We start from the raw sequence: 72,089 nt of genomic DNA, 5'->3' as shown, positions 1-72,089 counted from the left end.
CCTGGGGCTGACCCAACACCTCATCCCACGGTGGAATTAGGGCTGACACCACACCTCACCACTCGGAGGAGTTGGGGGCACACCCCACAACTCACACAATGGAGGAGTTTGGGGTAGACCCCAGACCTCACCCCTCTGTGGACCTGGGGCTGACCACACACCTCACCCCACAGTGGAGATGGATCTTACTCCATACCACACCCTACGGTGGCGTTTTGGCTGACCACACATCTCACCAGATGGTGGAGCAGGGGCTGACGGCACAACTCACCCCATGGTGGAGCTGGTGCTCACCACACAACTCACCCCATGTGGAGTTGAGACTGACCCCACACCTCACCACACATAAAGTTGGTGCTGACCCCACACCTCACCCCTCGTGGGGTTGTGTGAACCGACACCTCACCCCACGTGGAGCTGGAGCTGACCTCAATCTCACCCCATGGTGGAGTTAGGGGCTGACCCCAGACTTCACCCCACAGAACAGTTGGGCTGACGCCACACCTCACCCCATGGTGGAGCTGGGGCTGAACCCATACCTCACCCCACGTGGAGTTGGGGCTGATCCCACAGCTCACACCACAATGGAAATGGGCCTGACCCCACCCCTCATCCCACACGTGTTAGGGCTGACGACATACCTCACCCTACTGTGGAGCAAGCACTGACCCACAACTCACCCCAGGTGGAGTTGGATCTGACCCCACATCTCACCTCAAGGTGGACCTGGGGCTGATCCCACATCTCGCCCCACTGTGGAGCTGGGGCTGAACCCACTTCTCACCCCAAGTGGAGCTGGGGGTGAAGCCACTCCAAACCCCATGGTGCAGCTGGGGCTGACCTCAAACAACACCCCATGTGTAGTTGGGGGCTGACCCCTCACCTCACCCCATGGAGGAGTTGGGGGCTGACCCACACCTAAACCCTTGGTGGAGCTGGCAGTGACCCACACCTCACCTCCCTGGATTTCGGGGCTGAGGCCACACCTCACCCTCTGTGTTGAGCTGACCCCACACCTCCACTCAGTTCCACCTAGAGATGATCCTCTACATCCCTCAGGTAGAAAAATGGATGAACTTCACAATTACGTCTCAGAGAGCCTGAGTCTGAGCCTACATCTCACCTCAAGTGTAACAGTGCTTGTTCCCACACTTGAGCTCCTTGGCAGCTAGGAGTCATCCTACAACGCATCAGTGTTGGGTGGAGCTGAAGAAGATCCCAGGGTGGATCACACACATCACTTCGGTTTACACTGGAGTTTTTACCTGTCACCTCAGGTTAACATGCAGTTGACCTCCCACCTCACCTTGTGCAGAACTGCAATTGATCCCACCCCAGTCACCGCAGGACGTCTGTCTCAGCAGCTGACTGACAGGACATCCAAATGGGCTCATCCCTTATCATTGTTGTTCAGTCACTGAGTCATGTCTGACTCTCTGCGACCCCATGGACTGCAGCACACCAGCCTTCCCTGTCCCTTCACTATCTCTCGGAGTTTGCTAAAAACTCACGTCCATTCAGTCGGTGAGGCCATCCAACCATCTCTTCCTCTACCCCTTATCATTTGCTGGTTTAAGTGACAAATGAGGGGAGACTGACATTTTGTTACCGTGCCTGCCTCCCGAGACAGGCCTGGAGGTACCTGAGCAACACAGCTTTTATTTAAGGTGAGTCTGAAGGCAAAGCATGGGGGACGAGGGGCGAGGGCGGGGGTCCAGTGCTGGCGTGCAGGCTCCGCCTCTGCTCCCCATGCCTCCGTCTATGATTCTGTTCAGCCAGAAGGAGCCCCGCGAGCTATGTGAAGAGAAACAGCTGCTCCTCCTTGTCCTTGTCCATCAGCTCGTGCTTGGACTGCTCCTTGGTCTTCAGGGCAGGTGGCTGAGACTGGCACACTAGCCTCTTGCCCCGCTGAGGGGAGAGGACGCCGTGAGCCTGCACCCTGGCCTCAAGGTGGGTACTGAACCCTAACCCTAACAGCAAACCCTAACCCAACCCCTAACCCCTAACCCTAACCCTTTCTAGGACCTTGACACCACCTCTGACGGCTTCGTGGCGTCTTTCCTCTCTAGGAACGGACGCCACCTCTCACTGATCCCAGACGTCTTTCCTCTCTAGGACTGGACGCCGCCTCTCACTGATCCCTGACGTTGTCCTCTCTAGGACAGGACGCCGCCTCTAACTGATCAGAGACCTCATTCCTCTCTAGGACTGGACGCCGCCTCTCACTGATCCCAGACGTCTTTCCTCTCTAGGACTGGACGCCGCCTCTCACTGATCCCTGACGTTGTCCTCTGTAGGACCTGACGCCGCCTCTCACTGATCCCAGAGGTCGTCCTCTCTAGGACCGGACTCCGCCTCTCAGAGCTCCATGATATCTTTCCTCTCTAGGACATGATGCCGCCTCTCACTGGTCCCTCACGTCTTCCTCTCTAGGACCTGACGCCGCCTCTTACTCATCCCTGACGTATTCCTCTCTAGGACATGATGCCGCTTCTCACTGATCCCAGACGTCTTTCCTCTCTAGGACCAGACGCCGCCTCTCACTGATCCCAGACGTCTTTCCTCTCTAGGACTGGACGCCGCCTCTCACTGATCCGTGACGTCATCCTCTCTAGGAGCGGACGCCGCCTCTCACTGATCCCAGACGTCTTTCCTCTCTAGGACCTGTCGCCGCCTCTCACTGATCCGTGACGTCTTTCCTCTCTAGGACCTGTCGCTGCCTCTTACTGATCTGAGGTCGTCCCCTCTAGGACCGGACACTGCCTCTCATGGCTCCTTGACGACTTTCCGTGATATCTTTTGTCTCTAGGACCTGTTGCAGCCTGTCAGTCATCCCTAACGTCTTCCTCTCTAGGCGGTGACGCAGCCTCTCACTTATCCCTCCGGTCTTCCTCTCTAGGAAGTGACGTTGCCTCTCACTGATCCCTGACGTCGTCCTCTCTAGGATTGGACGCCGCCTCTCACTGATCCCAGACGTCTTTCCTCTCTAGGACTGGACGCCGCCTCTCACTGATCCCAGACGTCTTTCCTCTCTAGGACTGGACGCCGCCTCTCACTGATCCCAGACGTCTTTCCTCTCTAGGACTGGACGCCGCCTCTCACTGATCCGTGACGTCATCCTCTCTAGGACTGGACGCCGCCTCTCACTGATCCCACACGTCTTTCCTCTCTAGGAGCGGACGCCCCCTCTCACTGATCCCAGACGTCTTTCCTCTCTAGGACTGGACGCCGCCTCTCACTTATCCCAGACGTCTTTCCTCTCTAGGACTGGACGCCACCTCTCACTGATCCGTGACGTCATCCTCTCTAGGACCGGACGCCGCCTCTCACTGATCCCAGACGTCTCTCCTCTCTAGGACTGGACGCCGCCTCTCACTGATCCCTGAGGTCGTCCTCTCTAGGAACGGACGCCTCCTCTCACTGATCCCTGACGTCGTCCTCTCTAGGATGTGACACTGGCTCTCACGGCTCCGTGATGCTTTTCCTCTCTAGTACCCGTGCCCACCTTTCAATGATCCCTGACGTCGATCCTCTCTAAAACGTGACACCGCCTCTGACATATCCGTGATATCTTTCCTCTCTAGGACCGGACGCCGCCTCTCACAGCTCCGTGATATCTTTCCTCTCTAGGACCTGACGCCGCCTCTCACTGATACCTGAGGTCGTCGTCTCTAGGACCTGACGCCACCTCTCACTGGTCCCTGACGTCTTCCTCTCTAGGACGTGGGGCCGCCTCTCACTGATCGCTGTCGTATTGCTCTCTAGGACCTGAGGCCGCCTCTTACTCATCCCTGACGTATTCCTCTCTAGGACATGACGCCGCTTCTCACTGATCCCTGAGGTCGTCCTCTCTAGGACGGGACGCTGCCTCTCACTGATCCCAGACGTCTTTCCTCTCTAGGACTGGACGCCGCCTCTCACTGATCCCTGACATCGTCCTCTCTAGGACGTGACGCCACCTCTCATTGATCCCAGACGTCTTTCCTATCTAGGATGTGACAGCACCTCTCACGACTCCAGTCTTTCCTCTCCAGGCCGGGTCGCCGCCTCTTATGGCTCCGTAGCGTATTTCCTCCCTAGGACCGGACACCGCCTCTCACTGATTCCTGACGTCTTTCCTCTCTAGGAAGTCGTGCCGCTTCTCACTGATCCCTGACGTCTTTCCTCTCCAGTATTGGACACCGCCTCTGACGGCTCTGTGACGTCTTTCCGTGACGTCTCTCCTGTCTAGGACCTGTCGCCGCCTCTCACTGGTCCTTGAGGTCTTCCTCTCTAGGACTTGAGGCCGCCTCTCACTGATCCCTGACATCGTTCCTTTCTAGAACGTGACACCGCCTCTCACATCTCCGTGTTATCTTTCCTCTCTAGGACCTGACGCCGCCTCTCACTGATCCCAGAGGTCGTCCTCTCTAGGACCGGACTCCGCCTCTCAGAGCTCCATGAAATCTTTCCTCTCTAGGACATGATGCCGCCTCTCAGTGGTCCCTCACGTCTTCCTCTCTAGGACCTGACGCCGCCTCTCACTGATCCCTGAGGTATTCCTCTCTAGGACCTGAGGCCACCTCTCACTGATCCCTGACATCGTTCCTCTCTAGAACGTGACACCGCCTCTCACATCTCCGTGCTATCTTTCCTCTCTAGGACATGACGCCGCCTCTCACTGATCCAGGAGGTCGTCCTCTCTAGGACCGGACGCCGCCTATCACTGATCCCAGATGTCTTTCCTCTCTAGGACCGAACGCCGCATCTCACTGATCCCTGACGTATTCCTCTCTAGGACATGACGCCCCCTCTCACTGATCCCTGAGGTCGTCCTCTCTAGGACGGGACGCCGCCTCTCACTGATCCCTGACGTATTCCTCTCTAGGACATGACGCCCCCTCTCACTGATCCCTGAGGTCGTCCTCTCTAGGACGGGACGCCGCCTCTCACTGATCCCTGACGTCGTCCTCTCTAGGATGTGACACCGCCTCTCACTGCTCCAGTCTTTCCTCTCCAGGACGGGACACCGCCTCTTATGGCTCCGTAGCGTGTTTCCTCCCTAGGACCGGATGCCGCCTCTCACTGATTCCTGACGTCTTTCCTCTCTAGGAAGTGATGCCGCCTCTCAGTGATCCCTGACGTCGTTCCTCTCTAAAACGTGACGCCGCATCTCACAGCTCCGTGATATCTTTCCTTTCTAGGCCCTGATGCCGCCTCTCACTGATCCCTGAGGTCGTCCTCTCTAGGACCGGACGCCACCTCTCACTGATCCCAGACGTCTGTCCTCTCTAGGACTGGACGTCGTCCTCTCTAGGACGTGACGCCACCTCTCACTGATCCCAGACGTCTTTCCTATCTAGGATGTGACAGCACCTCTCACGACTCCAGTCTTTCCTCTCCAGGCCAGGTCGCCGCCTCTTATGGCTCCGTAGCGTGTTTCCTCTCTAGGACTGGACGCCGCCTTTCACTGATCCCTGATGTCCAAAGAGTGGGACACGACTGAATGACTGAACTGAACTGAAAATCTAACAGCACTCGTATATTCGTATGTGAAATAATAGAGTATTGCATATGTAGACCAAGGAAACCTGCATCCAAATGTCTTTGCGTGAAGTATAAAATATACCAAATTTCAGGTAAGATAATCTGTACCTCGATTTTCATTTTTGAAATGTACAAAGTTTCTATTTCATGAGTGAAAATTTGCATCGTGCTTTCATATTTGAGCTATGGACAACATACTTCATGTCAGAAGATGTTAATAGAGATTTTCATATAGAAAATATATAAAATTCCGTATTTCAAGCAGGAAAATGTATGCTCAAGTTTTCCTATGTAAGATATACACAATTCCATATTCATGTAGGAAAAAGTGTGCACAGACATCCAGATGCGTAACATTCCATAAGCCATGTATCACGACCAAAAATATACAACTAGATTTTCAAAAGGGAAATGCAGATTTCGTATTTCATGTAGAAAACTCTGCACCCATATTTTCATCTGTGAAACATAGAAAAGTACATATTTCATGCAGGAAAATCATCCTTCAGGTGTACATATGTATGAAGCGGGGCATCCAAAGCCAGTGATCTGGAAGAACCCAGAGGAATAATGTGGGGAGGGATGTGGGGTGGGCTTAAGGATGTGTTGGACACATGTGTACCTATGGCTCACTAAGGTTGATGTATGGCAAAAACCGTCACAATGTTTGTATAGTAATCATCCTCCAGTTAAAATAAAGAAATCAACTTAACTTACTAACAAAATCAGAAAGAAAAGCACAAGGAACTCTAGTCAGTGCTCTGGAGACACAAATGGGAAGACAATCCAACACGGAGGGATCTATGTTAGCATATAATTGATTCACACTGATGTGCAGGAGAAACTAATACACCAAAGTAAAGTAACTATACTCAAATAAAAATTGATTTAAAAATATTACAATGCAACTAGACCTCCAGCAGTGAATAAATAAATGGTTCCCCCATTTGCAATGTATATGTCTTTAGGGGCATTCCGCTAAGTAAAATATTTCAGTTAGAGGAAGACAAAAACTTGATCATCACATGATATTGTTAGTTAAAATACCTGAGTTATAGAAACAGAGAGTTGAATGTGGTTATCAAGGGCTAGTGGAAATGGACCATGATGGCCCAAGATACCAACTTTAGTCATACGTTGAATAATCTCACCAAAGAAGATGCTGTAAGAGGGCAGGAGGAATATGGAGCTGCACACTTAGCTCATGTCCATTAGTGAAGTTCGAAATCCAGCTCCACCAGAGTCAGCCTCTCAGAAGAGTTTAGTTAAAGATATATTGCAGGCTTTGCCCAGGGCCCTCCAGGTCCTCTGGCCTCGTGCCGGGTAGCAAGCCAGGGCACCTGGGGACAGGCTAAAGGCTGTGTCTTGCAGTGGCCCAGAGCCGCTTGCTAGAGCCACTCACTGGCCTGGCTCCAGGTTCAGAGCAATAGCCAAGCGCTCCCATCCCCACCTCCATGACTGAACGGTTGTGGCTTCTGCATGAGTCAGTCTACCGAACCCAGCCCCTGCCCGCTGAGGAGACTGAGGGTCAGCTGCATGCTGGACACCTGGCTCCCTCATTGAAGATGGCTGGGCAAAGTATGGGGACCTTGGTAAGAGGAGGGCACAGAGAACTGAGAGCTGCCTCTTCAGCTGGGACTGGCTTCCTGTGGGAGGATCAAGACTGGGTGCTGGATGAATGCTCCCAGTCAGGATAACCAGCATGCCCAGGGCCCCCCCCCCACTCCTAAACAGGACCTTGGAGTGTGAAAGTCACGCTTGGAAGCTTTTCTTTCAGCATAGGGAATCATATTTGTTTCGATAGAGGCTTACATGAACACTGTTACCTCACCGTGACCTTATTTCACTAGCAGAGGATCTGACAGGGATACGTTTGCAACGGTTAATCACACCCCTCCCTCACCTCTCCCAGAAGTGTATTTGGCTGAAAACCCTTGGGGAGTTCAGGATTTTTAAAGCCATATGCCATCCTTTCATGGCCCTGCAATAAAACTCTCTCTGCTTTAAGCTCCAATGTTCTGATATTGCTTGGCCTAACTATACTGGGTACGTTGGTATTCATTAACAGTAGCACCTAAAGTCCTATTTCTGAAGAGGGTAACTATCTGAGAGAATACCTCACTCCCAAACCACATTCAGTCATTAAATTATGTGCAATTGATCATTCTTCCAAACACTGATGGCTACAACAAATTACCAGGTGAATTTAGGACAAAAGAACGGTGACAAATGTTGTCATCAGGTCTTCTTTGAGGAATACATGTTACTTTGTAACCTTTGTAATGACTGTGCTTTAATAGGATCATTTCAGTCACTCAGTCGTGTCTAATTTTTTGCGACCCATGCACGCCAGGCTTTCCTGTCCTTCTCCATCTCCTGGAGCCTGTTGAAAGATATGCCCATTGAGTCAGTAATGCCAATCCAACTTTAAATCAGTATTGAAAGTAAGCAAAACGTACATTTGACTCATGATAACATATTAAATAGAAAAATATTCATCAGGCACAGTACCAGACATATGAAAACATGTGTCTTTAGATTTCTCTTCTCTTGAAAATCAAAAGCATATGAAAAGGTTGATTAAAATATCTTCCCCCCAAAGAGAACTAGCACATTCTATTTGCTGACACGAAACCAAGGCTGTGGATAACTGAACTATAACAAAGCTCTAAGTTGAGCTAGTTAAAACTGAACATTAGATTTTCTGTAAATCTATGTTCTATTGAGGTGCTTTCTAATTTATCTTCTCTGTATAGACTACATGCAAGAACATTTGGACTTTCATAAATACAAAATACACTGAGAGAAAATTAATTCGGCTATTCAATAGCAAACAGTTTAGTTACTGTTCTTTTTGAAGTCTATTTTCTTCAATAACTATACCAACATATTTTATGGCTGTTCTCTCTTTCAAAGATTATATCAATGGGTTCGTTTGAATCTCAATGGAGAAGAGGCACAGACTGTTAAAAACTGGAATAATGAGCAATAGTTTTTCAAACACTATGAAGAACACACATAATACAGTGAAGACTCATATAAAATACACATATGCTTGTAGTGAAACTTCATGATAAATGTAAAACTGCAACTGCAACTGGTACGCATACCGATTTGGTTAACATCTCGAAAGGATAGAAGAGAATCAAAACAAACCAAAGAAAAAGGGGAGAAGTTCATCCTGAACTTCAAGTTTTGTGTGGAAACGCTGAAGAATAGTGGACAAAGCAATACTCAGGAAAAGAAAATGTGCTCAGTGTTGTTCGATTAAAAATATTTTTTTCTAATATGCATGATTTCAACTTACGGGTCCTTCATGAAAAAGTTATTAGAGGACTAATGAAGGAAAGTAATCACTGATGGCATAAACAGAAGCAGAAGTTTTGCTGAGCAGAAGATCTATTTAAACCTCAGAAAACCAGTGAAGTTGGTCAGTCGTGTCTGACTCTTTGTGATCCCATGGACTGTAACCTACCAGGCTCCTCCATCCATGGAATTTTCCAGGCAAGACTACTGGAGTGGGCTGCCATTCCCTTCTCCAGGGGATCTTCCCAACCCAGGGATCGAACCCAGATCTCTCGCATTACAGGCAGATGCTTTACCGTCTGAGCTACCAGGGAGGCCCCAAATGTAGGCGATGTCAGGAGTGAGATTAAACCTCAGGTTAAAGAAAAAACACCCGAAGAATTTATGGTAATAAAACACAATGGAAATATGGAAATAAGATAACTTTTTAGAGTAGACTGGTGAAACTAGAACACTGAGATACAACGACAGACTTATTGGAATGGTCAGATACAAAAATCTGACAAACCATTTGCCGGCAAAGATGAGGGACAACAGGAACTCTCATTCGTTGTTAGTGGGAATGCCATTTGGAAGCAATTTCTTACAGAGCTAAACATTGTCAGACCGCATGATCTAACCATTGTGCTCCTAGATAGTTCAGCAAACGATTTGATAGCCACTGCCCACACAAAAACATGCACATGAATTTTATAACAGCTTAATTCATGCTATCTCTCTCCCTGTCTCTCTCTCTCACACACACACACACACACAAACACAAATTGGAAGCAACCAAAGTGTGCTTTAATAGACGACTTGATAAACTACTGTAGTACATCAACATAAGAAAATATTATTGAAGAATAAAACAAAGTGAGCTATCAAATCACAAAAAGAAATGGATGAAACCTGAATGAATGTTATAAAGTAAAATAAGCTAGCCTGGAAAAGATCACACACTGCATGCTGCCTATTATATGACATTCTGGAAAAGGTAAAACTATAGAGTGAATGAAAAATATCAGAGACTTTTTTGTTTTGCTTCAGAATAGTTTTATTAGTTTGGATAATGTATGTCAACGTTTAACAATGCCTCTCCTACTTTGACTCACAAATCCAGTCAGTTGGATTCTTCGTTGCCCCAGAGCTCATAGGTCTGCAGGAACCTCGACATTGTGGGGGGGTGGGGGTGGTTACCACCAGTTGACGTGGCGAATTTCAGATTCCACACACTGGACACAAATTTCACGAGGTCCATCTCGAGCAGGGTTAAGGTATGGAAAAGGTAGTCTTCTTCAGAGGAAGACTTTTCCTTTTTCCTTCTGAGAGAGCCAAATGAACGGTCCTAATGGGCTGCAGGAGGAGGCTGCACTTTACTCTCGCCACTCTCTCCTGCCAACTTCACTGTCACGTACATCAGCACAATGAAGAAAAGCCAAAGCAACGTGATCTCAAGCAAGTCTCGGACATGCTCTTGTAGATTCTGCCGAATTAAAAAGTGCCCTCCACAGAGCAGCTTCCCCTGGGGTTCTTCAGCTTTCTCTCTCAGAGAAGTAAACTTTAAGGCGTAGACACAGGTAACACCCATGGAAAAGCACAGGAACGATTTGAGAGACCACATGGTGAGCCGAGAGGAAATGGCTCCTGGTGCGCTGGTCTGCCCTGGCACCTGGAGACTGAGGTCCAGCCAGGGCTGGGCCCTTGGTGACGTTTTAGAGGCCCTGCCCCATCCAGAACCCATGAGGCCATTGTGATGACTTCAGGGCAGAGGATAAGGAGGCTTGCAGAGGTCAACTGGTAGTAGGGCTTAAAGGAAGATGGTGAAATTTCCAGCGGGTAGTTGCAAAAGGGTTGGGGGGTGACAGAATGCCATCTCCTTGCCAGTGTATTCTTTCTGAACCTGGTGCTCTACTGGGAGGGTGGGTCTATCTTTCATTTTTATTTTTCCATTTGTTAAATCCAGACACTGGGTGAGCAGAGCAGACCCATGGGCACGTGGCCCTGTGGAACAGAGGGCCAAGTGGGAAAGAAAGATAGTAAAGGAGAGACCGCAAACTAGGAGCCGCTGAGGTGTTTTGTGTGGCCTTCACTGTTCTAAGTCGTGAGTGACTCCTTGGGACCCCATGGACTGTAGCCCAGCAGGCTCCTCTGTCCCTGGGATTTCCCAGGCAAGAATACTGGAGTGGGATGCCATTTTCTTCTCCTGGCAGAGAGGATGTTTTAGGGCAGTGAAACTATTCTGTATGATGTTATGGTAAATAGATGACACTGCATATTTCCCAAAACCCTCAGAATCTTACAGCACATAGAGTGAATCAATGTATGCATATTAAACAAATTTTGACCTCAAGAATGGAATACAGAATCTGTCTAAACTATCCAATTATATTGCAAATATTTAAAACAACCTCAATCAGATTCCCTGACTTAAGTAACTTTGGAAATGAACAGAGTTTGAAAGACTGAAAGCAAAAGATAAAAGCACTGTAATCTAGTTGATCGTGTTCTTTCTAGTAGTGATACAGGTTAACAATCTTGATATGGTTGCACATGCGTACATGAATTAAACTGTTAAATAGATGGCACATGAGTATACATACATACATTTCTTTGTTCTGTGAGCTGAAAGAGTCTAAGAGGAATGATACTCCCCATACCTGAAAGAAACAACGATGTAGAAATAAGCACACATTTTGGTTCCCAATACTTTCCCCAAGGAAAGGAACCAGGCTTCTAGGAGAAATTGCTGATTATAGGGCTCAGAGAAGAAATATAGAAGAGGAGTCTGGGGCATCTTATGGTATCAAAACGGAAGTGAAAAAAAAAAAAGCCCCACAGTAATGGGGTTATGTCAAAGTAGACAGGAATGAGCTTCCAATGGCCAAAACTAGAACAGGATGAGCAACGGAATAAATTAAGTAAGTCATCCTTTGGGATTATACCCCAAAGTATAAAGCAACTATTCATAAAGCAATTTGGTGAGGTCTATCAAGACAGGCATCCATGATAGGGGACGTGGTACTATAGTGGGCCAGATGAGATGGTAGGGATGAAGAGGATATCCATGAAGACAAAGTAGCCTAGTATGGGGAGTCAGAACCCAAATAGGGTGAAACGCTAAGATCCACAAGAACAGGGAAAAGAGGTGTGTAGTATGAGATGTGATCACACCATTGGACTTATCTGTGTCATTAAGATCTTTTCTGTATAGATCTGTGTATTCTCGCCACCTCTTCTTAATATCTTCTGCTTCTCTTAGGTCCATTCCATTTATGTACTTTATTGTGCCTATCTTTGCATGGAATATTCCCTTGGTATCTCTAATTTTCTTCAAGAGATCTCTAGTCTTTCCCATTCTACTCTTTTCCTCTATTTCTTTTCCTTCATCACTGAGGAGGCTTAAACTCTTTGCTCTTCTTTGGAAGTCTGCATTCAGATGGCTATATCTTTCCTTTTCTCCTTTGCCTTTCATTTCTATTATTTGCCCAGTTATTGGTAAGGCCTCCTCAGACAACCATTTTGCCTTTTTGCATTTCTTTCTCTTGGGGATGGTTTTGATCACGGCTTCCTGTGCACTATGACGAACCTCCGTCCATAGTCCTTCAGACACTCTCTCTATCAGATTTAATGCCTTGAATTTATCTGTCACTTCCACTATAAAATCCTAAGGGATTTGATGTAGGGCATACCTGAACCATCTCATGGTTTTCCCTACTTTCTTCAGCTTACGTCTGAATTTGGCAATCAGGAGTTGATGATCTGAGCCAGAGTCAGCTCTCAGTCTTCTTTTTGCTGACTGTATCCAGCTTCTCCATCTTCATCTGCAAGGAACATAATCGATCTGATTTTGGTATTGGCCATCTGGTGAGGTCCATGTGTAGTGTTGTTTCTGGTGTTGTTGGAAGAGGTTGTTTGCTATGACCAGTGCGTTCTCTTGGCAAAACTCTGTTAGCCTTTGCCCTGCTTTTCATTTTTTACTCCAAGGCCAAACTTGCCTGTTATGACAGGTATCTCTTGACTTCGTGCTTTTGCATTCCAGTCCCCTATGATGAACAGGACATCTTTTTTGGTTTTAGATCTAGAAGGTCTTGTAGCCCACCAAAGAACCATTCAACGTCAGCTTCTTCGGCATTATCGTTGGGGCATAGACTTGGAGTATTGTGATATTGAATGGTTTCCTTTGGAAACGAACAGAGATCTTTTTCTCATTTTTGAGATTGCACCCATCGCATCGGAGGCAAGTAGCCTAACCTATCCGTGCTTCCGTATCTCAGCCGTGTGATCTTAGGCAGGTTGCCTGACCGTTCTCTGCTTTCACTTCTGAGCTCTATGATCCTAGGCAAGATGCCTGTATGTGCTGTTCTTTCATATTTCAGCTGTGTGAGCTTAGATAAGTTGCCAAAACTCTCTGTGCTTCTGCATGTGAGCTGTGTGATGTTAGGCAAGATTGCTAACCTCTCTCCTTCCACTTCTGAACTGTGTGAACTTAGGTAAGTTGTCTGATCTCTCTGTGTTTCCACTTCTGAGCTGTGTTCTTTGTCAAGTTGTCAGACCTCTCTGTGCTTATGTGCTTATGTCCTTATGAGCTATGTGACCCTAGGTAAGTTGCCCGACTTCACTGTTGTTCCGCATTGAAGCTCTGTGATTTTAGGCACGTTGCCTGACCTCTCTGTGCTTCTTCATATGAGCTGTGTGATCTTAGGCAAGTTGGCTGACCTCCCTGTGCTTCCACTTCTGACCCATGTGATCTCAGCACCCGGCCTGACTTCTCTGGTCTTAACATTAAGAGCTGTGTGATCTTGAACAAGTTGTCTGACCTCTCTGTGCTTCCACGTCTGAGGTCTTTGATCTTAGGGAAGTTGCCTAAACTCTCTGTTGGCTTCCCTGTCTATCAACAACTCCCGGAGCTGGCTCAAACTCCTGTACATCGACTCGTTGGTGCCATCAACCTACTCATCCTCTGTCATCACCTTGGCCTCCTGCAAACAAACGTTCCCAGCATTCACGTCTTTTCCAATGAGTCAGTTCTTCACATCAGGTGGCCAACGTATTGGAGCTTCAGCTCCAGCATCAGTCCTTCAAATGAATATTCAGGACTGATTTCTTTTATGATGGACTGATTTCATCTCCTTGAACTCAAGAGACTGTCAAGAGTCTTCTCCAATATTCCAGTTCAAAAGCATCATTTCTTCAGTGCTCAGCTCTCTTTACTGTCCAACTCTCACATCCATACATGAGCACTGGAAAAACCACAGCTTTGACTAGAGGAAAGTTTGTCAGCAAAGTAATGTCTCTGCTTTTTTCATATGCTGTCTAGATTGGTCAGCGCTTTTCTTCCTGCACGAAGCATCTTTTAATTTCCTGGATGCAGTCTTGTTTCCTTTTATTTTATTTTATTTTTTTGTTAGGTTTTACGTGTGTGTGTAGGGGGCTTCACAGGTGGGGCTAGTGGTAAAAAAAAACCCACCTGCCAGTGCAGGAGACAAGAGATGTGGGTTCGATCCCTGGGTTGCAAAGATCCCCTAGAGGAGGGCATGACAACCCACTCCAGTATTCCTGCCTGGTGAATCCCTGGACAAAGGAGTCTGACAGGCTATGGTCCACAGAGTCTCAAAGAGCTGGTTGTGACTGAAACGACATAGTACGCACAAATGTGTGTATGTATAGCGAGAACACAATTAGATATACTCTTAACAAATTTCGGGGCTTCTCAGGTGGCTCAGTGGTAAAGAATCCACCTGCCGTTGCAGTATATGCGGGTTTGATCCCTGCACCAGGAAGATCTCCTGGAGGAGGAAATGGCCACCCATGTAAACTCTAGAGCCTGGAAATTTTCCAGCTAGCATTCTTGCCTGGAAAAATCTCATGGACAGAGGAGCCTGGCAAGCCACAATCCATAGGGTCACAAAGAGTCCAATACGACTAAACAAGCAACAGATTTTGAATAATACTTTAAAAATCTTCCTTCATTGTGCATTTAATATCTGAAAGCTCTGTATTGATGTCCCCTATGGCATTACTGAAATTGGTAATTAGTGTCACTACTTGCTTTTTCTCTCTCTTTTTTTAATCAACCTGGTTGAAAGTTTATTATTTTGTTAATCTATTCAAGGTATCAACAGTTGGTTTCATGGAGTTTTCTGGTACTACTGATTTTCGGGTTTCTATTTAATTGATTTCTGTTCAGATGTTTGTTAATCTTTTTTTTTTTTTTTTTTTGCTGGTTGTGGATTAAATTTTATTGTACTTTTCTAGCTTCTTCAGTAAGAAGGTTATTGGTCTTTGAACGATCATTGGCCTTTTTCCTTTTCTAATACAACGATTTAATGCTATAAATTTCCCTCTTTGAAGATTTGGTGTCACCTCATAAATTTTGATCTGTTGTATTTCCTATTTCTCCTTTGATCTTGGCATTAATTTGAAGTGGTTTTAATTTACAAATAGTTTGTGATTTTCTAGCTATCTTTCCACAGCTAATTTCTACTTTAATTCTCCTGTGGTCAGGGAATATACTTTGTATGATTTCAGTCCTTTTGAACTCATGACGTTTTTAAAATCGCATATCTCATGAACTTCCATATTCACTTTAGAAGAATATGTATTTGGTTGCTGTTGTTCTGTTGGTCTTTCCAGGTGGTGCAGTGGTAAAGAATCTGCATGCCAACGCAGGAGAGGCAAGAGACGCAGGTTCAGTCTCTGGGTCCGGAAGATCCCCTGGAGTAAGAAACGGCAACCCACACCAGTATTTTTCCCTGGAAAATTCCACGGACAGAGAAGCCTGACAAGCCACGATCCATAGGGTCACAAAGAGTCCAATACGACTAACCATGCAACAGGCTACAGTCCGTGGGGTCTTAATGAGTTGGACACAAACGAGTGACTGAGCACATTCTATAAATATCAATTAGGTCAAGCTGGTTCATAGTATTATTCAAGTCTTCTATATATTTTCTCATTTTTTTGCTCTCTTATTGTATTAACGACTGGGAGTGAAAAGTTAAAGTTTCCAGCTGCAACTGTGGATTTGTCTGTTTCTCCTTTCCATTCTATCAGCTTTTGGCTCCTATATTTTTAAAATAGCCTACACATTCATGATTGTTACGTCTTCTCAATGAACTGAATTCTCTATCATTATGCACTGTCCTTCTTTATCTTCAGTAAAAGTCCTCATTCTGAAGTATAGCTTAATGGGATTAATTCAGCCTCTCCAGCTTTGATTTGATTTGGAATTTGAAGGTGTAAGTATTTCCACCCATTTAATTTTAAATTATTAACTTTTTTAGGGTGAGATCATTTTTGACCATACATAATGTGATCTGACCAACTAGGTCTTTAAGTATTTATCTGGCTTCATGGGCCTTCGCTGCTGCGTGCAGGCTTCTCTCTAGTTGCAGTGTATGGGCTTCTCTTGTTGCAGCACAAGGGCTTCGTTGCCTCGAGACATGTGGGATCTTTGCTCCTAGACCAGGGATCACACCTGTGTCACCTGCATTGGAAAGCAGATCCTTAACCACTGGACCACCAGAGGAGTCCCCCAAAGTAGGTCTTTTAGTTGACATGTGTAGGCAAGTTACAATTAGTGTGTACACAGTTCAGTTTTAAATCTCCCATCTGGATATGCTTTTCTTTATATCACATATGTTCTTTCAGTGACCAGTTGTCCATTTCTTCTCTTCGTTTAGATGGTTGTTTTCTTTAATTAGTCCATTCTATTGCCTCTATTGGCTTTCTAGCTATACATCTTATGAAAAATCTTTCTAGGGAATTCCCTGGCACTCCAAGGATTAGCTCTTGGTGCTTTCACTGCCATGGCTCCAGGTCCAGTCCTTGGTTAGGGAACTAAGATCCCACGAGCTGAGTGCACAGCCAAAATAATCTTTCTAGCGGTGGCTCTAGAGTTTACAATATGCATTTTATACTTCTTCCAATAAGCCCTCAATTAATACTATACCCAGTTCCTATCGAAGAACCTTAAAACTGTGTGTTTCCCTTTCCTTCCTGCTATTCTTTTCTTACATTTTATTTTTGCATATGTAACAAACACCACGGTACGCTTAATATTTTTGCTTTCAATGATTATCATATGAGATTAACTACTTTTAAAATGTATATTTATAAAACGTATTACTATTTCCAGTATGAGTCAATTCTTTGTACAGACCCACATGTTTTTCTATCCTTTTCCTTCTTCCTTAAGAACTTCATTAAAAGACTTTGTATGGCAGATCTGTTAGCAATGAATATTCTTAGATTTTTAGTTTGATAGTCATTGGTTTAAATATTTCCACTTCATCTTCACGTTTCAAACAGCATTTGCACTGATTAGACAATTCTGGGTGGTATAAATTCTGATGAGAATTCTGCTTTCTCAAATTTGTTCCTGTGTATGAAACGTGTCTTTTTGTTTCTCTTTCTGCCACTGCTGATGTCACATCAGAGTCGCTGCTGATGTTTGAGTCAATCTTTTCAGTAGTTGAGCTGGCCTTCAGTTGTTTTCTGTCTATAGACATTTTCGATGCAATACAGTTTTTTACTATACTCTAGACATGGAGAATTGTACCTTGTTGAGTTCTGGATTTTATGATAATAGTAATAGCAATAATAATAATTCCTTTCAGTAGTTTTGAGACCGAGCCTGTGATGCATTTCAGATGCTTAGAAGGAGATTTATCCTTTTCAGGCTTGCTTTCAATCATTGTTAGATTGGACAAGAGCAGTCACTAATCTAGGGCTAATTTGCCCCGCTACTGAGGTAATATCTTGCTGAGTAATGTGCAAGATACCTGCATATTATGAGTGTTTTCTTCCCTCTGGCAGGTAAGAAGAAGAACTATCTCCATCCCTCTGTGAACTCTGAGATCGCTCCACCCACTCCTTTTCGGTGGTTCTTTTCGTGGCCTTAGGTGCATTCTTCACACATATGAGCTGATCGGAATGGAGCAGGGGGCTCCCAGGGAACCCTGTACAAATATCGGTAGCGCTCGCTCCTGTTCTCTCTCTCTCTCTGCAGTCCTCCCTGCTAGGTGCAGCTCCCCTTTCTCTTGTCCTGTGTTCCAGGATTTCTAGCTGTGTTGGCCTCCCTGAATGCTGTACTCTGTTTCGTCAGATCTGGCAGAGTGCTGGCCTCTGGGTGGGTTCCCTCTTCCTGCACTAACGCTTGGAAACTTCTTCAGGAAGTAAGCCAGGGAAAATTGTAGTTCTCACCTCGTTTTCCCCCTTCTCTCAGGCATCAGCATCTTGCAGGTTCTACTATGTATGAGAACCATCACAAAATTTCAGTTACTTAAAGTGGGAGGATAAATACAAGCCTGTTAATTCCTCATGGGCTGAACCAATTCCTAAGTCAGTCTTGTTGTTTTCTAAAATGTATTTATTTATTTTAATTGGATAATTGTTTTTTAAAAAAGTTTATCTTTAATTGATGTCTTTACAATTTACATTTCTGTATCTATTTTGTAAAAGACATAATTTATTAGCACAATAGTAAACCTGTACCATAAATAGAGTGTCTGTGCACCGCAAGGAAAGATCCGCAACTCAATTTGGGGTGCACGGACTCGCTAGCTGTGCCACAGGCTCAGTGGTTGGAGCGAATTCGCATGCCCTGCACTGCAACGTGAATTCTTAACCATAGGATTACCAGGGAAGTCCCCTCAAGTCCATCTTAGTTAGTTATTGAATTCTGGGTTCAGAGGGTCAGTTATCTTTCCTTATGACGTGTCTGTGTTTGTGTGTTCTGCGATGAAATGGTTGAGGGAAACTCCCAAGGAGTTGACATGAGTGCAAAGACGTAACAACTTTGATGCAGTCCTGAAAATTACCTCTATTTATGATGCGGCGGAGGCTGTCACGAGGGTCTGGAGTCTGCACCAACCCCATCTTCTCTATTGTACCTACACCAGAAGCGGATCAGCAGGGAACATTTACCGTGGCCATGTGCTGCTCTTCCCTACCCTCACATGAGCTGGGTTCCCTTATGCACACTAACTGCCTGGCCCTGGGCCATGTAAGTTTGAGAACCCTGTTCCTGGACATCTTCCAGAGGCCCTCACATACAAATGCTCTGTGCTACAGGTATTGTTTTCATCATATGACCTTGCTTTATATATTAATAGTTACTCAAATATTATCTGAGTACGGGGCTGGTGAGATTCCATTAGTATATCAGTACATGGACTACACAGGTCATCTCACTCCACGTTCTCTGCTCCCAGGACCTACCACTGGGGTTAGTTATCACTGCCTCCTTGTTCCTTTCAAACAGGTTTCTCTGTATTTAAACCACACACACACACACACACACACGGCTTTCACAAACACACACACACACACACACACACACACACACACACACACACACACACACACACACACACACACACAGGGCTTCCCTGGTAGCTCGGCTGGTAAAGAACCAGCCTGCAATGTAGGAGACCCCGGTTCGGACCTGGGTCAGGAAGAACCCTGAGAAGCAATAGGCTACCGACTCTGGTATTCTTGGGTTTCCCTGGTGGCTCAGATGCTAAAGAATTCACCTGCAATGCAGGAGACCTGAGCTTGGTCCCAGTGTTGGGAAGATCCCCTGGAGGGGGGCATGGCAACCCACTCCAGTATTCTTGCCTGAAGAATCCCCATGGACAGAGGAGCCTGGAGGGTTACAGTCCATGGGGTCGCAAAGAGGCAGACATGACTGAGCGACTAAGCACAGCAGAGCACACACACAGACAAATACACACACAGAGCAGGCCCCACTATGAGCATCTCCCATTTGCTTCCCCTCCCCACAACTATTAACAGCATCTCCTGAAGCAGTTCCATAGGATCAGTACACACTGGTCCCCTCATTGTGTTCCACGGCCAGTGCGTGCTGCATGCTCTACCATGAACCCCTCACCGTTAGTTTACCATCCAAAGATCATTGACAATTAATGGACATAAAGAGGTTTTGCACAATTATTTGCTACCACCTTCCTTCTACACACAGGTCTACGAATGTGGGTGTGTTGATTATACATTTTTAAAGTGGAGCTGCTGGATCAAGACTCAGTCGGTCACCAATCACCCAATGAGCACCTACTATGTGCTGGGCACTGGGGTGACTGACAAAACTGGACAGAAAATATCCTTCCTTCAGGGACAGGACAAGGATTTTGAAAGGAGTGTTCACTTTGATAGATGCTGCCACAGCGCTGTCCAATCTACAGTGCAGGAGAAGTCAAGCTTGCTTCCTACCTCCTCACATCATTCTCAGGGCGGACAGAGGGGAATCCCCTTTCTCAGATGTCCAGGAGGCCACTCCAACCCCCATTTTGCCCACGCCCGTCCCCTGCACATTAGAATACACAGGCAGCAGTTTTTGGTTGTGGGGCTTGGAAGGCAAGGAATACTAGACCACTCTGCACAGCCCACGTGGAAAACGCAGGTTCAGGCTCTCGCGGGGTACAGCGACAGAGACCCCAGATCAGACCAGGGCTCACACAGGCACTGAGGCTGATGAGCAAGAGCTTGCAGTGGGGGCCTGGGGCCTGAGCACCGAAGGGCCAGTGGAACCCAGTTTCCAGGAGTGTTTGCTGCCCAGTCAACAGGCTGGAGAGGCTTCCCCAGTCAGTGGCTGCTTTAGCGAGGTCACTCTAGGAGTCAGCAGGCATCCTTGGGCGGGGCTCTGAGTTTCAGGTAATCATCCTTCTGAGTTGCAGTGTCCTAAGCACTTCTAAGGTGCCATCTCACTTCTTCTTCACTAGGTCCCTTGAAGAAAACCCTGTCACACCTGTGGGACCTTGAGTCTGGCTCTTTCTCTCACAGACCCTCACCCTTTCCCACCAGCCCTGAGGGAAGTGCCCTGGACTCCTGGTCTGGGTCTGGATATTCGCTGGATCTTGGAGAGATTTTCCGTTCCTCCCTCAGCAGGAATTTGTGACAGACCCCTGTGTGTGGGCAGGAGAGAGGTGTCCTGAAGAATGCAGGGAGTAGACAGGGTCCTCACGGGATCCTCTGAGGAAGGGGGGTGCCAGCTGAGAGGCCACAAATGGAGTGAGGGTGTCAATGAGGCCCTGGGAGTCGGGCTGGGGGAGGGGCTAAAGAGGCCCCTGAGGTGGGAGGGGAGGCCTCTTGGAAGATGAGGGGAGGGGTGGGAATTTGGGGAGAGAGAGGAGTTGTGGCAGCTGTCACCAGGAGAGGGACTCTGGAAGATGACAGATGATTAGAGGGATGTAAGGGAGTTGTCATAGGCACAGTGAGGGGAAACCCTCTCCGATCTCCAGAATTCAGTAGCCCACAGTGGGTGCTGAGAGAGACGACCAAGTCCCCGGGGCTTCTTCTCTGGATCTGGGATTCACTCTGAACCTCCCATGGGGCAGGATACAAAGTTACCATGACCAGAGGTGACCGGTGATGGGGGGAGGGTTAGGGCCTAAGTCAGGGACCCAGACATGGGAAGTCAGTTTCAGAACCCCTCAGCTCTAAGGCACACCACACCCCTGGAGTGAAACTGCCTTCCTCAGAATGACATGCTGGTGAATGCAGACTGCAGGGGTTGCAAGACTTGCGGCCTCTCTCCCTTGGTGTTGACTTAACAGAGTCTCAGTGCCACTGCCCACACGGAAGTCCAGAGGGAAAGAATTGGGGCTCTGTGTCCCAGGGTGCAGCCTGTCGGCCCTGTGCGGAGGGGTGTGACGCCTCCGAGCTAAAGGGGAGCTGTTAGCTTGAGTAGTGTCTACTTAGAGAAAAACATACGGTGGAAGTGTTGGGAGTCTAAGTTGGATTCAGGGTCTTCTGGGGACTAGAACCCAGGACACAGCTACTCTGTTAGCTCTGAGGAACCTGCTCTGAGGAGGTAGCAGAGAAGTCAGTATGATTTTGGCTAGGAAATACATTCAGTCAAGTATGGATATTGGTGAAAGATTACTGTGAAACACAGAGATCAGATATCACAAGTTACCGCTTTTCATGCTTTTCTGTGTTTGGGAAGATGCAAGAATCTGGCGTCACTGAACCTTTTCCTGAGGTATCCGTGCAACGAAATAAAGGCCAGCTGGTCCAAAGCATAGTGTGCCTCATCCTGTTTTTCACTCTGAATTCCTTCAGGATGCAGTGTCATTCAGCAACCACAGAGGTTACAACCTCACCCGATAGAACTGGCTGTGAGCAACGCTGTTTGTCTTAGGGATCCTAACTCATCTGAGGCCACAGTGGGAATTTCTGAGCTGGTTAGGGTCTGTGTCCTCAGGTGTGACATATTTGAGCTGCTTGGTATTGGTGTCCAGGATGAGCAGGCTCGGAACTATTTGTGGATCTCTGTCCCAGGTATGGAGTCTCTGAACTATGGGGAGGAGGGGTGGTCTTTGTCCAGAGGGATGGGCCTCTGAGCTGTTCATGTATCTGCAAATGAGAGTGTTCTTGAGATGAAGGCTGGATAGACCCCACTCTCACGGGTCTAGAAGTAGACCTGTGATTTCACATTTGCTATGATTTCTACCATGCCTGCCTACAGAGATGAAAGCTTGGGGCCCCATCCTCAGGGAGAGTAAGTGATGTGCAGTTCACAGGAGCCCATGGAAATAACTCTGATAAGAACAAAACTTTCTGACATGATGACCACCCTTGATAGGGGCCCTGTGACCAAATCTGTGTTCACACACTCACTCATTCAATCTGCCCAACCCACAACAAGGAGGGCACTGTTTGTAGATGGGAGCCCAATCCAAAGCCCAGTGCAGATGGAAAGTCTCAGCACCGGAGGAGGGGAGAAACTGGATGTAAGCCTGGGTTCCTTGGAGGAGGCAGGGAAGACTCAGCACAACCCTGGCCAGGTAGTGAGGGAGGGGGGCATTTGCACAGGGCCGCAAGGACCCTGTGACTGACGCACTGTCAGGATATTTCTCTGTGTCTCCCCATCACACACTCAGCTGGTTACCGGATATATGGAATGCAACCTTCTCATCCCCTGGGAGGTGGTGCTGAAAATTACAGAGGTGAGGCTCCAAGCAGGTGGGGAGAAACTTCACACTCAGCAATTTTCATGAGGCTCCACCACAAATGCAGAGACCCCTGCCTCTCTTTCCCCCATTAAAGCATTCATTGGCACTGAGGTCAGCAGGAGTGTAGTCTGGACAGAAGAGGTTGTGAGGGACCCTGTGTACAGCATGAGCCTCCCCATGACTGGAACATGTCCTTGTCTTGATGGGCAGAGGCCCCTGATGTGTGTCAAGGGAGCATGACCGATGCCCTGGCCATGGGTAACTCAATCACTCCCTAGAGGCAGTCCCCGAGGAGGGGCCTCTTTTCTCCTGTAGAGACAGGTACATCATCCAGTAGCAGGGCTGGGCACCCATAGGTGGCTGCTAACTAAGTGGGGACACTTTGCTTCCAGAAAGAGTCTCTCTGCTCCTATCTAATGCTCTAGCTTTGTCTTTCTCCCTGACAACTCCGTGCCTGTTACATCGTCCCTCTTTGCCTCTGTAAGACTGAATGTGACCTCACTCACACCACGAGGGTCCTTGTTCTGGCTCTCCTGAGGGTATCATCCATTGACATGGATGTTCACTGGGAGCAGTAGGGGGCATTCCCCTTGAGAGTGGGGATTCGAGGAAAGGCACGTTCAGCTTCAGAGGGCCTGTGGTTTTCTTGGGGGTAAACCAGGCGTTCCTCAACAATCATTGTCTGACCTGGGCCTCTGAAGGAAGCATGGGGGCTTCTCTTGTAGGAACCCTCCTGGGGCTCAAGTCAAAGTCCTCCCCATGGCCAGTACGCCCTATGGGACCTGCCCCTCGTTACCTCTCTCATCCAATCTCCTGGCTCTGCCTCCATCACGCTGTGACAGTCACATCAGCCTCCTCACTGTTTTCACACACACGACACTGAGTTCCACTCCCCACTTTTTCCACTGGCCATTATCTCTGTCTGGGGTACTCTTCTCCCAGAGAGGCATCTCTTCTAGGCTTTTGCTCAAAAGTCACAATCTTAGAAAGAACTTCCGTGACCACTCTTTCTAGACATGATCCCCTCTCTCTATTTCACTATCCCGATTTAATTTTAATCACGGCAGTTACAAACGCCTGAAAAATTACTTAGAGTTTGGGGGTGTATGATCCCAACAGAATGTACATTCCATGAGGGCAAGGTTGATTTTCTCCTTCCTAACACTCATAGTTGTGCTTCACACATACATGTGCTTCACACATGACTGAATGACAGAATGAATAAATTTAAACTCGTTGAGAGAGGCACAGCTAGACAGGCTGAGGATTCTGCTAGGGAACATATTCAGGGATGACAAGATGATGACAAAGCTGTGGTCTTTATCTCACCTACATGGTGTCCTTGGGTCCCCTTGGAGATGACCCCTTTTCTAACAGAATGGAAAGTCCTGTTGTCCTTTCACATATCACTCGCAGTCAGCGACAGAGGCCGTCCCCACGCCAGGCCTTCGGATTCCATTCTCAGTAGCTTTATCTCTTCTGCCAGTTGGGGGACTGTGGCCGCCTTTCCCCATGAGACCTATTCTGTGTTAAGCAGGAAAGCACAAACAAGCACCAATGCCAATGCTCAGCACAGAGAAAATTCTTTGAATGCTTCCTGTTACAATAGTGGCCACCACAGAGGAGTAATCTTCAGTTTATGAAGACTTTTTTCCGAGTCCAAGAGTGTGGCAATCTGTGGGGTTTTCCTCCTGACTTTGTCTTTCCACCCTTTGCATTATCATCCTGGGAAGGTTGGGGAATCTACGTCTGTTGTTCCCCAATCTCACCACCAAGAGGCGCTCGAGATGAAACAGTTTTGTCCTGGGATGTACCGCTGAGGGGTAGCGGTAGGACCACCCACTCTGGAAGGTACCATTGGGAGAGTGCGTGTGACAACACAGAGGGTCCCCTGACACCGCGTCGGGCATCGACCACAGTTCCCAGCGGAGGCACTCATGGCGCCACTGGGTCCAACCGCATTCGCTCCACTCCGCCTTCCCGCCGCATTTGAATTTGAGTGGACACTGATATTAAGCCGCAACTTTCTTTGTCTCTTTTCCAACTCCACCCCTTCGTTTTGACATGGTCACATCCAAGGTGGGGATGGCTCCAGAGCGAGAGATTGGCTGCCGCTTTGGGGGTAAGGCGACCGGGAGATGGCCGGAATTAGTTCTTCCGGAGCGCGAGTATACGCGGAAGTCCGGCTACTCCCGCCCTCCTTTTTCTCCTGCTCAGTTCCCATTGGCTGCCTGTCTTAGACAGGCACTGAGGTCGCGGAGCTGGACCTCTGGGCGCGAGGCGTGTGTATACCAGTGCGCCTGCGTTCGTTTGCCCGGCTTTTCAGAGTGTGCCATGTTTTCTCCGAGTTTTACCGCTTTTCCCGAAGGGGTTGAATGGCTGCCTTGGTTACTGGCGAGGTTCGGCACAGTCAGTGGCTGTGCAGGGCGACCGTGTTTCAGTCTTACTGAGCTCTCCCTCAGTCTGGATCAGATGGCAACGCGCGGTAAGTCGCACAGATGCATGCAATTCATGACCAGGGAGAGGTCTCAGGGCTTGTTTCGTGTCTCTCCCTGGAGAGTAACCTGGGTCAGGGAGCTTGGGGTTGTGTATGGCTACGTGTGACATCACAGATGCTGTTTTGGGTACGCTTGATCTCTCTGAGCCATTGGCCAGGATTGTGGGTGATGGGGTATTTGATCGGAGTGGATTTTGAGAGCCATAGTCCAAAGCCTCTAGGATGTGTGTGCCTGTGTGCCGGGATGTGCATTTTTGGAGCTTTGGGGCACTTGAGTCCCTGGGTGTGAGATCTCTGTGTAGGCGTCTGCGCCCCAGAATGTGAGATCTCTGAGCTTTTGATTCTGGGTCCCAAGTTGTGCTGTCTCTGAGCTGCTTTGAGGAGGGGTTTGTCTTAAGGTGGAAACTCTCAGCTGCTTGGGGTCTGCGCACAGGGTGCAGGTTTTCCATTTGTCTGGGAACTTTATCTGCAGGTTGTATGATGTTCTTGAGTTACTCAAAGTTATGTCTTTCTGCTTAGCGGTTTCTGTATTAACTTAGTAAGTGTCCGGAGTGGTTCGGAAGTCAGTCTCCGTGATGTGAAGTATCTGTGCGATTCTCATTTGTTTCTGTCTTGACGACCTTGGTCTGTTTGGAGGCTCTTTGTCGCAGTGTGTTTGGTCTCTGTCGTATTTGAGGGTCTGAGGCTCGAGTTGTGAGCTCTCTGTGCAGATACTCAGTGACCTTTTTTTGTGTGTCTGGGTATCTACCTGAGCTGTTTGGAGTCGTTGTGTTAGAAATAAAACCTCTTGAGTTCTTGGCTGTGAGGTCTCTGTCCAGGAGCTGAGGATTTGGAAGCTGGCAGATATGATTCCGAAGCCTGGAACCTGACATGCTGACTGTGTGTCATTGAGCGTGTATGATAATTAATTCAGTGGGGCCAGTGTCGGTCTTGGAGGGTACCTGTGCATGTTAGCGATGTGTGTAAAGGGCCTGGCTCCCGACTGTCCTTCAGCAAATGTTTTCTGAGCACCTGCCATATACCAGAGCGCTATTCGAGGAGTTTGTAACAGGACAAAACGGACCAAGTCTCTCGTTTCAGAGACCTGGTAGTCAGTAAGTAAATCAAGGGTGGGTGGCAGGCACTATGAAGAAAGATAATACTAGATCAGGGGAAAGGGGGTGTGTGGGGTATGATGTTATTATTTTATTCAAGATAATGAGGGAAAATCTCCCTGAAAGATGGCAATTAAGCAGAGATGTGGAGGAAGTGAGGGAGCAGGCCATGGGCTTACCTAAGGGAAGAGCATTCCAGGCTGAAGGAGCAATAAACGCAACAGTCCTGGCAGGGAAATCTACTTGAGGTGCTTCTGAATGTCAAGGAGTCCCGTGATGCTCTGAGTTTGTCATGTTTCATTGGGTTTAGCACTCATTGCAAAGGGTCTGGTGCCGAAATCTCTGTTTCTCCCACAATTTGTGGTCATCCGCATTTCACAGATGAAGGACTCAAGGCTCCAACGTGTGCCCTGCACCTTCTCTCCTAGCTATACCTGAAATTAGGAGTGAAACCTTCTGGTCCATGATGAGACAGAAAGCTTGAGTATACCAGCTGCAGGGATGATAGCATCCAGCTGAATGTCAGTCAGCCAGCGGATATCAGTTACAATATGGGAATCGCGCCTCATAACACTGCTACTCTTGATGCAGGGCAGGACTTAAGAAGGAGGAAGCAACTGGGGCAAAGGAGGGAGGCAGGAAGGAGAAGCTGGAGGACAATGAGAAAATAAAACCAATGGCTTCATCACATTGCTTGGATTTGGCCCATTTTACCTTGAGTAACTGGTTGTGTTAGAATATAGTCACCTTTTCTCTGTCCCTACCCATTTTTTCCCTCCCTTTGTCTGTTGTGCCAGGGATACCACCTGGGCCTGGAGATTTCTGTAAATTTTTCAACTACAAGCTCGATTTTTAAATAGATTATCTATTTCTTTTTGGCTCAACTTTGTTAGTTAGTTCCTTTCACCGAAATTGCCAGATGTAGTTATTATAATCATTCACAGAATCCTTTTAATTTCTGTGAGATCTGAAATCTATTTTACTTCCGATATTCATAAGTGTTGTCTTTAGATATCTTGCTTTTTTTGGTCTACATGAGTAGACGTTTATGAATTTGTATTGATCTTTTGAAAGAGCCAGCTTTGGGTTTTGTTGATCATCTCTACTTTTTTTTTTTCTGATATGTGTTCTGATCGCTATTTCCCTTATTTTGCTGACAGTCTCGCTACTAATGAGGTTTACTAAAGTCCCTGAGAGTTTCCCAAGCATAGTGAAAACGGACAGATTCTAGGGCACTATTGTAGCTGCACTAAGTGAGATGCACCGAGTGCGGATCATGAAATCTCCATTTTTCTTTTTTTAGAATTCCTCAGTTCTGATTGACATGGACAACTTGTCTAGGCACTACTAGAGCAGAGGAATGGTCTTATTTTGCCTCCTGCCAGGCTCTGTCTCCACTGGGAGCATGTGTAGGTGACAGGGGTTTGCTGCCTTCTCTGATGCACAAACCCAAGACCTCCAGTCTAGGAGACTCACTGACCTGCTGTCTGCTGTTCTGAGGATTCAGACTGCTGTTCAGACTATCCTTTCTACAAAACATCCTGATGCAGTCTTGCCAAGCCTCTATCTGAAAGATTTCTGAAGAAATCCGATTTCTATTTCGTGTGCATTTCTGAGGTAAGATCAATTTGTGTTATGTGGTAGCTGTTATTCTACATATTTTGCCATAGCCGTTGGATCTTAGCCTTGACTGAATAAATACAGAACACACTGAGGTTTCCACAATGCCTCGAGACCAGTGGTTCCCTGACTGCTGGGCGACTCTGAGCAAGTAACATAGTGTCTCTGTGCCTCATTCTTCCATTAGCCACATAGAAGCACTAGCTTGGAGTAAATTTAACTACTTCATGGGGCAGTGTAGAACACTGACCATGTTAAGACAGGGGAAAGTGTCAGAACAGTATGTGCCATATGGTACGTTCCCGGTCAATTCTAGCTGTTGTCATTACTGTAGTTAATATTATTGCTGTTCCACATTTCCCTGGATAGTGCTCCAGGGACACAGTGTCAAGACCACCTTTGACTCACCGCATGGACCTTGCAGCATCACTTCAGCCCTTCAGGGCCTCAAGAATGGATTGTATGAGGCATGGGGGAAGGATTTTTTTTTTTTTTTTAGCATAATGAGTATTCGGCTCTTCCTGTGGGGACATTGTGAAGCCTAAATACAACACTGAGGCTTCATCATGTGCTCGTATGGAAAAATTTAGTGCATATTCTCTATGCAGTTACAAGTCTAATGACCCCTTCCTATGATATGTATAATGACAGGAAGTAAGTGGTCACTGGCCAGTTATAGAACTAGAGTATATAAAGTTTTAAAAACCTTATAGAGGGTCATTTAAAGGCCAAGAAACTTCTTCACATAGGTTTTTTTTTTTATTTTGGCTTTCTTTTTATCAAGTCTAATTCCCCTGTATCAAATTCTGAAAATCTCAATCTAATGAAGATATGAAAATGTTAATAGTCAAACTTTCATCATTAATGCTTTATTTCTTGTTTAGTTTTCACATTGCCAGTTTTAGTGTGTTTCTTATTTCTTCTGCTAATATTCATGATTTTTAATCCAAGGGTAATGGTGTGGATATTTTCATAATTTTCATAATAAAGGAAATTAATTTTCCTTTATTCTAGGAGGTTTGTCATAGAGGATTTTACTATGATTTGTGTCATACAGTATTCTGCCTATGTTTTCTTCCTAGAGTTATATAGGTTCTGGTCTTACATTTAGGTAAATCTGAGGAGATCGTCAGCCATGATTTTGGATGGAGAGTCTGAGGATGGGACACGGGTGCTAGAGAGCGGAGTTGGGGTGGGAGGGGAAAAGGGTGGGGGCAGGGACGGGGGTGTGAGTACAAGCAGAAACGGAAGTGAAGAGAGGCAGGAAGATAAGCTCACCCTTCTGAACCGTGGTTAGCTCTCCATGTGTGCACGTATAATGAAGTCTTTGAGTACTCATCACAACACTATGAGGTAGCATTTTTAATGCTGTCATCCCTTTCGGCAGCTGAGGAAGCAGAAACACGTAGCGGTTAACGGGTGAATGAATTTACCCAAAGTCACCTCCCTGGCAAGAGCTGAGTCAGATTGGTGCCAGGTGGAGAGGAACAGAGACGTGTTGTATCTGACCCCCAATCTGGAACACATTGCGGTGTCTAGTGTACTCTGGATCAAAAGGCAGATCCACATGTCCATCCGCAGGAAACTTTACCGTGTACGGATTGAACACAGTGTCTCCTAAGTGCATGAAAGACCATGGGATGTCAGGTCAGCATGCACATATCACAGAGAACAGTTCCTGGTCCAAATAATAGATACAGTATCATGAAGACATTAACTCCCCTATCTCATACTTTTTAAAAATGAAGAGAACGGAACCTGGAAGGCAATAGATCACATATTAAGGGGTTTTTTCCCTCTCAATTGTGACATTCTAGGTAATTTCCAAATTACCTATTTCTAGCTTTTAACAAATATTTATTTTTCATTGATTGATTATTATTTACAGTATTGGTTTGATTTCTGTCACACCTCAACCTGAATTAACCATAGTTTTCGGTGTACATATGTCCCCTCCCTCTTGAATCCCTCCCACTTCCCGCTCATTCCCACCCCTCTAGGTTATTACAGAGCCCCCGTTTGTGTTCCCTGAGTCATACAGCAAATTCCCATTGGCTATCTATTTACATATGTTAATGTATATTCATCCATGCTACTCTCTCCATTTATCTCACCCACTCCCTCTCCTCCCCTACCCTTGTGCACAAGTCTGTTCTCTATGTCTGCGTCTCTATTGCTGCTCTGGGATCAGGTTTATCAGTACCATCCTTCTAGATTCCACATGTATGCGTTAATATACGGTATTTGTTTTTCTCGTTCTAACTTACTTCCCTCTGTATAATAGGCTCTGGGTTCATCCACCTCCTTAGAACTGACCCAGATGCATTCCTTTTTTTCTATGGCTGAGTAGCATTCCATTGTATATACGCACCTCAGCTTCTTTATCCATTCCTCTGTCGATGGACATCTAGCTTGCTTCCATGTCTTGGCTACCGTAAATAGTGCTGGAGTGAACACTGGGGTACGTGTGTCTTTTTCAGCTTTGGTTTTTGGAAGGTCATATGCCTAATAGTGGGATTGCTGGGTCACATGGTGGTTTTATTCCTAGTTTTTTAAGGCATTTCCACACTGTCTTCCATAGTGACTGTATCAATTTACATTCCCACCATCTCTAGCACTTGTTGCTTGTGGACTTTTTGATGATGCCCATTCTGTCTGGTGTGAGGTGATATCACGTTGTAGTTTTGATTTGCATTTCTCTAATAATGAGCTTCTCTGGTGCCTCAGATGGTAGAGAGTCTTCCTGCAGTGCAGGAGCCCCAGGTTCAATCCCTGGGTCAGGAAGATCCCCTGGAGGAAGAAATGGCAACCCACTCCAGTATGCTTGCCTGGAAAATTCCATGGACAGAGGAGCCTGGTGGGCTACAGTCCGTGAGCTTGCAAAGAGTTGGACACGACTGAGCGACTAACACTCTAATCATGAGTGATGGAGAGCATCTCTTCATGTGTTTCTTAGCCATCTCTATGTCTTCTTTGGAGAAATATCTGTTTAGGACTTTTGCCCACTTTTTGACTGGGTTGTTTGTTTCTCTGGTATTGACTTGTATGAGCTGTGTGTATGTTTTGGAAATTAATAGTTTGTCAGTTGTTTCAGTTGCTATTATTTTCTCCCATTCTGAGGGTGGTCTTTTCACTGTGTGTATAGTTTCCTTTGCTATGCAAAAACTTTTAAATTAAATTAGCACCTAGTTATTTATTTTTGTTTTTATTTCCTTTATTCTAGGAGGTTTGTCATAGAGGATTTTACTATGATTTGTGTCATAGAGTATTCTGCCTATGTTTTCTTCCTAGAGTTATATAGGTTCTGGTCTTACATTTAGGTCTTTAGTCCATTTTCAGTTTATCTTTGTGTGCGGTGTTAGGAAAGTTATGACCAACCTAGACAGCATGTTAAAAAGCAGAGACATTACTTTGCCAACAAAGGGCCGTCTCGTCAAGGCTATGGTTTTTCCAGTGGTCATGTATGGATGTGAGAATTGGACTATAAAGAAAGCTGAGCGCAGAAGAATTGATGCTTTTGAACTGTGGTGTTGGAGAAGACTCTTGAGAGTCCCTCGGTTTGCAAGGAGATCCAACCAGTCCATCCTAAAGGAGATCAGTCCGGGGTTTTCATTAGAAGGACTGATGTTGAAGCTGAAACTCCAATACTTCGGCCACCTGATGGGAAGAGCTGACTCATTGGAAAAGACCCTGATGCTGGGAAAGTTTGAGGTCAGGAGAAGGGGATGACAGAGGATGAGATGGTTGGATGGCATCACCGACTCAATGGACGTGGGTTTGGGTGGACTCCGGCAGTTAGTGATGGACAGGGAGGCCTGGCATGCTGCGGTTCATGGGGTCGCAAAGAGTCGCACACAACTGAGCGACTGAACTGAACTGAACTGATGGTGTTAGGAAGTGTTCTAATTTCATTCTTTGCACTGAGTTGTCCAGTTCTTCCAGCACCACTTACTGAAACTGCTGTCTTGTTCCCATTGTATATTCTTGCCTCCTAAGTCAAAGATAAGGTGCCCACATGTGTGTGGGTTTTTCTCTGGGCTTTCTATCTTGTTCCCTTGGCCTTTATTTCTGTTTTTGTGTACTGTCTTGATGACTGTGACTTTGTAGTATAATTTGAAAGCAGGTAAGTTGATTCCTCCCGCTCCATTCTTCTTTCTCAAGATGACTTTGGCTATTCAGGGTCTTTTGTGTTTCCGTACGAACTGTGGCTTTTTTTTTTCTAGTTCTGTGAAAAATGCCATTAGTACTTTGATAGGGATCACATTGAATCTGTAGATTGCATTTGGTAGTATAGTCATTTTCACAATATTGATTCTTTCTACCCAGGAACCTGGATTATCTCTCCATCTGTTTATATCATCTTTGATTTCTTTCATCAAATTATAATTTTCTGTATATAGTTCTTTTGTCTCCTTAGGTAAGTTTATTCCTAGATGTTTTATTCTTTTTGTTGCAGTGGTGAATGGAATTGATTCCTTAATTTCTCTTTCTGATTTTTCATTGTTAGTATGTAGGAATGCAAATGATTTCTGTGTATTGATTTTGTATCCTCCGACTTTGCTAAATTCACTGGTTAGCTCTAGTAATTTTCTGATAGTATCATGGTATTCTATGTACAGCATCACGTCATCTGCAAACAGTGAGTGTTATACTTTCTTCTCTTCCGATCTGGATTCCTTTTATTTCTTTTTCATCTCTGATTGTTGTAGCTAGGACTTCCAAAACTATGCTGAATAATAGTGGTGAAAGTGGACACCCTTGTCTTGTTCCTGATCTTAGGGGGAATGCTTTCAGTTTTTCACCATTGAGAATAATATTTGCTGTGGGCTTATCATATGTGGCCTTTACTATGTTGAGGTAGGTTCCTTCTATGCCCATTTCTTGAAGAGTTTTAATCAGAGCCAATGCCCCCACAGACTGAGGGGTCCACAGGTCATGATTTTAGAGCCCCCACCACTTGATTTACACTGGGTGACTCTGCAAACCCTCCAACCCCTCTTGCGGATACAAACACACACAACAGCACAGCAGAAATTGTGAGCCTGTCTTTGTCTCCTGAGGTAATTGCAGATTTGTGGACTCACTACCCAGAGTTGTCACTGGCCATCCTTTGCTCATTCTTGTCCTGAACAGGGTCACCGCAGAGATGCGTGGACCAGTCTCCCCTAGACTGTGGACGTCTCCTGCCTCCTCTTCTCGTTGTTAGACATCTCATGTTCTTTCGCCTTCATCTCCCATGTCAGCAGGGGGCTGGGCCCATGCACATACACGCAAACACAGGTGACACAAGCACACACCTGTACACACGCATGTGCAAGGCACAGGGACACAAACAGGGAACAAATGTGTCAGTACCTGAAGAACCAGTGGTTCACACGAAATGCAGTGATTTCATATTTCTCATAGGAAAATCCATTCTGATCTTCAAATGTGAAATATACAGAAGTCCAACTTCCATGAAAGAGTGTTCAAGCCTAGATTTTGATAGAAGAAATACAAAGAATTCCATATTTTGCGAAGAAGCAGTGGTGCACATATTTTCATTTGTGAAACAGAGAGAACTCCAATACCATATAGGTTCTCCATATCTTAAGAAAACCAACGCCATGATTTTCGTCTGTGAAATATAGAGATTTCCATATTTAATGTAAGGAAGTCACCACCCAGATTGTCATATATGAGGTATAGAAAATACCATATTTCATGTAAGAAACTCAGCATCCAGATTTTCCTAAAGTGAAATACAAAAAGTTCAATATTTCATGATGTAAATTCAGCACTGACATTTTCATATGTAAAATATAGAGAATTCCATTTTTAACTGAGTAAAATTTCACCCTGATTTTCATATGTGAAATATACCGAATTCCATAGTTTAGGTAGTAATATTGGTGCACAGATTTTGATATCCAGAATATACACAATTCCGGATTGTACATGGGTAAATTAGCACCCAGTTTTTCATGTGTGACATACATAATGTTAAGTACTGCCTAGAGGAAAATTTGAGCAGAGATTTTCCTATATGATATATAGAAGATTTCATATTTTGTGGTAAATGGGTGTCCAGGTTTCACATGTGATTCTATAGAGAGAACTCCACATTTCATGTGGGAAAATTGGCAACTGTATTTTCATATATGAAATATAGACTTCAGGGTTTTTTTGTATGAATGTCTGGGATGGGATTTCCTTATATGAAAGATGAAAAATTTCTTATGTCATGTGTGAAAATCTGTTCACTGATTAATATATGTGAAAAGTAGAGATTTCATATTTCATGTAGGTAAAGTTTTTCCCAGTGTTGTATAATGTGAAATATAGACAGTTACATATTTATGTAATAAAATCATAAGATTTTCATATATGAAAAATACAGAATCCCATGTATCAATATAGCAGAAAAACCCTTCCTCCAATTATCACCTGTAAAATATACAGAAGTCCATATTTCATTTAGGAAAACTTCTAATGTGATGTCCACATGCAAAACACAAAATTCCACATTCACATTTGAGAAACTATGCCTACAAAACCCATGCTAATATTTTAATATGTGAAGTTTAGGGAATTTAATATTTAGTGTAGGAAAATGAAAGTCTATATTTTCAAATGCTAAACACAGAGAATTCCATATACCATGTAGGAAAATGTGCAGCCAATATTTATAAATGCGATACGAAGAATTGAACATTTCATTTGTGAAATGTAGAGAAATACATATATTGTAGAACACACAACGCCAATATTTTCATATGTGAAATATAGATTAGTCTATATTTAAATCAAGGAAATCTGTGCTCAGATCTTTTATATGGAATGTAAAGAGTACCACACCTCATGTAAGACAAGCTCTATCTAGATTTTCATTTGTGAAATGTACACATTTCGTATTTCTGGAATGAATATTTGCTACTGGAATTTCATATTTGAATGATAGAGAATTGTACATCTCTTGTCAGAAAATTTAATTGAGAAATTCATTTATGAAAGTAGAATTCCATGATTCAGCAGGAAAATGGATACTCAAATTTTCCTATGTGAATAATACAGAATTCCCTATGCTTGCAGGAAAATACGTGCACATATATCCATATGTGAAGCAAGCAATATTTCATATATCATGACCAAACATATACAGCTAGATTTTCAGACATGAAATACAGATTTCATACTTCCTGGAGAAAATTCTGTACCCATATTTTCGTGTATGAAATATAGAAAGTTACATATTTCCTGTAGGAAAGTCATCTTTCAGGCTTTCCTATATGAAATATAGAGAATTCCATATTTGAAGTGGGAAAATCTGCACTAATACTTTAATACAAGAAATGTACAGAATTTCATATTTCATGTAGAAAATCTGCACCTAGATTTTCAAATGTGAAATATAAAGAATTCCATTGTTCGTCAAGTTAACCTGCCCTCATGTTTTGCAAGGGACATACAGAGAATTCCATATTTCATGTGGGAGAATCTAAACCAAGATATTCATATATGACATGTAGCGAATTGCACATATTATGGAGCAAAATCAGGGTCCACATGTCATATAGGAAATATAGGGATTCTATATTTCATAGAAGCATATCTAAGGTAAGTTTTCCATATTTGAAACATAGAAAATTCCATAATTCATGTAAAAAATATGAACTCAAATTTTCGTATCTAAAATATACACGTTTCATATGTCATGTAAGAAAATCTGTACCCTGGTTTTCATATGAGAAATGAACAAACGTCCATATTTCATCTCAAAACTTCCTCATCTTGTTTTTACTTGGGAAATATAGAGAGTTCCATATATTTTCTAAAATATCTGGCCTGAGAGTCCCACATACGAAACGTGGAAAATTTCATATGTGATGCGTGAATATCTGTACACTGATTTCTATATGTGAAATATAGAGATGTCATAGTTCAAGTAGGAAAATCTGTTCCCAGATATCTATATGTGAAATTAGAATTACATATTCTATGTCAAAAAATCATAATTAAGGTTTTCTTATATGAAATATGCAGAATCCCATATAGCAATATAGCAGAAAATCTACACTTAACTTATCATCTGTAAGATATACATGATTTCATACTTCATTTAGGAAAATCTGCACTCAGATTTCCACACGTGAATCATACAGAATTATATAATTTCACAGTTGAAAACCTAGGCCCACAACACCTGTGCCAATATTTTAATATGAGTTCTAAGGAGAATTTAATATTTAATGTAGGTTCCTGAATGTCTATATTTTCCAAAGAGAAACACAAGAGAATTCCATATGTCATGTGCAGAATGTGCACACAGATTTTAATAAGTGTAAAATAAAACATTCAGTATTTAAGCAGGAAAACCTTTTTCCAGATTTTCATATAGCATATTGCATGTTTCATGCAGGAAAACCTGTGTCTAGATTTTCAAATGGGAAATATAGAGAGTTACATATTTAGTGTAGAAACATCAGCACCCATGTTTTCATATGTGAAATACAGAGTATCCCCAAACAAGGAGATCTGTGTCCATATTTCTTTATGTGAAATATGAAATATGCCAACTTTCATGTAGGAAAATCTTTACCTAGATGATCATTTATGAGATGTACAAATTTCCTAGTTCAGTAATGAAAATTTGCCTCGGTGTTTCATATTTGGACTATGGAGAATTATATACTTCATGTCCGAAAATCTTAAGTGAGATTTTCATTAGAAAACTGCAAAATATTCCATACTTTATTCAGGAAAACATGTGCTCAAATTTTCCTATGTGAAGAATACAGCATTCCATATTTATGTAGGGAAAAGAGTGCAGAGATATCCAGATGTGAAACATACAATAGTCCATCTATCATGACCAAAAATATACAGCTAGATTTCCAAACATAAATACAGATATCAAATTTAATGTAGAAAAAACTACACCCATAACTCATATGTGATATAGAGAAAATTGCATATTTCATCATTCAGGAAAATCATCATTCAGGTTTATATATGCATAAAGCAGGGCATTCAAAACCAGTGCTCTGGAACAACCCATAGGAATAGGGTGGGGAGGGAGGTGAGTGGGGCTTAAGGATGTGTGGGACACATGTATACCTATGGCTCATTAATGTTGATATATGGCAAAAAGCATCACAATATTGTACAGTAATTATCCTCCAGTTAATACAAATAACTTAATTTGAATTCAAAAACGAAAAAAGTGGAAGGAACTCTACTCAGTGCTCTGTGGTGACCTAAATGGGAAGACAATCCAAAAATGAAGGGATCTATGTATGCCTATAATAGATTGACTTAGATGTACAACGGAAACTAATATAAGATGGTAAAGCAACTCCATTCCAATAAAAATTGTTTTCAAAATATAACAATTCAACTATAGCTCCAGCAGTGAATGAATAAATGGTTCCCCCATTTGCAATATATATGTCTGAGGGGACATTATGCTTTTTAAGTATAATATTTCAGTTAGAGGAAGATAAAAACTATATCATCACATGATATTGTTAGTTAATTTACCTGAGTTATAGAAACAGAGTAGAATGTGATTATCTTGGGCTAGTGGAAATAGACCATGATGGTCTAAGTTACCCACTTTCAGTCAAAGTTTGTATAATCTCACCAAGGAAGATACTGTAATAGGGGCAAGATGGGCATGGAGCTGCCGTCCTTAGCTAAAGACCATAGAGGTTAGAAGACCAGGTCCACCAATAGTCAGCCTCTCAGCAGAGTGTAGTAAAAGGTATATTTCAGCCTTCGTCCATGGCCCTCCAGGTCCTCTGGCCTTGGTCTGGGTAGCAAGGGGTGGAGCCTGGGGACAGGCCAAAGGCCGAGTCTTGCAGAGGTCCAGAGACCTTGCTAGAGACACTCACTGGCCTGGCCCAGGGTTCAGAGCACTAGGCAACCTACCTCTGCCATCCCCACCTCCATGACTCAACGCTTGCAATAATCTGATTGGGTCAGAGTCTACAAGACCCAGCTTCCCCCCCAAAGTTAGGGTAGACTGAGAAGACTGAGGGCAACTGTGGGCTGGGCACCTGGCTCCCTCCTTTAAGGTGGCTGGGCAGGGTATGGGGACCTTGGTAAGAGGAGGGCCCAGAGACTGAGAGCTGCATCTTCAGCTGTGACTGGCCACTGGTGGGAGGACCAAGACTGGGTGCTGGATGAATGCTCTCAGGCAGGATAATCAGCTTGCCCAGGAAGCCCCTCCTCCTAAACAGGACCTTGGAGTGTGAAAGTCAAGCTTGGAATCTTACCTTTCAGCATTGAGACTAATATTTGTTTTGCTAGAGGTTTACAGGAACACAGTTACCTCACTATGACTTTTCTTCAAGAATAGAATATCTGACAGCAAGAAGGTTGTCAGAGCTAATCACATTCCTCCCTCAAGTTTTGTATAAGTGGGCATTCTTGAAAGTGTTTGGAAAGTTCAGGATTGTTAAAGGCATAAGCCACCCATCTCCTTGCATGGCCCTGCAAGAAAATGCTCTCTTCCTTAAACTGCAATGTTCTGATGTTGTTTGTCTAACTAACCCATGGGTACATCAGTTCAGTTCAGTTTATTCAGTCAGTCAATGTCAGTCGTGTCCGACTCTTTGCGACCCCTTGGACGGCAGCACGCCAGGCCTCCCTGTCCATCACCAACTCCCGGAGTTTCCCCAAACTCATGTCCATTGAGTTGGTGATACCATCCAACCATCTCATCCTCTGCCGTCCCCTTCTCCTCCCACCTTCAATCTTTCCCAGCATCAGGGTCTTTTCAAATGAGTCAGATCTTCGCATCAGGTGGCCAAAGTACTGGAGTTCCAGCTTCAACATCACTCCTTCCAATGAACACCCAGGGCTGATCTCCTTTAGGATGGACTGGTTGGATCTTCTTGCTGTCCAAGGGTCTCTCAAGAGTCTTCCCCAACACCACAGTTCAAAAGCATCAATTCTTCCACGCTCAGCTTTCGTTATAGTCCAACTCTCACATCCATACATGACTCCTGGAGAAACCAAAGCCTTGACTAGATGGACCTTTGTTGGCAAAGTAATGTCTCTGCTTTTTAATATGCTGTCTAGGTTGGTCATAGCTTTTCTTCCAAGGAGTAAGCATCTTTTAATTTCCTGGCTGAAGTCACAATCTGCAGTGATTTTGGAGCCCAAAAATATAAAGTCTGCCACTGTTTCCACTCTTTCCCCATCTATTTGCCATGAAGTGATGGTACCAGACGGCATGAGTTCTCTGAATGTTTAAGCAAACTTTTTCACTCTCCTCTTTCACTTTCATTAAGAGGCTCTTTAGTTCTTCTTCACTTTGTGCCATAAGGGTGGTGTCATCTTTATATCTGAGGTTATTGATATTTCTCCCGGTAATCTTGATTCCAGCATGTGCTTCATCCAGCCCAGCGTTTCTCATGATGTACTCTGCATATAAGTTAAATAAGCAGGGTGACAATATACAGCCTTGATATACTCCTTTTCCTATTTGGAGCCAGTCTGTTGTTCCATGTCCGGTTCTAACTGTTGCTCCCTGATCTGCATACCGATTTCTCAAGAGGCAGATCAGGTGGGCTGGGGTTCCCTTCTCTTTCAGAATTTTACACAGTTTCTTGAGATGCACACAGTCAAAGGCTTTGGCATACTCAATAAAGCAGAAATAGATGCTCTTCTGGAACTCTCTTGCTTTTTCGATGATCCGGCGGATGTTGGCAATTTGATCCCTGGTTCCTCTGCCTTTTCGAAAACCAGCTTGAACATCTGGAAGTTCATGGTTCACATATTGTTGAAGCCTGGTTTGGAGAATTTTGAGCATTACTTTACTAGCGTGTGAGATGAGTGCATTGTTCAGTAGTTTGACCATTCTTTGGCATTGCCTTTCTTAGCAACTGGAATGAAAACTGACCTTTTCCAGTTGTGTGGCCGCTGCCGAGTTTTCCAATTTTGAAGGCGTATTGAGTCCACTGGTTTCACAGCATCATCTTTTCGGATTTGAAATAGCTCAACTGGAATTCCATCACCTCCACTAGCTTTGTTCATAGTGATGCTTCCTAAGGCCCACTTGACTTCACATTCCAGGATGTCTGGCTCTAGGTGAGTGATCATGGCATCGTGATTATCTAGGTCATGAAGATCCTTTTTGTATAGTGCTTCTGTGTATTTTTGCCACCTCTTCTTACTATCGTCTGCTTCTGTTAGGTCTATACCATTTTTGTCCTTTACTGTGCCCATCTTCGCATGAAATGTTCCCTTGGTATCTCTAATTTTCTTGAAGAGATCTCTCGTCTTTCCCATTCTATCGTTTTCCTCTCTTTCTTTGCACTGATCACTAAAGAAGGCTTTCTTAACTCTCCTTGCTATTCTTTGGAACTCTGCATTCAAATGGGTATATCTTTCTTTGTCTCCTTTGCTTTTCACTTCTCTTCTTTACACAGCCCTTTGTAAAGCCTCTTCAGACAGCCATTTTACTTTTTTTGCATTTCTTTTTCTTGGAGATGGTCTTGATCCCTGTCTCCTGTACAAGTTCGGGAACCTCCGTCCATAGTTCTTCAGGCACTCTGTCTGTCAGGTCTAATCCCTCGAAGCTATTTGTCACTTCCACTGTATACTCGTAAGGGATTTGATTTAGGTCATACCTGAATAGTCTAGTGGTTTTCCCTACTTTCTTCAATTCAAGTGGGAATTTTTCAATAAAGACTTCACGATCTGAGCCACAGTCAGCTCCCAGTCTTGTTTTTGCTGACTGTATAAAGCTTCTCCATTTTGGCTGCAAAGAATATAACCAATCTGATTTCGGTGTTGACCATCTGGTGAAGTCCATGTGTAGAGTCTGCTCTTGTGTTGTTCGAACAGGGTGTTTGCTATGACCAGTGCGTTCTCTTGGCAAAACTCTATGAGTCTTTGCGCTGCTTCATTCTGTACTTCAAGGCCAAATGTTCCTGTTACTTCAGGTATCTCTTGACTTCCTACTATTGCATTCCAGTCCCCTGTAATGAAAAGGACATATTTTGGGTGTGTTAGTTCTAGACGGTCTTGTAGGTCTCATAGAACCGTTCAACTTCAGTTTCTTCAGCATTACTGGTCAGGGCATAGACTTGGGTTACTCTGATATTGAATGGTTGCCTTGGAAACAAACAGAGATCATTCTGTCGTTTTTGGGATTTCATCCAAGTACTGCATTTCAGACTCTTTTGTTGACTATGATGGCTACTCCCTTTCTTCTAAGGGATTCTTGCCCACAGTAGTAGATATAATGGTCATCTGAGTTAAATTCAACCATTCCAGTCTGCTTTAGTTCTCTGATTCCTAAAATGTCGACATTCACACTTGCCATCTCCTGTTTGACCACTTCCAATTTACCTTGATTCATGGACCTAACATTCCAGGTTCCTGTGCAATATAGCTCTTTACAGCATCGGACTTTCTTTCCATCACCAGTCACATCCACAACTGGGTGTTGTTTTTGCGTTGGCTCCATCTCTTCATTCTTTCTGGAGTTATTTCTCCACTGATCTCCAGGGGGCACCTACCCGCTGGGGAGTTCATCTTTCAGTGTCCTATGCTTTTGCCTTTTCCTACTGTTCCTGGGGTTCTCAAGGCAAGAATACTGAGGTAGTTTGCCATTCCCTTCTCCAGTGGACCACATTTTGGCTGAACTCTCCACGATGACCTGTCCTTCTTGGGTGGCCCTACACGGCATGTCTCATAGTTTCACTGAGTTGGACAAGGCTGTGGTCCATGTGATCAGGTTGGTTAGTTTTCTGTGATTGTGGTTTCAGTCTGTCTGCCCTCTGATGGAGAAGCATAAGAGGCTTATGGAAGCTTCCTGATGGGAGAGACTGACTGAGGGGGAAACTGGGTCTTGTTCTGATGGGCAGAGGCATGCTCAGTAAATCTTTAATCCACCTTTCTGTTGATGGGTGGAGCTGTGCTCGCTCTTTCTTATTTACCTGGGGCCAAACTATGGTGGAGGTAATGAAGATAATGGCGACCTCCTTCAAAAGGCCCCATGCATGTACTGCTACACTCAGTGCCCCCAACCCTGCAGCAGGCCACCACCAACCCACATCTCCACTGGAGACTCCTGCACACTCCCAGGCAAGTCTGGGTCAGTCTCTTGTGGGGTCAGTGCTCCTTTCTCCTGGGTCCTGGTGTGCACAAGGTTCTGTTTGTGCCCTTCAAGAGTCTATTTCCCAGTCCTGTGTAAGATCTGGCGGCTCTGTGGTCAGGCTAATGGCGACCCCCTCCAAGAGGGCTTATGCCATAGCCAAGTCTGCTGCACCCAGGGCCCCTGCCCCTGCGGCAGTCCACTGCTGACCCGTACCTACACAGGAGACACTCAAACGCAGTTCTGTCTCAGTCTCTGTGGGGGCTCTGGGTCCTGGCGTGCACAAGGTTTGTTTGAGCCCTCTGAGCATCTCTGGCGGGGATGAGGTTTGATTCTAAATGTGAATTTGCCCCTCCTACCGTCTTGCTAGGGCTTCTCTGCCCTTGGACGTGGGGTATCTCTTCAAAGTCGCTCCAGCGCCTACCATCTTGCTGGGGCTTCTCTGACCTTGGACATGGGGTATCTCCTCAGGGCCGCTCCATGCCACGCAACCGCGAAACCAGTATTAGCCAACACACTCCAGTATTCTTGTCTGGAGAACGCCGCTCCTTGACAGAGAAGCCTGGCAGGCCACAGTCTCCAGGGTTGCAAAGAGTAGGACACTACTGAAGCGACCCCGCATGCAGAGGCACAAGACTGTTTTTGCCTGTGGCAGCTCTGCCCCAGTAAGAGTTGACCGTGAAGGTGGCACAGCTGCTTGGCTTGCAGGGACCATGGCAGCGCCAAGTGTGCAGGGACACGGACTGCCTCCACCGCAAGACTTATGGCCCTATCAGTCTTTTCTCAAGCCTCTTGTAGCTGGCGATCAGAAGGCCTCTTTGGCCAGTCTTTCTCCGTAACTCCACCCGTTCAGGCACTTAGAGGGCTTCGTTGCCTGGGGACCTTCTCTGTTGTTTGGCACATCGGGCACACAGAGGGGCCCCCCTGGCTGGGTCCTACTCCGTAGACTGGCGCATCAGGCACTTAAAGGGGCACCCTGGATGGGGTCCTCCTCTGTAATTCAGTGCGTCAGGTGCTTGCTGGGCCAGCCTCTCTATTGTTCAGCTGCCAATGCTGGCAGTGTGGGAAGAGAGAGGCTATGGTGATGGCTCCACCGCCAAACGTGACTCAGCAGTATCGCCTAGCTTCCGTGGCTGCCCGACTTTCCTCCACAGGCATTTGCCACCACAGTCTCCTCCCTCATATCCCCTTGATCAGTCTCTCCACAGTCAAGAGCAGCCCTCGCTTTAGGATTGCTCCACAATCCCTAAACTCCAGCTACCAGCCGCTGCACCTTCCAGGGGATCTGCATCCCCGTCTTGGGTATGTATGGCTGCAAGGACTGTCTGATTCTCATCCCACTTAGGCTGCCACAGATCAGCTGTTTCACTCTCATCCTTAAATGTTTCTCCTCTGACTCCGACAATTGCCCCGACGTGGGGATCGGACCCTTGCTTCAGTTCCCCCACCTGCTGAAGGCAGGTCCAGTCCTACTAACACTTCTGTTTTTCCCTAGTCCCTTCATCCTACCAAGGTTTGGGTGGGTCTATATATTATTTTCCACTAGTCAGGGACTCCTGTCCACTCTCAGCTGGTGTTCTGCATGCACCTCTGTGTCTGAAGGTATATTCCTGATGTATCTGTGGAGAGAGATGTACTCCGCGTCCACCTATTCCTCTGCCATCTTGTTCTTCTGTATGAATTTTAAAAATAATTTCAAAAAACCAGGGAATTAGAAAATTGAAATGTGTGTGAAATGTTTGTTTTGCCATTTCTATACTATATATCAGTCCCCATTTATATATTTAAATGTTTCATTAACTAGGATATGTGGAAAATATGTAAATAAACTGGGATATGTGGGATAAGTGTGATAGAGGTAGTGGATGCGTATATCAGTTTCTTCACTTTATCTACTGCATATCACACATAAACTGCTTCTGAAGAACTCCATAGTACACTTTGGGAGAATGAGAATAAACTGGGAAATGAAATTGCTAGGAAAATAATTTAGAACTTACCGAACTCTATCATGACTGACCTCGAGAAAACACTACAGCTGGGATCAAGAGGTTGGAATTTTGTAGATCCTCCTAGTTTTTCTCTCATTGTTTTGCTGAGAATCACATCCTTCACAGATTTCTACATCCAATAACAGTGGTACTGATAAATTGTTTTTAACTTTAATTTCTTTTTTTGTGGATGTATTCATGAGTTGCAATATTATATTTGTTCAGATTTACAACATAGCAATTCAGTTGTTTTATATATTATACTCTGTTTACATTTATTATTAGATAGTTGGTATATTCCTCTGTACTGTATAGCATATCCTTGTTGCTTAAAGTTCAAAGTGAATAGTTTAAAATGAAATATTAAGTTCTAATGAAAACCATTGTAAATTACAAAGGACTGAAATCACAGTGTGCTTTCTCTCTCTCCAAGGATGTAGTAAGCTTGAAATCAATCTTTTAAAAAAGAAATAGGAGAATAGAATTATGGACATGGGGAAAGGGGAGGAGAGGGTGAGATGTATGGAAAGAGTAACATGGAAACTTACATTACCATGTGTAAAAGAGATAGCCAAGGGGAATTTGCTGTATGGCTCAGGAAACTCAACCAGGGGCTCTGTATCAACCCAGAGGGGTGGGATGGGGAGGGAGATGGGAGAGAGTTCCAAAAGGGAGGGGATATATGTATCCCCTAGGCTGATTTATGTTGATGTTTGACAGAAAACAGCAAAATTCTGTAAAGCAATAATCCTTCAATAAAAAATTAATTAACTAAAATCACAAAAAGTATCTCAAACAAAAATAAAAGGAATAGGGAAATCACCAACTACTTTGAAATGCAGCAATATACTTATAGAAATAAAAATGTCAATGCACCAAGAAGGAATCACAATGGACATTAATTTCAGTAAATATTATCATAAGCATTAGCAGTCAAATACTTGAGGTAGAAGAAGGAGTCATCTTATTTCTCTTAATTGCTGAACATCGTCCTCCTTCTTACTTTGATGCAAGGTGCTAGAGACATGTCCCACAACAAGAAATGGATGCATGCATGTGTGCTAAATCTCTTCAGTTGTGTCCGACTCTTTGTGACCCTATGAACTGTGGCCCACCAGGCTCCTCTGTCCCTGGGAATTATCCAGGAAAGAGTACTGGAGTGGGTTTCCATGCCCTCCTCCAGGGAACCTTCTCCACTTAGGGATAGAACCTGGGTCTCCTGTGTCTCCTGCATTGCAGGCAGGTTCTTTACTACCGGCGCCACTTGGGAAGACCCAAGAAATGGATGGCGTGTATGCTAAGCCGCTTCAGTCGTGTCCGACTCTTTGAGACCCTACGGATTGAAGCCCGCTAGGCTCCTCTGTCCATGGGATTTTCCAGCAAGAATACTGGAGTGGGTTGCCATGCCTTTTTCCAGGGCATCTTCCCAATCCAGGGATTGAATCCGTGGCTCTTAACGTTTCCCACATAAGAAGGCAGTTTCTTTACCACTAGCGCCACCTGGGAAGCCCCAAGAAATGGATACCTGTACTTACATCGCCATGGTTAAAAGCAGGTGCTTGAATGGAAAAACATCAGGGAAACTATCACCCCACCTTCCCGCTCCATCTCTAGGCTGAGTGCCACAGGAAGGTTGTTATTTGTTCAGCCCTCCTCACTCCACCATACGTTTGGCCAATTGCTTTGGCTCATGGGCTACCAGTCCCTCATTGGCTGCTACTGTGGAGACTGTCGCTGCATTCACTGTCACTGGACTATCCCATCATCCCTGCAAGTTTGCAATTCAGTCCGGATTTTTTTTTTTTTTAAAAGCCAAATGTTCTAGTTTGCAAACAAAAAAATAGGATAAGAGAAATCTAGATAAGGTAATTTCATAAGATATGGTGCTTGATTCCAGAAATTTAGAATTTTCTCATTTTACACTGTGTTTGAGTCCTATTTTACACATGGAAGTGAATTGGGATTGAAGAGATAGAATGGGTAAGTGTGATTTTTATATCTGCTACTGCTGGTGCAGTGGTAAAGAATCCACCTGCCAATGCACGAGACGAAAGAGACATGGTTTCTATCCCATGGTCAGAAAGATCCCCTGGAGTAGGAAATGGCAACCAGTTCAGTATTCTTGCTTGGAAAATTGCACGGAGAGAGGAGCCTGGCGGGCTCCTGGCCATGAGGTCAGAAAGAGTCAGATATGACTGAGTGACTGAACACACACACACACACACACACACACACACACACACACACACACTGCTCTTTGTGTCCATGCGTGCTACCTCGCGACAGTGGTGCCCGACTCTTTGCAGACCCTGTGGACTATAGCCCACCAGGCTCCTCTGTCCATGGGATTCTCTAGGAAAGCATACTGGAGAGGGTTGCCATGCCCTCCTCCCGGGGATCTTTATGACCCAGGGATCGAACCTGCCTCTCCTGCGACTCCTGCATTGCAGGCGCATTCTTTACTGCTGAGCCACCCGGGAAGACCACACTGTTCTTTATCGGTTGCTATACACCACATAAAAATCTCTGGATGGTACCTAAGTATAGGTGGGAGAATGAAAATGAAAAAGGCCGATGAAACTTTTCGGGAAACCATTTTGACCATAAAGATCCCTAAAATCGCTGAGAAACCACAAATAGATATAACCATTTAGGAAAGTGACGAGTTGCAATACGCTAAGAAAAAAGTACACGATTTTCCATCGAACGAATGACACATCCGACACACATTGAAGCAAAGTTAATGAAGTTTTTAATGTTTTCGTTGGGGTGGAAATGTGCCTCTTCATCGCTACAGGTCTTTTCTCTCCAAGTGAGAGAAGAAAAGTCTGGTTTGCGATGTTCAGGCGGTCCTGAGGCAGTTTATCTGCAGCTGTTGTATCTGATGATCGCTTTAGTGGCCTCGGACATGGCATGCTTGCCGATCTCTCCAGGCAAGAGAAGACGAACAGCTGTCTGGATGTCATGATTTGTGATGGTGCGGTGCTTGTTGGAGCGGGCCAGGCGCCAGGCCTCTTCGGCGATCCGCTCAAACATATCCTTCACGAACGAATCCATGACGTTCACGGCCTCACGGGAGAGACTCAGGCCCGGATGGACTTGCCTCAGCAGCCTGCGGAAATAGATGGCGAAGCTCAAGAAGTCGTCCGGACGGGAGCGGCGGCGACGGCGACGGCGACGGCGGCTCTTAGCCGTCTTCCGCTTTGCCTTCTTTGGCTCGGCATCAGACGACTCTGGTCTGGAGGGCTCTGTTTCCGAGGGCTCAATTTCGGAGGTGCCAGTTTCTCTGGTGCTCAGATCTTCCTGAGAGTTGTCAGAGGCTGGTTCAGCCTTGTGGGAGACACCACCCCCCATGGCTCAGAGGGAAGACCAGTGCGGGCGTTGAAGGCCGTTGGCCGAGTTTATAGGCCCTGCGTTCCCTGACGTCACAGACACTGTCCATATCTGATTGGATAAAATGCAAAGCAGGGAGGCCTGTTACTATGGCAGCCCATGTCACTTCTCACTGGATGTCCCACCTCCCAACTCCTGCCACGCCCCTCCCCCACGCTTAACCCCCAGTCAGCCAAAATCAGTGGTATCTTCAAACTTTCCCTGACCTCCACCAGAAAAATCTTTGAACTCTGCCCCATGTAGGAAACAGGCATCCATTCACCTCAGCTGACTTATGTCTACTATTGATGCATGAGAAGTTTGAAAGATGTCACCAAAGTCACTGAAGTTGAAAAATGAAATAATCAGTTAGAGCTTCCTGAGAGAGTCTGACTGACCTCCATAACTCAAGCTCTTTCAGGCATCAGAGAGACTCAGGTCACTTGGTGGATATTTTACTCCAACACAGAATCTTCTCCTGATTGACCTGCAGTGGCATGAGCAGAATGTCCTGGCTTCCTCAGCAGAGTGCTCCTGAAAATCCTAAGAATTAATTGACCAGCTATTATCTCCGAAACTTATCAAAACCAATGATCAATTTGAAGAGACTGACAAAATCCCATTCTCCAAATACAGAACACAAACAGAAATAGGAATACTTACACATACACAGTGAAAATATTTAACATTTTTCAAATTTTAAATTGTTTTCTTAAACATTATATAGGTCCCCCAAGTACCACACATACTGGAATTGATTAATGATTTATAGCGGTTATTTCTCAAAAAATGATCACTCTTATTGCTGAAAAGCCACCAGGGTGAGATAAAATGAATAAAATGATAAATAAAGCAGCTAGGAGTAAACGTATCTAAGGTGGTGAAAGACCTGTACGTAGAAAAAGTAAAACCCTGATCAAAGAAAGTGAAGATAATACAAACAGAGGGAAAGGTTTACCTTGTTTATGGATGGGAAGAATTGATATTGTTAAAATAAACATGCTATCCAAGGCAATCCACATACTCAGTGCAATTGCTGTGAAAATACCGGGGCATTTTCCACAAAACTAGAACAGACCATTTTAAATTTTGTATGGAAAGACGAAAGACCCTGAATCGCCAAAACAGTCTTAAGGAAGAAGAGCAGAACTGGAGGAATCAGGTTCCCTGACTTCGAACTATATCAGAAAACTACATTAATCCAGTCAGTGTAGTATCGGCACAAAAACAGACACGTGGAACAGAAGAGAGAGCCCAGAAATAAACCTATGTGCTATGGTCAACTAATCTATAATAAAAAAACAGAAGAATATACAGTGGAGAGAAGACAGTCTCTTCAATAGGTGCTGCAGGGATAATTGGATAGCTACATGCAATAAAGTAAAATTAGAACATTCCCTAACAGCATATACAAAAATAAACTCAAAATGGACTAAAGACCTAAATCTAATACATATATTGTGTATGAAGTCATTTTAAGAAATAGAATCCATTAGATATCTTAATGACCTGTGTTTCTTTCACATTTGTAAATTCAGAAATTAAATGAATACATCAGTTATAAAAAAAACATTAAAAATACAAAACAATTGGGTTTTGAAGAGATAATTGGGACCTCAAAGGACTCTGATACACAGAAAATCTAGGATGGAGAAGGGAAAAGCAGTTTGATGTTGAAGATTGGAAGGGGGAGTAACACTAGTAATTATTCACTTCAGTTGATGATTGAGGAAATAAGAGAACCTAGTGAGGAATCACCTTGCAATGTTGTGGTTCACTGTAAAGGCAAAATAAGGGAAATGGCTTCATAGCTGAATTAACAATTGCAAGTCTCAACTCGTGGATGGTGGTGTTGATGGGATAGGCATACCCCATTCAGAAACCTTTTCAACATTACCATTGTTTATGGATTCCCTTAAAAAGAGGACCCCAACACAGCATAGAAGTTAAGTGCAACAAAAAATTTCAGGAGAAAAACCTCATTTCACACTGCCTAGAATCAGAAGTTTCTACCCTAACTCGTTCAGATGATCTAATGTCATTCTTTTCTAGCCCTTATTCTGTTGTTTTTGAAGTGGAAAATCTTGATGATTTTCAGCTTAACATCATAGGGATGCTGAGGGCATTCAGTCAGAGAAGCTAAAAAGTTCATGTTGACTCCATGTCAGCCAAGGAGGGAGTCAAACTGGTAGCCACGGTCACTGAGCCACTCTACAGCGAGGTTATCCTGACTAAACCAATAATGGTCTTCCTGGTGTGTTCGGGTCTAGTGACAGTAGTGTAACAAGTATGATTATTTATCTACTGTATTGTTCATTTTATAAAACTAGTTAAGATCATTTAAATATCATATGAGTATTAGAAAATGGCCAAATAGTAAAGAATCCACTTGCAATGCAGGAGACTCAGGTTCAATCCCTGGGTCCAGAAGATCCCGTGGAGTAGGAAATGGAATCCCACTCCAGCGTTCTTGACTAGAAAATTCCATGGACAGAAGGGCGAGGCAGGCTACAGTCCATGGAGTCACAAAGAGTTGGACACAACTGAGCGACTAATACTTTCAACACTTTCAAGTATTCTAGAGCTCCTGTACAAAATGCTAGTGATTGGGTCACTTAAACAACATTCATGTATTGTCTCATACTTGTGGAGGCTCTAAGCCCAAATCAAGGTTTCATCTGAGTTGGATTTTATGCAAGGTGTGAATGCATAACGGGCCTCCGTTCCTGGCCACTTTTCTTGGCTTGTAGATAGCTGAAGTCTCCCTATGCCTCCCCACGTTTTCTTCCCTATATGTATGTATCTATGTCTGATTTTCCCTTATTATATAGATATAAGTCATTTGGATTAAAACCTACTCTAATGAATGCATTTTAACTTGATCACTTGGTAAATACTCTATCTCCAATTATGATCACATATGAGTATGAGTGTTTATGGCACAGATACATTAATTTTAGAGGCAGAAAATCAACCCTTAGGAGATATGTATTTTGAATTAATTGTGGGCATATCTCCTGCCTCTTCCATCTTATTTAGAGAACACTGGTGACCACTTATGAGAAACAAGGTGGCCCCACCACAGTCATTTTCACAGTTCTGTGATTGTTCAGTAATTTTGTTTTCGTATTTTATTTCTTTTTCTCTGTGTGAGCGAGAAGATAGTGTATCATTTTCAATTGCTGCAAAGTATTCTTTACACCTACAGTTGTAATTATTTCCTGTTGTGTAGGATATAAGAATCTGTAAGTACACCACTGTCAGCCAAACATTGAGATGAAATCCTGATAATCCACGAAATCAAACTTTTCCTGAGCCCTTCAGGAGAGGGACAGGGCTCTACAGGACAAAAAAAACAAAACACTTTCTTGAAACTGGCAGAACCTCATGAGATAAAGGAAAAGAATTGAGGTCCTTGGGCAAGATACTAGAGAGAGCCTCCCTGAGTAGTACAGGTATGAAGTGGACAGTGCCTTTTCAAGAATGGGCAATGAAGGTCTGTATCTTTTGGTCCAAAATAGAAGAATTCTGATGGGCTATTATACCTCCAGGGCTCTCCTTGGTCACTGCAGTAAATATTTAGGAAATGTGAGTCCAATTATCAAGAACATTATTTGGTGTTTTGTGGAAAGTTAGAGAAATCTTATGAGAGAACATTTACAACAACTACAATGGGAGGGGGGGAAGGGGAGAAAAAAGAAAAAAAAAATCCAAAAGAATCTACAGAACAAGTCAAAACAAAAATAATCAATGTTTTTCTTGAGTCACTGCTGTCAGAATCCTTTCCCTCGCTGGGAGTCACAGTTCACCTCACCTCCCTAGAAACCCCTCTAACACTGTGCTGCTGTCTGGACCTGCTGTGGGGGCAGCTCAGATTCTAATCTGGTCCTAATCTTCTGTGTTCTTGTCTCCAACGTCCACAGCTATCAGAACTAGTGCGTTTTCTTTTGTGGGAGCTCTCGATGACCTTTTATATATTCCATAGGCACAGAATCTGCGGATTGAATCTTCAGCTTGTACAGCTGGTGGGAAGGTCTGGGGTCTTCTTCCTTAGCCGCACTGCCCCTGGGTTTCTATTGTGGTTTCATTTCCACCTCTGCATGTGGGTCGTCCACTGGGGTTTGCACCTGAGGCTGCCCTGGAGGAGTTGGGTTTCCCCTGTGAGGGCCAGGTGTGGAGGTGGTGCACTTGCTTGGGTTGCAGGGGTTCTGGCAGCACCAGGTACTCAGGGGAGTTGGCGGCTATGGTAACAGGAAACAAAGTGCTCTAGAAGGGTATCAGTTCAGTTCAGTTCAGTCGCTGAGTCATGTCCGACTCTGCGATCCCATGGACTGCAGCACGCCAGGCCTCCCTGTCCATCACCCACTCCCAGAGTTGACACAAACTCATGTCCATTGAGTCGGTGATGCCATCCAACCATCTCATCCTCTGTCATCCCCTTCTCCTCCCACCTTCAATCTTTCCCAGCATCAGGGTCTTTTCAAATGAGTCAGTTCTTTGCATCAGGTGGCCAAAGTATTGGAGTTTCAGCTTCAACATCAGTCCTTTCAATGAATATTCAGGACTGATTTCCTTTAGGATGGACTGGTTGGATCTCCTCAGTATCGAAGGGACTCTGAGGACTCTTCTTCAACACTACAGTTCAAAAGCATCAATTCTTCAGTGCGCAGCATTCTTGATAGTTCAACTCTCAGATCCATACATGACTACTGGGAAAACCATAGCTTTGACTAGACAGACCTTTGTTGGCAAAGTAATGTCTCTGCTTTTTAGTATGCTGTCCAGGTTGGTCATAGCTTTTCTTCCAAGGAACAAGCATCTTTTAATTTCATGGCTGCAGTCACCATCTACAGTGATTTTGGAGCCCCCCCCCACCAGAAAACTCTCTCATTGTTCCCACTATTTCCCCATCTATTTGCCGTGAATTCATGGGACCGCATGCCATGATCTTACTTTTCTGAATGTTGAGTTTTAAACCAACGTTTTCACTCTCCTCTGTCACTTTGATCAAGAGGCTCTTTAGTTCCTCTTTGCTTTCTGCCATAAGGGTGGTGTAATCTGCATATCTGAGGTTATTGATCTTTCTCCCAACAATCTTGATTCCAGCTTGTGCTTCATCATCACGTGTTTCTCATTATGTACTCTGCATAAAAGTTAAATAAGTGGAGTGAGAATATACAGTCTTGACATACTCCTTTCCTGATTTGGAACCAGTCTGTTGTTTCGTGTCCAATTCTAACTGTTGCTTGTTGGCCTGCATACAGATTTCTCAGGAGGCAGGTCAGGTGTTCTGGTATTCCCATCTCTTTCAGAATTTTCCACAGGTTGTTGTGATCCACACAGTCAAAGGCTTTGGCATAGTCGATAAAGCAGAAATAAATGTTTTTCTGGAACTCACTTGCTTTTTCAGTGATCCAACAGATGTTGGCAATTTGATCTTTGGTTCCTCTGCCTTTTCTAAATCCAACTTGAACATCTGGAAATTCACGGCCCACGAACTGTTGAAGCCCGGATTGGAGAATTTTGAGCATCACTTTGCTAGCGTGTGAGATGAGTGGAATTGTGCGGTAGTTTGAGCATTCTTTGGCATTGCCTTGCCTTGGGATTGGAATGAAAACTGACCTTTTCCAGTCCTGTGGCCACTGGTGAGCTTTCCCAATTTGCTAGCATATTGAGAGCAGCACTTTCACAGCATCATCTTTAAGGATTTGAAATAGCTCAATTGGAATTCCATCACCTCCCCTAGCGTTGTTCATAGTGATGCTTCCTAAGGCCCACTTGACTTCACATTCCAGGATGTCTGGCTCTAGGTGAGTGATCATGCCATCGTGATTATCTAAGCCATGAAGATCCTTTTTGTGTAGTGTTTCTGTGTATTCTTGCCACCTCTTCTTTATATCTTCTGCTTCTGTTAGGTCTATACCATTTTTGTCCTTTACTGTGCCCATCTTTGCATGAAATGTACCCTTGGTATCTCTAATTTTCTTGAAGAGATCTCTAGTCTTTCCCATTCTATTGTTTTCCTCTCTTTCTTTGCACTGATCACTAAGGAAGGCTTTCTTAACTCTCCTTGCTATTCTTTGGAACTCTGCATTCAAATGGGTATGTCTTTCTTTGTCTCCTTTGCTTTTCACTTCTCTTCTTTACACAGCCATTTGTAAGGCCTCCTCAGACAGCCATTTTGCTTTTCTCCCATTTCTTTTTCTTGGGGATGGTCTTAATCCCTGTCACCTGTACAACGTCATGAACCTCCGTCCATAGTTCTTCAGGCACTCTGTCTATCAGATCTAATCCCTTGAATCTATTTGTCACTTCCACTATATAATCGTAAGGGATTTGATTTAGGTCACACCTGAATAGTCTAGTGGTTTTCCCTACTTTCTTCAATTTAAGTCTGAATTTGTCAATAAAGAGTTCATGATCTGAGCCACAAAATCTGCCAACAAGGTCTCCCGACAAGATCTCTCAACTTCCTTCTTAGCCAAGCCTAAAAGACAGACTCTGTAGTGCAGCACATCAGGCCAAATACCGGATAAACTGAGAATATTTGTATGTAAGAGTACCAGGTACGGGATATTGTGCAGAAGATGTGCACTGCGAGTGAAGTCACGTAAAAGTCTTTTGTGCCACTTTCAGAGGGAAACTATTCGTCTTCCAGACGATCCAGTCGACAGGATTCAAATCACTAATAATAGTCAACTCAGCCACAAGGCAGGGCAGGGTCCCTTTGTGGAACTTAATAAAGAAGTTCCCATGCAAGCCTGTCTGCACCCTCTAATTTTCATTACTCAAATGTTTTCATTCCATCAACAGAGAGTTCAAATACAGACCATGGGCAGGCACTCGTGGAGATGATGAAGACTGCAAGAACACAGCATCCTTCCGGGGCGGTGAACACAGAATGCTGCAGGTTGGTGAGAAGATGGAGGAAAAATGGACCAGAGAATGAAGGGGAGAGTTCAGAGCAAAGATCTGGCTTTTTGGGGTGGTGGGAGCTGCTCCAGACCTGCCTGCAAGCCTTGGGGACATATTTCAAAATGTAATAAACAATGTAGTCTCTGGCCTCAATGAGCTTTGACAATCTTAATGCCTCAGCATACTAGACTAGACCAACTGCAGTGCAACAGGTTAGAGATTCAGGAGATATTATTTGGGGAAAGGGGGACAGTGACTTAAAGGAGACTTGCTCGGTCACACTTTTTCAAACAGTGTGACTACTTAATAGAGCTGGAGCCAGGATTCACCTATATATAGACTGTTCTCTTAAGCATATTTCAATTTCGTGATCATCACGAGATAACCACGTTTATGTGGGATTTCATTTTCTTTCTGTTTGAATACTTCTCTACTTATACAACCGGAAGTTAGCACTACCTTGGAAGTTACATTTTTGTATTAGGACTTTTCTCTCACTTCTCCAACTGTACCAGTTGTGCTAGATGACTTCCTACCACTAAAGATGGCCCAGTTCATAGTAATTCCTCCTGCCATACAAGAGTCTCTCAAAAAAACGAAAAGGCAGATAGAATGCAAAAGCACAGACAAGCCAAGCTTCTGAGGACTGTTTGAAAAAAAGGCCATGGGAAAGTAGGCCATGAGTTGGCTGATTGACATAGTAGTGTGGTTATAGAATCCGTGGCATCAGAAAGAGACAAGCGGCACTCAAAGATGCAGAACAGCCGAGTTTATTCAGCACCGGTGTGGGCTCAGTGGAGTCGCCGCCAAAGACTGAGTGCCTCGGCTTTGTTCTGGGTATCTTTTAATACACCGTAGATTTCCTGCTTGAACAGCTCAGATCCCTCCCTTCCCCAGGTAGCCCTAGTTCCCGAGAAGAGGAGGTGACCACCAAGCAAGAGATCAGATGTGGAAGCGGTGATTGATGAGCAGCAGCTGTTAACACAAGATAAAGGAAGGGAAAGCAAAAGGTTGTTACTTTAATTGGGGGCTTTGATCTGGTTTCTATTTCATTCCCCGCTCTTGATATTTAGGGTGCATCTGCGGCTGTCAGAGAACATCATCATCCAGACCTGGTTGGTAACCCCTTAAAAGCAACAACTAGGTGGCTGTTCTCCGTTTGACAACTCTTTCTATGAATGAACCCTGTTACGTGTTTGATTAGGACCGGTATGAAGCAGGGAATAAGCAGTCATCGGTGAGTATGACTACGACAATCCCAATCATTGTTTTAACCAGAAACATTGTCTGAACTAGAAGATGGGCAGTCTTCCTGATATTTTTAGCTATGTCTGTCACAACTCTTCGATTGTCTCCTATTTGGATGCAACAGTCAGTTTGGTAGAATTTCCCACAAGCTCCTCCTTCCTCCACTATTCGATTTGGATAGATGGCAGTCCTCATCTGGGATTGTTGCTGTGCCAACAGTTCCAACGCAGTTGCAATTTCATTAGTTATACTCTCAAGTACCGCCCGCAGTCGGATTATTCCGTTGAGCATGTAAATGTGGGTCCTGTACCCCCAACTGCCGTCTTGTGGCTACGTGGCCGGACCATAATACGGGATTATCTGTTGGGGGCGCTCAGCTTTGCCCCAACTTTGTTTTCCCCCTAGCTCGAGGAATCATTTTTCTCTATGTCTCAGGTTGTCGCAAATTGGGAACACCAGCGTGTCCCCTGGTGAGTCGGGAAGAGGAAGAAACCTGACTGAATTATTCCTATGGTGCAGGTTCCTCCGCATCTGGATGGGAATCATGAGTAGGCCTTCTCCCGCAAATCCAAAAAGTCCCTCTCGGGGCTGCCATAAGTCTGGGTTTGTGGAGTTAAAATGCTTCCAATATGGGCTAATGCCTGGGATTGCAAGAAAAGGATTAGTATCAGGTTGACTTCCCGTACAGTTTCGCTCTGGAATCCCAGAAGTGGAGTTGAAGGGAGTGCAAGTGTGATTTCCATTCCCTCCCTTTTGGGGATCCCGATACCAGGTTGGGGCCCCTGACCACCACAGACGTTTGTTACAGGTACCATTATAGACCAGGGCTCTTCTACATTTTGTTTCTCTGACCCAGGTATAATGTGTCCCTTCCTGGCTTAGGCATTCTTTGCCTTCTGTTTCCTTGGACAGGGTCCAACTCTGAATAGAACCCCCTGCCCGCCTGCTAGTTGTTCGATTCCATTGGAATAGCAGAGAGGCATCCAGTGCAGTACACTTCCAGGGCCATGTTTTATGCATCAGAGCTCCTCCACAAACACAGCAGCTAGTGACATTTAGTTCCAGGGCTACCTCCTCGGCTAGATGGATAAAAGGATTATTTCCAATAGTGGTCATTTCTAACTTATCTTTGAGGGAAACTCAAAGCTGGTTATAAAGTCCAGAGGACCCCATCTTTGGACCTGATGCCAATGGGTCTGGCTTGGTTACTTGGGCCTTTAACCATTTGACCACCTCCTGGGCTCGTTCTTTCCTAGCCTGGTCTTCCCCCCCACAATCTATCATCCCAAAATGAGTCTGTCGAGTCTAGCAAGCCATCTGTCTTGGGGTACCATAGCACGTTAGGCCATTCACACTGTGGGCTCTAATTGTCCCTCGCAATGATGCTTCCTTTCTCTAGTTCATGGGAAAGCTGAACTATAACATGCGGCTGGTTTGTATGTGCAGTCAGTGAATCCTTGGGCCCATTTACCCTCATGGTAGAAAGACTCCGTACATTCAGAACAATTATCCTGGCTCTCAGATGAGGAGGCGACTTTACAACTTAACAGAACTATAAGGCAAAAATACACTGTTTTCATATTTAAGTTGATCACAGTCGGAGGAGACTCCTAAAAAAGAAGAAGTATGAAGAAGTAGGGAAAGCAGAGAGAGAGTTTTTGGATACAAGTCCACTCTGTGGGAGAGAGGAAAGCCCTATTCCAAATAAGATGAATAGGGGGAGTCCCAGACCAATTAATAACCAATACATCTGCCTTGTGTAGGTCCTATTGGTTCCTCCAGCTTCAGCCGTGTGTTTCTTAACCAGCTCCCGGTGTGGCCCCCAGCAGGGCTTTGGGGTGCTTGTTTCCTTCTTTGCAAGGTCAGGCACAGGAGTTTCTCCAGACTAAGGGTCATTTCCCACTTTTCCTGGCTATCAGTGGGACTTGCAGGTTTGACTCTGGAGTAATGGGTCCAAGCATCTGTTCATGCCACCTTGAGATCAGTGGGGGTAGTTAAGATTACAAAATAGGGCCCTTTCCACATGGGTTTTACAGGCTGTTGTTTGCAATCCTTACCCATACTCGGTCCCCTGGTTGGTGAGGATGTGCTGTTATACCTAAGGAAATGGGTATTCTATCAATTATCCACGTATGTATTTGAGAGATTGTGTGTCCTAACCCTTTTAGCTGCCTATATAAGTCCAAGTTCCCCAGTTCTCTGGTGTCTCCCCTTAAGTTGACTAGCGAGGGTGGTCGTGCATACAGGATTTCAAATGGCAAAAACCCTGTCCGTGCCCCGGGTGAACACCTCACCTTTAAGAGGGCCGCAGGCAACATGCCTACCCAAGATAAGCTGGTCTCCTGGCATAGTTTTGCTAGGGTTTGTTTGAGGGTTCCACTCACGTGTTCCACTTTCCCTGAGCTCTGGGGATGGCAGGCAGTATGCAATTTCCACTGGGTTTTCAAAGCCTTTGCCACCTGTTGTTCTGCATCGGCTACAAATGCCGGTCCATTGTCCAACCCTATGGTCAGACACATTCAATATCTGGGGACAATGTCTTTCAGGAGTGCCTTGGTTACTTGTCTTGCTTTTTCAGTTTGGGTAGGAAAGGCTTCCACCCAGCCTGAAAAGGTGCAGATCAAATCTACAAGGTATCTAAATCCTTGATTTGGAGTGATTTCAGTGAAACCTGCTTCCATATCCTCAAAGGGGGATAGTCCAAAATGTTGTGTCCCTGCTGACCTACTAGGCCCCTGGCGAGCATTATTTTGTAAACAGGTTACACATCACTGGGAGACCGAAGAACAGAGTGCGGGGAGGTGAGCAACGAGATAGTATGGGCCTAGCAACGTCTCTAAGGCAGTCTTGCCCATATGGGTCAGTTCATTTCGCTGGTGCACCAGCTTGTAGGCAAGGTGTTCCAGAACATAGACTCGTGGTCTTGTGTGAGCCACCATCCCATCTTGGCCTTGGTTCCCCCTTCCGTTTTCATCCATTTCCTCCGCAGGCCGGCCGGATTTCCCAGGCTAACAGGGCCCCTGGGCTGCTGGAGCTGTGAACCACTCCCAGGCTGCTTGGCCCAATCTCAGCCATTGGCAGAGAGGGTAGTGGGCGTCACGCTCCACGGACAGGCCCCTAGCCCAAAGGGAGTCGCCTCGGGCCCACCTCACCCCCTTGCCCCGGCTTCCGGGGCTCCAGCGAGCCACGTGATGCCTCTGATTCGCTGAGTGCCCACCTCCAGGCATATTGCCTGTCTTCCATCTGGCAAAACCCAGGTGCGAGCTGCCATTTCCTTGGCCTGTAGAAATTCAAACCATGAATTCCCACTTCCATATCCGAAAAAGACACTCCTGCGTCCCACAGGACCTTAGACATCTGGGTGCTCTCCCAAGGTGTCCCATGAAAGGCAGGGGGGCAATGTGGCTGGAGAGTTTCCTCCATAAAGCAGAGAGCCCGATGTGGTCTGGATGATAGGAGAGTGGGTACAAACCCAGTTTGATACAATTGAGCTCTTTTGCTCAGGAGCCACAGGGTACAGAGCTCTCTGTGTCTCTGTCTCTGCTTCTGGCACGCACTGTTTCTCTGTCCATCTTTCTCCGTGTGTAGTAGGGGCTTGTGTCTGTGTGTCTCTGTCTCCCTGACTGGTGCTGTTGCCCTCTGCCACTCTCCGGACACCGGCACTCATAAAAGACACTTAACCTAGGCATAAAGCCAAAGTTCTCCTCCTGTGTGAGTTGCACCCACGGGAGATCTGACTTTGTCAGTTCACAAAGCTGGGGAATGCTTTCTCAAACTTAGAGGCAAACACAGGCGATCTCTTCTGAACCACAGAAGGAGACAGGCGTCCCTCCCTCCCTCACATGGTGGACATGAACACTGCACAGGACTACGGTGGCTTGGCCACACTTTGGACAGGGGGAGAAACGGGGCATGCTCTAGCTGGCATGAGGGAGCTCCATGAAATGTGCTTAAATGCCAGTCAGTGAGAATGCTAAGGACAGCTCTCCATTGAGGACCATGACTCACCGGTGCCAGAGGCATTGAAGTCTGCCCATTTAGTGTATACAGGCCCTTTCAAAATGGGGCTGTTCTCGTTCAGCCTCCAGGTTGAGAACACACCGCAGCCTACCCTGTCTCCCCAGCCCTGTGGGGTCGGGAGCAGCGAAGAATCAACTGACGCCATCCTTTGCATAGTCCTGATAGCCAAGCTTTCTGCGAAGAGAATAAAGAGTGATGTTTCCAACTGGAAAACTCTGCAGGTAGCAGCTGCTTATGCTGGAGTCCCGTCAGTCAACCAAAGCTTACATACAAAGCAAGGTGTGCTCATGCCCCTGGTCATTTTGGGGCATGAATGCTGCTACACTTGAGAAGGACAGAAAGATCCAAGGGACTGTAGCCCCGCCCCCTCTTCTGTGCCTGGGAATCCACCCCATTCTGTTTCTTGGCTCCTTTCCATCCTCACCGACTTCCCACTGGTGCTTTCTGCCTGCCTATCCTTTCGGCAAGGGATCCAGGGTGCAGCAGCACACTCGGAAAAAGGAAGGAATTCACGTCAGGACATTTTTAAACGAGCAATGTGGTGTCTTCCTCATGACTGCTATTCAGTAATGCCTGGAGCCTAAATACAGCAGGCTCTGCACTGGAACCTGTCTCTCACTGTCCCAGGGTCCCTGCATGCAAACAGCCTGCCGTCCTTGCTTCATCCCTGTTCCCTCCCTCACAGGCAGACACTGGCAGAGGGGCACTCACACACACCGCCCACCTGCGCTTTCCTCACCCTTCTGCACTGCCAGGTAGCTGGAAGTGCCCGGACGGATTGCACGCTCACACCCAGGCTCTCCTAGGATGCCTGGGGATTCACTCTGAGAGCCTACATTAGCATGTCATTTGTCTCGCATGGTGCCAATATGGAACACACTTGGAGAGGGAGTGTGCTGGCTGACAGGCTGATCCTAGGCAGCACTAGCCTAGGACTTGCCCAGATCGCCTTCTCACAAGTGTGGAACAATCTTCAGTGAAGCCGGCTCTCATTCCAATCCTCCTCCTTCCAGTCTCTTCCTTTATCCGAAGCACCCTGGCCTCTTCAAAATCGGGGGTCCTGCCCTAGCCTCGTCCAGCATTTCCACAGGGTAGCCAATGCACCACAGACTGAGGGGTCCACAGACGGTGGTTTTAAATCCCCACATCACTTGATTTATTTCCTCTGGGTGACTCCTCAAACCCCCCACCACTGCTTACGGATACAAACACACATCACAGCAGGAATTGTGAGCTTGTTTATGCCTCTTGATGTAACTGCAGATTTGCAGAGTCACTGTCCACAGTTGTCATCTGTCATCCTTCCCTCATTCCTGTCCCGGACAGGGGCATGACAGAGATGCATGGACCCGTCTCCCCTAGTCTGTGAGCGCCTCGTGCCTCCTCTTCTGGTTGCTCCACATCTCATGTTCTGTCACCTTCATCTCTGTGTCTGCAGAGGCCAGTACCCATGCACACACACATGCAACACAAGCAGACACGTGTCAGGGACAGGGACCCAAATGCAAACAGGGAACACGTGGCAGTACGTGGAGAACCACTGGTTCATTCAAAATATAGAGATTTCCATATTTCTTATAAGAAAATCTCCATTCTGATCTTCAAATGTGAACCATACCAAAGTCCAACTTCCATGAAGGAGCATTAGCACCTAGATTTTGGTATAGGAAATATAAGGAATTCCATATTTCATGGTGGATAATGGTTGTCTTGATATATGTATGAGAAATGCAAAGAATTTCATATTTCATGAAGAAACAGTGGTGCTGACATTTTCCCTTGTGAAATAGGGGAATACCAATACTATATTGGATCTCCGTGTCTTAAGAAAACCAATGCCTAGATTTTCATGTGTGAAATGTAGAGTATCCCATATTTAATGTAAGAAAATCACCACCCAGATTTTCATATAGGAAGTATAGAGAATTCCATAGTTCATGTAAAAAACTCTGGATACAGATTTTAATCAAGTGAAATACAAAAAAATTCAACATTTCATGTAGTAAAACCATCGTTGAGATTATCATATGTAACATACAGAAAATCTATTTTTAAGAGAGTAAAAATGTCACAGTGATTTCCATATCTGAATTATGCAGGGTTCCATATTTTATGTAGTAAAATTGGTATGCAGAATTTGAAAGATATCTTAAATATACAGAATTCCTGATTGCATGAGGGGAAATTGGCACCCAGGTTTTCCTATGTGATACACATAATGTTCAATACTTCCTCTAGGAAAGTTTGAGCAGAGGTGTTCATATGTGATACATAGATATTTCATATTTATGTAGAAAATGGATGGCCCTAGTTCAAATCTGATATATAGAGAATTCCGTATTTCATACGGGAATATTGTCACTCATATTTTCATATATGAAGCATAAAGATTTCTGTATTTTTTGTGCAAATATCTGGGCCGAGATTTTCTTATACTAAATGTGAAAAATCTCATATGACAAGTATGAAAATCTGTTCACAAATTTCTATTTGTGAAATGTAGAGGTGTCCTAATTAATGTGGGAAAATTGGTTCCCTGATTTCTATAACATGAAATATAGAAAATTACATACTTATGTCAGAAAATCTTAATTAAGATTTTCATATATGAAATATACAGAATCCCATATGTCAATATAGCAAAAGTCTTTGTTCCAATTATCATCTGCAAAATGTATGTGATTCCATATTTTATTTAAGCAAATCTGCACACTGATTGCCACGCATGAAACATACAGAATTTGGTATTCCACATTTGAAAATCTATGCCCACCAAAGCCAGGCTAATATTTTCATATGTGTTGTGGAGAGAATTGAATATTTAATGTAGGAAAATGAATGTCCATATATTCAAAGGTTTACCATGGAGAATTCCATATATTGTGTAGGAAAATGTGCTCACAGATATTCATAAATGTAACATAAAGAAGTCAATATTTCCATTGGGAAAACTTTTTCCAGATTTTCTTAGAGCGTATTCCATATATCATGCAGGACAATCTGTGCCTAGATTTTCAAATGTGAGCTATAGAGAATTATATATATTTAGTGCAGAAATAACAGCATCCTAACCCTTACCCGACACCCTAACCCGACACTCTAACCTGACACCCGACACCCTAACCTTAGCCCAACACCCTAACCCGACTGCCTAACCCGACACCCTAACCCGACACCCTATCCCACACCCTAAACCTAACCCACACCCTAACTTACACCCTACTCAACCCCTCACCCCTAGACTTACCTTTTGAAGACCTCTGTCTGTCTGTGGATTTATGTATGTCTCAGTGTGAGTCTTCTGTTTTTTGATAATATTGCTGAAGTTGTAAGTGAGTTCTTATTTAAATAATCTAAAGAAAAGGAAGCCCTTACAAATCAAACAGTTCTAAATACAAGAAAAAATTGACCTAAATGAATTTTAGATTCATGTGAACTGGGAAATAGTCAATATTAAATACCTGGTATTTATTTTTTTTCACTACTCTAGACATGTCTGAGTCATTAACAGTAAGCATAAAATTTTTATAGTGCCTAGGTTTATTATAAGTTAAATATTGCTATATTGTTATGTCTGTCACAAGCTTGTCAACAAAGAAAGTACCTCTAAAAACAAACAAACAGAAAAACTCCTAAAGAATGTAAATGCGATATGAGCTTTTAGATAAACTGTTAAAAATAATTATACTTTAAAATATCTATCTACAATAGTCTCAATTGAAGGCAGAGGAGAAGGGGACGACAGAGGATAAGATGGTTGGATGGCATCACTGACTCGATGGACATGAGTTTGAGCAAGCCCCGGGAGTTGGTGATGGACAGGGAAGCCTGGCATCCTGCAGTCCATGGGGTCGCAAAGAGTCAGACACGACTGAGCAACTGAACTGAACTGAATTTACAATAGTTTCTCCAGATTTTGGTTACCTGAATTTCTATCGTTGTGCTAAACTAAGTGATGACAGTGTATTGAATAGCTAGGTCATTTCCAAATAAATAAGGTTCTGAGACATTCACTACTTGACAGGACCTTCCTCTTACACAGACACTAAAGAGGTTTTTGACCATCCATGAATAGTGTCTGGTGCCATCCTAAGATGTTCACTATAAGAAAGCAAAAATGTTTTTTAGATAGTATCACTGATACGTATGTTCACCAATCTATAGAATGCCAATGTAAAAGTCAGTTCTTTGTTGCTTAAGGAAAATGTATGTCTTGTTATTAAAGAAGGTATGAGTAATGAAATCACATTTTATGAAGGAAAAAGAAATAGTTCTGACTTCGGGTGGCAGTTTCAGGATGGGAGAAGCAAAGGAATGGGTACGGAAAGGGATAAGGAGGTTTTATGGGAAGTGGACCTCCAGAAAAGTGTTTTGTGCCTAGTACAAGTTTTCTTGAGAGGTTGAACTGCCTTTGCTAATGGATTTTAAGTTTCTTTACCTCTTGAGTGATCTGTTCTAGGTTGACCTTTGAAATCCTTTGTTAACTTTGGCTAAGTGGATAAGTATTGTTTCACAGTGACTTATGTCATCCTACTTGACTGTTATAAACCCTTTTGATATTTATAAACAAACCTTCCTAAATAATTGACGTCTAGCTACCTTTGGGATGCTTCAGAGGGCCCCTGAGACCTCCCAAAGAGAGATATTAAACAGCCCGAGTTCATTTGGCATGTTAAACTACATGGGAAGTGTTGTCAGAAGAAGTGATGGATCTTCTCAAGTTATATTGTATGGTTGATGATACTAATATAGATATCCTAGAAATTATGTGACATTCATGAAAATCTGATATGTTTTGGTAAAATGCTGTCAGTTATAATTCTAGTTATCATATTCAAGTGTTTCAAGTCACAGCAATGGCCAGATTACTTTGTCAATTTCAATTTAATCAGGTTTTAAACATGCCTTCTATGGTTTCACACTGATGCCTTTGCAAAAATACTGCTACTTCAAGATATATGGAAAAGACTTTTCTAAGCTTACCCATAAACAATTTTTTTTCTGTCATCTGGTAAGCTGGTACCAGACTGGAATTTGGTCTAGTCTCTAGGATCATCGAAAAAGCAAGACAGTTCCAGAAAAACAGCTATTTCTGCTTTATTTACTATGCCAAAGCCTTTGACTGTGTGGGTCACAATAAACTGTGGAAAATTCTGAAAGAGATGGGAATACCAGACCATCTGACCTGTCTCTTGAGAAACCTGTATGCGGGTCAGGAAGCAACACTTAGAACTGGACATGGAACAACAGACTGGTTCCAAATAAGAAAAGGAGTACGTCAAGGCTGTATATTGTCACCCTGCTTATTTAACTTATATGCAGCGTACATCATGAGAAACGCTGGGCTGGAAGAAGCACAAGCTGGAATCAAGATTGCCGGGAGAAATATCAATAACCTCAGATATGCAGATGACACCACGCTTATGGCAGAAAGTGAAGAAGAACTAAAGAGCCTCTTGATGAACGCAGTTGAATCCATGCAGGCTGAAGAGCACCAATGACAGCAGAGAGAAATCGTTCTTCTATTGCTTCCTACACAAAAAAATAAATAAAAGAGAGAAGAAAGCTTGTAACTCTTTTTCTGACACTCAGATCACCAAAGGGAGAAACTGCTATGAATATGTGGATAGAAAGGACACGTCTTTGGCCAACTGGATGAGGTGAGTGCAGTGAGTCTGCAGTTTGTAGACGTCGCTCTTCCCTCAAGCCCACACCCCTTTCCTTCTCAACCTGTCTCCCTCAATAGCTTTCACATCTTCTTTCCTCTTTTCCTTCCATATCATGCTCTTTCATTTCAAAAGATATTGGAAAGAAAGAAATACAAATATAGCATGTGCCCTCAAAATACAAGTCTATGTGCTAAACAAAACTGGGGGACTTGAAAACAACTTGAGGAGTCTAGATTCACCAGGGACACTGTAACTCACTTAATTGACACTTACCAAGCACTTCATGTTTCAGTTTAGACAGTGAACTTCATTACTGAAGCAGGTCACACAACCCATGTCCTTTTGGAGAACATACTGCAGACAGACATTAGCCAATTGGTTTTAGAAATAGTAACTTTAATTTTTCCATTTTTGAGTAACTGCACAGTGCCAGGATAACCTAACACGAGAGACCTTGAGTCCATGTGGGCAACAACCTCCCCAGGCTCGGTTCCAGTGAGAAGTGAGCCCTGAGGCCTGGGAAGGAATGCGGGGCAGGATGGCCGTGAGCATGGCCATTCTCTAAGGGCCTCTCCTTTCATCAGGGCAGGCAGAAAGTGAATAAACTATTACTGTTCTGGGTCTCAAGCTATGTCAGAGCACTCTCCAAGTTTCCATGGGAGGGGGTGGGCAAGTGAACAGGACCCTGGATACACATGGGGAGATTGAAGAAAAGCCTCGGGAGAGAAGGCAGGCTGGGGTGAGTGCTGAGGGGTGTGTGCTAGCCTAGGAGCACCAAGTCCTGTGGAATGAAAGAGAACTTAATTTAGAACTTAGGGGAGCTGGAGGTCACCAGCCTCATGGACAGTCCAGGTGGAGACGCGGCTGGGACTGGGCTCCGGAAAATGGCTAATTAGGTAAGGAGAGAAAAGCATTCCAGCCAGGAAGAGGACCAGAGACAGGATCTGGAAATAGGAATTCGCACGGCCTGGTCGAAGGTGTGAACAGAAGGTCCCCATGAGGGGCGGTGGGAGCCACAGCGGCCTCAGAGTCTGAAGGCAAGGAGCTGGGCATGGTCCGACAGTGGGGGGCGCTCGTCACCTGAGGTTTCTTTTCCTTTCCCTGCCTCGACCCCAGGTATGTGAACTGTGCCCGGGACGATGAGGAGCAGAACCTGGTGGCCTTCCAGTATCACCGGCAGATCTTCTACCGAACCTGCCAAGTGGTCGGGCTGGGCTGTGAGCTGCTGGTCTGGTACGGGGACGAGTATGGCCAGGACCTCGGCATCAACGGGACAGCAGGGGGAAGAGCGAGCTCGCGGCCGGGAGAGGTGAGCGCCACCCCTCTTCCAGCGCCCCAGCCCACCCCGGGGAGCCTCCCTGGTCCGATTCCAAAGCAGAGTACAATCCAGTCTAAAGTCAGTCAAGTCGCAATTAAAATGCCTCAGAATTAGATTCATTTCATATGACTGTTAGGAAAGATTTTTATGTGAAAAATGTTAGTTCTAATTTTCAACATTTTATGCAAAAAATATGTAACATCACCTTCTGCTGAAAGGCTCAGAAGCAAAAAGCAAGTTTTCTAGCACCTACCAGCTCTCTCACCTTTCCCTGTTTCTTCCTCATTTCCTCCCATTTCTAAGCGACAGGAGTCCAGTGATTTGCATTCAGTCACTGTTTCAGTTTGTTGTCCTGTGAGTTCATACTCTGTGCCAGACAGGGCTCCACCCACCAAAACAGACAGAACCACTGCCCTGGGGCAGCACCGGCTTCATACCAGACAGGGGCTGGTGCTCTGAGGAAAACAGTGCAGGAAAAGTGCCTTGGATCAGTGTGAGCAGAAGGCGGGGTGTGGTGCAGGATGGTGGGGCAGGGTCTCTGCAGAGATAACACCCGTGGGAAAGGATTCCAGGCAGGGGAACAGCCAGTGCCGCAGCCCCAGGGCCGGGACGAGAGGCCATGCCGGTGGTCGCAGGAGGAAGCACAGAGGGACAGGAAGGAGGCTGGACGGGACACGGAAGCCTCAGGGCCTGTGTCCACGTACAGGCCCCAGGGGTCTTTCTGGGTGACACAGAACAACCGTGAGGTTTTCAGCTGCAAGCGGCATGTTCTCTGTTCTGTGACAATGCTTTGGTTCATTTTGGGGAAGAGACAGCAGCGGAGAGTCCCCTCAGAGGTCAGTTCATTGCCGGACACGAGGGGAGAGTGGGCTGGCTGAAGATGCACGGGAGTGAGGGTGTGAGGAGTCTGGCTGGAGATGTATTTTTAAACAGGACTTCCTAGTGCATGTTAAATGGACTAAGACTGAATGAAATAAATGAGGTATGAATACTGGTGAGGCTTGAGAAAGGACATGCCTTTATTTTCGGATTTATGGAAAACTGAGAGAGGAGCAATTTGTGAAGCAGTTGGGGCAGCAGGAGCCAGAGACCTGTAGTCAGTGGGACCTGGGCCACTCGGTCTCGTCCAGTCTGAAACCCACTTCCTGCAGAGATCGGCACAAAGGCTGCTCTTTGAACCAGGAGCCGCAAAGTCAGCTTTACTCACACCTGCTCTAACTACCCCCTGTGCTACCTCCCATAGGCAGAGAGCTCCAGGCCAGGCGCCCCTAACTTAATAGACCCTTTCCCCTCACAGGGAGCCACTCAGGAAGATTCTACCTAAGTCATCAAGAGTCTTATCTCTCAGTAGGGTAAAATACCTGTGGCCACTGTGACATGACTTTTCAGATACTGACACACAGGGAAAGGTCCCTGCAGATCCACCTCTATCAGGAGAGACGCTGCTCTGATGCTGCTGGAAGGTCCCTAGTCCGGGTGATACGTAGAAAAGGCCCTTGACACAAGCTTCCCGGATTTCTGTAGATGTAGAGAATAAGGATGGAATGGAAAAGTGGACTGTAGAGACACACTTGATGGGAGACAAATCGTGCGCTGTCAACACCAAGATGATTAGTGGGCAGGCCTTACGACGGCAAACCAGCTACCTGACCAAAAGCTTTCTCTTTCAGCAGAACCGAAGCCCAAGATCCACCCATGTGCCTCCTGCTCTCTGGCCTTCTCTAGTCAGAAATTCCTCAGCGAACATGTCCAACGCAATCACCCCTCTCAGACCCTCCTGAGACCATCTGCAAGAGACCACCTCCAAGCAGAGGATCACTGCCCAGGCAATCAAAATCAGCAGCAGCGATATTCTGATCCGCACAGCCCGAGTGACAAACCTGAGGGTCGCGAGGCCAAGGAAAGGCCCCAACCTTTGCTGAAAAGCAAAAGGCTGAAGAGGATTTCAAGGGCCTCTTCCTACTCGTCCTAGGGACAAATGGGGGGCTCTGGGATGCATGAGAGAATGACGGAAGAGCCCACCACAAGCCAGAAACTGAATCCAGAGGACACAGGCAAATTATTCATGGGGGCAGGGGTCTCGGGGATTATAAAAGCCAAGTGCGGAGAGTGTGGGCAAGTCTCCAAGGATAGGTCAAGTCTCATCACAAACCAGAGGACACACACAGGGGAGAAGCCCTATGTGTGCAGGGAGTGTGAGTGAGTCATGACCAACAAACCACATCTTAGCCACAGGAGGATTACTGCAGCCGCCCCATGCCTCAGCTCTAAGGGGGCCTCAGAGGAGGTCTATGACCCTTTACTGTCCCCAAGAGTATGAGAAGAGACTTCCCAGGTGGTCTAGTGGCCAAGACTCCAATGCAGAGACCCATGTTCAATACCTCATTAGGGAACTAGCTCCCACATGCTGCAACTAAGACACAGTGCAGCCGAATAAATTAATACATAAATAAATATTTTAAAGAAAAAGTGTGATAAGCCCAGAATTAATTGATTAAACAGACCTTCCACTTTCATGACAGGAGAGGAGGTAGATAAACAGCAGAGGGTTTCTTAAGTGTTCTGGAGATGTTCATGCCAATTGCCTTTGTGGGTTTTTTGTACTCCTAATAAATTTTGTCTCCAAACAAATCTGAAGCCCAGACTACGTACTTATTCCCCGCTTATTACTGAGAGCAGTGGGGTCCAGTGGTAGCTGAACCCCTGGGAAGGCATAATTCTGGAGCCAACTCAGTTAGGTCATGGAACAGTCAGTTCCTGGGTCCAGGGAGAGGAATCTAGGGTTTGAGACAGACTCACCAGGGAAGAGAATTTCCCGGCCTCCTGGGAAGTGTGGCCTCTCCTCCTTATAGACCACGACTCTCCTTTGGCCTCTCCTGGTTGCCCTCTGGTTTCCTCTGGCTTCTGTGGCCTCAGAGGTGAAGGCCTCGTGCACGTGTGTGTGCGCATGTGCGTGTGCCTTGCTCAGCCTGGGCCATCTGGTCTTTGCTGCTCCCCCAGGGTCATCACAGCATCTGGACTCCAGATTCGACCACAGGGGTCCAGTTTTCAGCCCTGCCCTCAGCAGCTGTGCGACCTGGGGCAAGATGCTCAACCTCTCTGTGTCTCTATTCTCATCTGTGATACACGGTGGAGGCAGCAGCATTTTAGTCTTATGCATAAGCACAGGGAGAATCTGGCAGAGGCTGGCTGAGAATGCAAGCCCCACCTTTGCTGTTCCTTGTGATGTTTTCTTTAACCTTTTATTATTTTTTAATTGAAGAATAATTGCTTTACAGAATTTTGTTTTCTGCATGTCCTTCAGCCCCCACACCTTCCAGCTCTTCAGAGCTAGACGAGGAAGGGGCCGTTTAGGCACTCGGCTGCCCTGATGAGTGGGTGTGAGGTCAGGGGTGCTAAGGGAGGGCGACCTCCCTTCCCACCACTGCCATTCCTGCTGAGCTGGGCAGCCCCAGAGCCCCTCCACAGACAGGCAGTGCCGACAGTAGTCCGCCCTGCCGAGAACAGAGCCTGGAGCCGCGTGTGCAGGAAGTCCCTGTCCAGCCCCCATCCCACCCCCACACGCAGGGTCCTCGAAGCCCACACAGCGGCTTCTCTGTGCACGGGCCTCGTACCTGTGTCCACGTGCTCTGGTCAACGCTGTCGCGACCTTGAAATTCTTAACTATGGAACAGTTCATCCTTACACGTCCCTTTTATGAGTAAAGTCTGATGGACCCTGGGGTGTGCTGTGAGCAGAGCAGATACGCACAGCACGGGTCCCAGGGGTGACCAGGCTGCACGAGGGGACAAGGTGGACACAAAGGCCCCCCGGTGAGTGAAGGTGGTGACGGCATCAGGAAGCCACACTTGCTTAGACCCAGAACTGAGCTCTGACACAGAGTGGAGGCAATGGCGTTCTAAAGAGTCGACCACACCCTCCCCTCTGTGAAGGACCTCTGCCCTGGCCTGATCCTTCCAGGATGTGTTCAGGAGGCTGAAGTTCGCCCGGTCACCAGAAGACACCAAGGGGACAGTGGGCTGCGGGACGGGGGGTGGAGGGTGCAAACTCCAGGACTGGGGGCAACAGCCCTCAGTTCCCTCCCTGTGCCAGGCTTCCGAAGCGTCTCTACACGAACCGTGTCAGTAATAACCAGCCACTATTATTTTCTCATTTCTTTCACGCTTTCTTAAAGGATCACGTTTGTCTGTGGCTTGGTTTCCCTACAGGAAGCGAAGCCGTATAGACTCCCCATCTTCTGTGGCTTTAGGCAGGGGCCACGGGAGGGAGAGTTAGGGGTGGTGCAGGCAGAGGGGCTTCAACTGAAATACGGTGGGGACCGAGAAACTTGCAGGGGCTTCTCACCTGCACCTCCCGCCGGAGCTGGGCCTGGAATCCCCTGGAAGCCTGAGCAATTCAAAGCTTCTCCCTCCCCTCTGCTCCCCTCTCTTCCCCTCAAAAAGCTGACTCCTGGGCCAGCCCACAACACCCCCAAATCCCCCATCACCCACAGCCCCTCACAGCCCCTCCCTCACAACAGTGGGACAACCTGCATGGTGGCAGGGATGGTGTGTGACCCCAGAGCTTGGGGTCTCAGCTGATCTTGAGCAAGGGGGCTGGTGCTTTACACAGCCTCCCAGCCCTAGGGAGCTGCCAGCAGCCACAAGCCACGATCTGAAGCGGGGTGGGGGGGGTGGGATGTGAGCTGCCTGAGGTCCCATCCTGTCCCCACGACAGCAGCCAGGCCTCATCTGATACCGTGACTGCTCTGCACGAGCACACAGGACTGTAGCAGTCACGGGGACAGGACAGCCAGCTGCCTCCACCGCAGGCTCCACTCTGACTGCAGCGGTCCCACGGCTGTACCAGCCCCGCCTGCACGCCGCTCTGCTTGTCTGCCAGAGCTCGGGGACCCTGCGTGAGTCGGTGAGGGCAGAGCTCCAGAGGCCAAGCCTGTCTTCAGCCGCCAGACCCACCCTGGTTGCCAGACTCATGAGCCCAACCGGAATCTGAAGCCTTTGGGAGAATGACACCGCAGATGCTGACCTCAGAGCTCAGACTCCTGAAAACTTACTAGACAGGTTGCTTTTAGTCTTTTTTTTAAGTAGGAGGTTGGCAGGAAGGGGAGAGGAGAATGACTTCCTTGGTGGTGCAGTGGTTAAGAATCCAGCTACCAATGCAGGAGACATGGGTTCAATCCCCGATCTGGGAAGATCCCACCTGCCATGGAGCAACTAAGCCCATGCACAACTACTGCAGCCATGAAATTAAAAGACGCTTCCTCCTTAGAAGAAAAGTTATGACCAACCTAGCATATTAAAAAGCAGAGACGTTACTTTGCCAACAAAGGTCCATCAGTCAAGGCCATGGTTTTTCCACTAGTCATGTATGGATGTGAGCGTTGGACTATAAAGAAAGCTGAGCGCCGAAGAATTGATGCTTTTGAACTGTGGTGTTGGAGAAGACTCTTGAGAGTCCCGTGGTCTT

At 45.4% G+C, this 72,089-nt stretch overlaps 1 protein-coding gene and 1 pseudogene across 26 annotated transcripts; one reads left to right on the top strand and one right to left on the bottom strand.

The window, feature by feature from the left end:
• Nucleotides 1-25,106: 25,106 nt before the first annotated feature.
• Nucleotides 25,107-69,254, top strand: LOC145536800 (histone-lysine N-methyltransferase PRDM7-like). 25 transcript variants are annotated; one of them, XM_081566731.1, is made up of 7 exons: nucleotides 25,107-25,275; nucleotides 27,685-27,998; nucleotides 54,267-54,363; nucleotides 55,442-55,605; nucleotides 64,653-65,296; nucleotides 66,422-66,614; nucleotides 68,297-69,254. In XM_081566731.1, exons 5-7 carry the CDS (start codon nucleotides 65,292-65,294, stop codon nucleotides 68,402-68,404), a joined length of 306 nt encoding a protein of 101 aa, XP_081422857.1. In that variant the 5' UTR covers nucleotides 25,107-25,275; nucleotides 27,685-27,998; nucleotides 54,267-54,363; nucleotides 55,442-55,605; nucleotides 64,653-65,291; the 3' UTR covers nucleotides 68,405-69,254. The 25 variants fall into 25 exon arrangements, with proteins under 25 accessions (XP_081422857.1, XP_081422843.1, XP_081422853.1 ...); XM_081566717.1 differs by having other exon boundaries at nucleotides 68,294-69,254; XM_081566727.1 differs by having other exon boundaries at nucleotides 64,529-65,296.
• Nucleotides 46,817-47,457, bottom strand: LOC145536801 (histone H2B pseudogene; annotated as a pseudogene). The gene has a single exon (XR_014076018.1). The product of XR_014076018.1 is annotated as a histone H2B pseudogene (transcript).
• Nucleotides 69,255-72,089: the final 2,835 nt, after the last annotated feature.

The sequence above is a fragment of the Giraffa tippelskirchi genome, chromosome X, assembly GCF_054371585.1.
Source record: "Giraffa tippelskirchi isolate mGirTip1 chromosome X, T2T-mGirTip1v1.2.pri, whole genome shotgun sequence".
NCBI lineage: Eukaryota > Metazoa > Chordata > Mammalia > Artiodactyla > Giraffidae > Giraffa > Giraffa tippelskirchi.
The sequence above is the reverse complement of the archived record's forward strand: the minus strand, read 5'-3'. Positions and strand labels throughout refer to the sequence as shown.

What these genes read in the sequence shown, in the direction of transcription:
- LOC145536800 (XM_081566712.1), top strand. An exon ending in CGAGCTCGCGGCCGGGAGAG is followed by an intron (nt 66,615 to 68,280) that starts GTGAGCGCCACC and finishes CCTGACCAAAAG; the next exon opens with CTTTCTCTTTCAGCAGAACC.